Raw genomic sequence first — 72,089 nt, forward strand, 5'->3', positions numbered from 1 at the left:
TTGAACACATATTTGACAAATACACCAAAATAAATAATAATCCTGGTCTTTATTTGTGGTTTCTCTAGCTTAAACAACATGTTGTTTTGTTGGATTGTTTTAGTTGTAAAGATATTGAAATGTGATGTGTTGTAAAGATATTGATATGTGAACAGAGACAGACGCTGATCAATCCTAGATTTGTGATTGTAGATCTGTGGTGATGGTCTAAGAGAGATGCAAAATATTCAGTTCTCTAATAAATGAAGATGGTACTGTAAATAAGATGATTTTAGTGACTTGTTACTGGAAAGCTGTGTTTATGGCACGAAAGATTGTAAAGATTATGTCAAAGATTGTATTTGCCTTTTAAGTCATAAGCTTCTATTGTACTCAATGTTTGATTCATTCAGAAACATTAAAAATATATATCCTGGTCCTATTATTACAGTGCATTCTCTTTATTCAGATTTGAGCATTATAATTATATTATTACAATGTATTGTAAAACGGATTCCTAATCAATTACTGTCACAGAAAAACTACATACTGTATGTCCTCTAGATTTGTATGATGATTTTATGATGATTATGTGTGATATGTTTATGTGTGCAGATTCTACATGGTCTTTAAATTGGAGTCAAATTCAAACAGCATTTTTGGTCTTTCTTTTTCATTGCTGCTGGTTTTGAAGGAGTATACATGTAGTGACTCCTACTGGTTACAAAATAAACTATTATTTTATTGTCAGAAAATGCAGGCCTATAATATTTACACCATCCAACCTCTGGATGGCACACTCAGCACACACCCACCTTGGGATGCAAAGGAAAGAAGAAGAAGTAGCAACCTGAATCAAAGAGCATGGAAGGAAAGAGACGAAACTCCGGCCATTTTTGGAAACAGAATGCGCCTCGCAGTGGTCAGCTGCGGTAGCGCGGGCCCCTATAATCAGCCTCTCTAAACAGTAACTCAACGGGAGAACACTCTAAATTTCGTGGATTCACATCTTTTCTGGGCGTACTGTAAATCTTGATTGAAGTGGTGTAGTGCAGGGATGTAAAACAACAACCATATTGTGGAAACTAAGCAAAATTTTTCGTTTTTTTCTTTTAGTTTTTTCAAGATAAATAGTAAATGCAAAGGACCCGAGGTTAAAACCACGGCAACACACTTCTGACGGAGTGGACGACAGCCGCATTAGCTATTTATCTTGAAAAAACTAAACAAAGAAAACGAAACATTTTGCTTAGTTTCCACAATATGGTTGTTGTTTTACATCCCTGCACTACACCACTTCAGTCAAGATTTGCAGTACGCCCAGAAAAGATGTGAATCCACGAAATTTAGAGTGTTCTCCCGTTGAGTTACTGTTTAGAGAGGCTGATTATAGGGGCCCGCGCTACCGCAGCTGACCACTGCGAGCCTGTGCGAGGTTCTTTTGGCGCTGTCACGCTTCCAAAAATAAAAAATGGCGGAGGCTGCTGGGCGCTGATGTTGCAATGGGGCAATATGGAGCTTTCAGTTCTTTCCATAAAAGTTCTTTGCCTGAATGATGTGAAGTGTGGTGCAAACCAGCATGAGAAGCTGCATAATGAAGGTGTGCAATGAGATCAGAGTGAGAAGAACACCTTCAATGATCTGCCAAAGGGCATCTGGGTACTTTAGAGGTCAAAGCATTCGCCTACCACAGCGGGGGGAGACCCGGGTTCGATTCCTGGCAGTGGTACTTCCGGCTTGGTCAGACCAGGCCCGGTTTTACAGGGGTGCAAAAGCACGCATTGCACCCTTGTCTGCATGCTCAGTTGAAAAGTAAAAAAAAATAAAAATAAAAATATATATATATATATATATATATATATATATATATATATATATATAATAAATGCTGCAGCTGCACACTTACTGTTTAAACTTGAATTATAATTGTTGTTTTTCTTTGTTCTTTGATGTGAATTTATGGCTTTTTGGCAGCTATATGTAACCTTTTAAGGTTGAGATAATTGTATTATCATTATATGGTCCAAATATTTCAGTAAAGCACTTGAAACACTTGAAATATTCTTGCTTTCTACCTGAAATGATGGTCAAATGCATTATTTTTAGTAAAATAACATGTCAAAATCTTTCGGGCGGCCGGCCGGCCACCCGGGTCGGCCCGTGCATGTGCACCCCTTCCTATCTAGGATGCATCCCTAGTCATCTTGTTCTGGAACCGGCCCTGGGTCAGACGTTCCTACGGACACATTAATCGTGTCTGAGGGTGGGGAAGCCCAGTTATGAGCCTGGTCCTGGTCGCTGCACTATAGTGCCTCCTCTGGTTGGTCGGGGGCGCCTGTTCGCAGGGGGAGGGGAGGGAGGGATGGAGCGAGATCAGCACTGTGATACTGTGATAGAACTGTAACTGTTTTATGCTTCAGCCAAACCCGGCAGCTGTACATCGTTCACACAGCTAACAAGCGAGGCAATCCATCTCACAATCCACCCGGTCACTCAGCTGTGCCGGTGCCTCCAGCCTGGCCGGGTTAAGGAGGTGGGTGGTGGTGATGGTGGTGGTGGTGGTGGTGTGGTGTGTTGTGTTGTGTTGGCAGTGAGCCAGCCAGCAGCAGCATAGCACAACCCAGGGCGAGCGTCCAAAACACTGTGACTGACCTTTCTCTCCACAGCTGAGTCACAGGCTCAGTGCACTATTAATGCAGGCACGTGTCTGTGGTCTGTGACCATGCTCTGAGCACAGCGCAGCAACACACACACACGCACACACACACACACACACACACACACACACACACACATACGCATACGCATACGCATACGCATACACATACACACACACACACACACACACACACACAGACACACACACACACACACACACACACACACACACACACACACACACACAGACACACACGCACCCACCCCCCCCACCCCACCCCACACACACACACTCTCTCTCTCTCTCTCTCTCCCTGTCTCTGAATGCGATGTGTGGGATGAAAATACCTGGAACAGAGCCATCTAAAGCAGGGGATAAGTACTCACATACAGCAATACTGATTCAACATATTACACCGTGACGGGCTTAGGCTACATCTCTAGGCTATTTTCATCTCGTCAGTTAAGGTCTATGCACACACAGTGCGTTTTTTTTCTTATGCATTTTTTAATCTGTCGTCCACACAGACAGGTCAAACAGGTCAATCAGTCAAAAGGTAATACTGACTGATGCGAAAAACGCAAAAAATCAAACCTGTTCTGAACACGTTAATGACAGACGAAGGTTTCCGAGTCAGTGTGTCAACATGAGTGACACTGACACAACATGAGGTCGTATTTTATTTTATAACGTGCAACAATTTCGGGCGAAAAATACGGACTTGATGTGCAAATGGCCTCAGTAAAACACAACCAAATGAATTTGTGGGGGTCCAAATTTGTTATGCAAAACAATAGACACTTACAGCCAAGTTATATTTATCCCAGGACAATTCCCAGCTACATGTACTAAGTACTAACATACTTATTACTAGCAGAATACCCGTGCATCTGATCAGTCCCGGCTCCAGACCCAAATTACAGAGGGGGCCTGCCCCTAGCTTGGGGGGGCCAAGCTACCCAAGGGGGGTCCGGGGGGATTCTGCCCCGGAAGAAGATTTTGTACATTTTAAAGTAAAATTCGTCAACCCGGTGCATTTGAGAGCAAAATGAAGAGGCTAAATCTATGAAGAACTACACACATCTCTAATGTGTTGTGACTTTACAAATAATTAGGCCTAAACAATTCATATTAAATGTATTTACACATTGTGCACAAATTGCATTCATTGTGACGAATTTACAATAGTTAATATCCAGCCAGAATCATTGCAAATGGATGTTCAAAGTAACAGTTAGCAATAGCATTCAGTTAATCAATGCCTAAAGACAGCCAGATTCCGTTTTAAACTTTAAAACAGAAAAACGGAAAAACGTTTTTAGCAAAAAAAGAAAAAAAAAAATGAATCGGGGGGGCAGTTTGGGGAATGGGGGGGCCCGGCCCGGTCAGGCCCCCCACCAACGCCGGGCCTGCATCTGATTCTGATACCCGCTAGAGGAGCACACAATCACTGGCCATTTTAGGCAGGCCTTGCTCACAGAGTTGGCATGCAGCCTCTCCTCTCTCTGCCCAGAGGGGTTTTCATAGTCCACCTCCATGGCTGATTCCAACTCTGCTCAGCTGTGCTCCTCCACTCATGTGAGCTCCACCAGTTAGTAGCTATGAATTGAGCTCTCCGTGGTGCTGAACCTGTGTTGACTGACCCTATAATTACCTAATTCAAAAATCCAACTCTGTTAGGTTACCCACATGGGCGCTCTTTACAATTCCTGAAAGATTCGGTGCGATTGCACATAAACTGGCACGGCTGTGGCCGAACACAATTTGCTCGCTCACTCACTCACTCACTCACTCACTCACTCACTCACTCACTCACTCACTCACTCACTCACTCACTCACTCACTCACTCACTCACACACACAGGCATTTCACATCCTATGGGAGATAGGATGTGTGAAAGGGGCGAACGTCAGCCAGCCAGCCGCATGGCTACTGAGCCACCATGCCCTTAGTGTGGGCTGGCCTTGTTATTAGAGGCAAAAGGATTCCAGTCCAAGCTTAACTTTCAACACAAGAGCCAAGCTGTACTGTCACATGACCAAAACAATACACATTCCCTGATTCTCTCGCTGTCTCTGAATGTGATGTGTGGGATGAAAATACTGGGAACAGATTAGGGATTTTGAGGCAAAAGCAGGAGATAGTCTAAATATATATATATATATATATATATATATATATATATATATATATATATATATATATATATATATTCACTGCTTTTTCACCCATGGCTCTATCTGTCTGAAATCAGGTTACAGGGGGGGGGGGGAGTGGCGCGGCTTCAGGATCTGCTCTACTTACAACCAATGATGTCACTCACTGGTTCTAGGAAGTAAGTAGAGAAAATCTTGAAGCTGTGCCCGGCTCGCATGGCTGTTAAAGTTATAGTCTCAAAGATTGTCATGTAAATAAATATCTGTTAAGTCTACAATCTATCTGATAGTGACTTAATACAATGATGATTGAGCCTATATGGCTCATTGATAGAAGCCTTTGCATTTTCAGTATTGTAGCATTTATGAACTTGGTGTCTGTGGTGACAGGGGGGCCGGAGCCACACTGATGAAGGCCGGATGGCTGAAAACGTTTTGTGCTACAGTATATTGAATAAATCAGTGGATTTGTACATTCTCCCTGCTGTGCGATCCTCTTTCATTCCAAGGGTGGGTCGATCTAACACAATAGACTCACTCTGCAGGTTACTGGTTCCCGGCAACTCTTGTGTGAAGTAGGATAACAAGCTACTTTTTTCCGGTCTTTGCTAGCATTACGGGTGGTAACTATGGCCGAAACAAACTGGGCACATGCAAGTCTGGCTGCAATTACCACTCATCGCCATATGTGTCACCCAAGAGAACAAAACTGAAATCTTATGGATTATAGCTTTAAATACTCAGATAATACTGACTCAATATTTACATTTACAACTGGCTTACATCTAGCCAATGTCCATTTGTTATGGTAAAAAAAAAGAAAAATTGGAATGGAAAATAACAAAAAGTTGAAAAACGACCTACACCAATCTGGCTAACAAATAAACAAACTTACTCTTCAGTTTTCTCGTAAAAATAAATAAATAATAAAATAAATAAATGAATAAATAAATAAAGGAAACTCGGAAATAACATTTTGACAATTGTTGTGAAAAAGTGACAGCAGATATTCGTCACTGCAGTCACAAAATCAGATCATTTGCAAAAATACTTATATTACGTGGCTGTCATTGCAGCAGAGATTGTTTTTTAATCAGAAACCATGAACCAATTGGGTTGGAAAAACATGTCCAAAATAGGACTTTTACGGCTGTACCATGTCTTACACGCAGGGGTATGTCAACTTTCTATAACCTGTAGTTGTGAAGGGGGGGGGAAGGGAGAAACTCCTATAAACAGTACAGTCACTAATAACCTTTCAAATATTTTGTTGCTCATTAACTGCTACACTTAACAACATGAACAGCGCCGTGTCGTACTGTCTTCTTTACAATTGATAGTAGGCAGAGTCAGTGAATCATAACAGAGCTTGTCGGACCCCGGATGGGTGAATAAAGTAGAACAATCCAGCACAGGCAGCGACAGAACAGACCAAACGTGAACAAACCAAACGCACGACTAGCAGCCGAAGAACAACATCCTGCCAGTCATTTAAACTGACAACCACTTTTCAACCGGTAAACAATGTGATCCGAGAGGGGAAGAGCATTTTTGTTGACGACTTGTCAGAAACACGACATGCCATCCAACTTACTGTAGTAGGCTGTGAGAGGCGCACCATGTCATCTCAACCAAGGTAGGCAGACAGCAGCACAGAGAGGCTAGCTGCTAAGCTAGCCTGTCAGCTAACCTTAAGCCTGCTCACTTCACTAGCGGTGCTACTGCTAACGTGCCTATAAAAGTACTGTTTTTGTGCGAAACTCTTTTGCAAGTGTCGGGCGGAAGGCAGTCGGGGATTTGGTAGATTTCTGTAGTTAATGTAAACCTGGATGCCATCATCTTTCCCCTGGTTTTCAGCTTGATAAGCAGTTCGAGGAAAAGGTGGAATCAGCTGGAATGGCTGTCCTGTCGCGGTGGTGAGAGCAGAGCAGGCTGGTGTGATTTACCCCACTGCACAACAGCTGCTGGAGTTAGACATTTGTGTAAATAAATGGGGCTGTCAAGTTTTAAAACCTAGCGTACCCTCTACTAGCATACATACACAAACCCCCCGAACCCCCCAGTTAAGAGTTTGACAAACTATACACAACAAAGTTGAAAAACAGTTTAACATGGGGAAAGCAGTTTTGAGTGTTCAGTAATTGGACTGTGTTCATTTGATTTGAATATCAGTTCCTTCATTTCTGTCCAGTGGAAGGCAGCCCCATGGCGACTGAGGCATTGAATGAGTGTACACGCTCTGCTCTGATTGCCCAGTAACATCATGGTTTTTGAGCTATAATTAACTTAGGCTCTAATAACCTGAGCAGAAGAGTGAAATATAAGACCGCTTTCAATCTATGGGGTCTTAACACAAGAATCCCTTCAAGCACAAGTATGTTCTCACTACTACGCTAATGTCATGTCATATTTTTTTTGCAAATTAGTAATAACTTAAACCCTGGTGGGCAGGGTTTAAAATAACCACATTTGCAGCTGGCTATTGCAGAGCATGCTGCAAAGGGGGAAGGTATATCGTGGATGTCTCGGAACAGGGGAAGGGATGCAGAGTATTGCTTCTAATAGAGGGGGTGACTTGTGGAGTTGCTTTGGGTTGTTGTTTATATACTCTTGTACATTATGGGCAGAGACACAATCTTAACAGTTAAGATCCCCTTGCCTTAAACCAGTCATTCTCAACCTTTTTCATATGAAGGAGCCCTAATATAGTCCACACAGTAGGCCCACCATCTGATGAGATGTTGCCTCTTGTGTTAACTTCTTGTAGATGGTGTGGTGAAGTCTAATAAATTCAATTTGCTGGGGACCACCTGGAAAGCCCTGCATCAAGGAACCCTGGTGGTCCCCGGACCCCATGTTGAGAACCACTGCCTTGAAGTGTCAACACGTGAGCAGTTTGAGCTGTACTCACTGTTGCACAGACAGACAGGCTTATTGATTCTTCATCACAGAAGCATTCATAATATGGAAGGGAGGAGTCACGACAAACAGTTAGATCCATATATATATTAGGGGTGGGGGGGGGATTGATACAACATAGTATCGTAATATTTTGTGTGGCAATATATCGTATCGGACAAATATACAAAGTATCGTGATGTTTTATTCTACAAATTGTCAAGTGCGTGCAACATTTATGACAGGCTTTTATGACAGTGTTGGTCAGTCTGTCTGCTTGACAATCCCATTTTACGGCAATAAAAATGATTGAAGTGAGATAAACAGACTGGAAACTTTATTTAATTAGATAAAACAGATGTTGACCAAGTTTTAGCTTGCCCCATTTCCTTATGTGGAGAGGCAGCCACACCAAACTCTATTCAGAAACCTGGCAACTAAATGTAGCCCTGTCTATCAGAAAATTAAATACCACCAAAACATAATTTACAAAACTTACGAATCGTTAGTATATTTGGTATGCATATGATCTCCCGAGAAGCTCTTTATGAATGTAAAATCTCCTGTTTGGAAGTGGTTCGCTGTGCTGCTAAACTTCCGGCCTCCACTGTGCATTTATTTGACTGTGTGTGAATCACAGGCGAAACATTTCAATATACTTTTGAATGTGTGCTTCTTATTGAGGTATGTGTATGCCAAATTAGAGACAGATTTACAAGTATTCATAAAACATCGATATGTTTCTATAAAAAGTCTCAACTTGTATGTTTAAGCCCGTAAGTTGCCGACTTCAACTGGAGCTCTTTCCGATGAGACTGCAGACAGGCTGACAGCGGGCTCTGTAACGACGTCAAGTCACATGATGAAGTCACATGACTTACAAACGGACCAAATTGCTATTTTCAATGTATCTTGTGCATTCTATGGGCGGCCGAATTGTAATATATTGTCATTTCATGGTGTCTTTGGGTCATTTATATATTATTAAATTAATTCATTTTTCTTTGTATAGATTTTTTGTTGTACCGCTATTTTTACATTGAAGTTAACGGCGAGTGGCTTGTGTTTTTCCCCTAAAAGGGGGCGGGAGCATATTGCCTCGTTGATTGCCTTGATTGGCTGGTTACATTATGAGGCAGGTCCCTAATTGGCCCTTTGGCACTTTGTAATTTCTGAACACACGAAACAATGTGAGTTCACGTCACGTGATCAGAAGGGTTTACCAGGCTAGTTTTTTTTCTGGGGAAGTCATGGTAGCCACCTTACAGTCAATCACTAAGGAACCTAGACTTAGACCTGGACTAAGGAACCTAGACCTAGACCTAGACTATTTCAGGTTGTTTTGAAATCGTGTAGGTTTAATATTGATACTTGTTGCTTTACCATTGCATATTAATATAACGATGCCAGTTTGTGTTGTCCCTGATACTTTGGGCCGTCTCTTTGCTATCTAGACTGTGACTAATGAGTAAATGCTCATCTGTGATACTGTCCCAGATCTTGGCTGCGAGTCGACACGTGTTGCCATGGAAGCCTCCCATCGGGGTTGTGGCCAGATGGATATAATCATCATCGCTGTATTTTGGGAAGAAAACCGATCAAATGACAAAGCGTAGATAAGGCTTAAATTCACTCAGGGTTATTTAGACTATTTGGGCCTAGTCTCACGGGGCATACACAATATCATTCAGCATAATCAACAAGCTTGTACCATATCAGGCATAACATCAGGACTAAATCATCAAAATCAGCCATACGACATCTACGGTGCATGGTAGCATCTTTGGGGACTGGAGAGCACAGATGTGAGCGTTGTGATGGAAACCTCATGGCATTTGTGCTTCTAATTACACTTGTCTGTAGAGGTGATGGGCACATCTGTATTCCCCTCAGACAGGAAGGCATGCTCTGCCCCCTGGGTAGATCATACGTCTGTGGACAAGATGCCGCACATTTTCACCTGTCCATATTAGGGATGCACAATATATATCGAACCGATAAATTATCGGCCCATAATGGGACATTTATCTGTTATTGGCTGTTATCGGTATCGGCCAGAGCCATCTAGATAGAAGAGTCCCGACATCTCCATTCACTCCAATGGACCAGTTTTTTTTCTCTCAAGAGTTCCAGGAAGTAAGGTCCTGGATTAAGCAGCACTGTCGAGTTGCAGCAAAATGGACAGTTTGTGTTGTACTCTGAAAGGGTTTGGATTTTTTTTTCCCCCCTTGAATCAAATTGTACATTATCAGCTTTATTTTAGCATGCAAAAGTAGCGGGAGACCCATTCCTGGCTGTTCATTGGCTAATGAGTCTCGCATTTTGGTCCTCCGCTGACGGAACTCTCTCTCTAGAGGACACTAGTATCGGCTATATATAGCCGATACAATTTATATCAGCTATGATAATATCTATACCAAACGAGTTGTTTACAATGAAAACTCCTTTGGATACCTTTAAGCATGAAATGCCATAGGGGCCAGTCTACTATGCGTCAGCCACGAGAAGCAGGTAATATCGGTTATCGGTATCGGCTGAAAAAATCCATATCGTGCATCCCTAGTCCATATCTCATTTTACCTTAATGATCAATGGCATTCATCAACATGGGGTTTTTAAGTATATCAAATATGGGTGAAAGGGAGATTAATTCTCGATAGAAATGACCAACCGTACATGCAGATTTCAGAGCTTCAAAGTATTTAAAATCTAATAGTCCATAGAATATTTAACCCCCCCACACTGAAAACTCGTTTGTCTTAAGTTTAACCTGCAAATTATGATTCTTATGATTATGATTATGATTATAATTATTATTAATAATAATTATGATCATTAGTTTTCTCCGCAATTGTACTTTGCTAATTCCCCCTGCTGTCCCGTTCGCTCCACCCCCTCTGTTGAACCGGGGAGAGCGTAGACTACCACATGCTTCCTCCGATACATGTGCAGTTGCCAGCCGCTTCTTTTCACCTCACCTGACAGTGAGGAGTTTCACTGGCAGGAGGTAGCGCGTAGGGTAGGGAGGCTCACGCCCAGTTCCCCTCCCCACAAACAAGTGCCCCGACTGACCAGAGGAGGCACTAGTACAGCGATCAGGACACATACCCCTAATCCGGCTTCCTCCCTAACAGGTTTTTTTCCCCTCCCCCCTCCCCTACATCATCATGATAGTTCATTTAAATCTCATGTTTAGATATTACAATTTTATTCAATCCGTTTGAGGGTTGGGAAAAAGGTCTTCATCCTTAATATTTGAGTTGTGGGTCTATCTTTTTCATGTTTGAGGGACGAAAGATTCAGCAGCTCCACCTGGTTCATCTGATTTAGTGTTCTTCTAGTCTTGAAAATGGTGTAAGCAGTGTTCACTTATGTCCGTCTCTCTGTTCTAATGCTCCACAGCCTGTTCGATGAAGAAAGGAACCTTCTTCGCATCCGAGCATGGGAGCAGAGGAACCTGGAGACGAGCCAAGCCAACAATCACAACCCTGAGAATGTGCCACTCTTTGGGGAACCCTACAAGGTGAGGGTCTGTATAGGTAATGGTATAGATCAGAGCTGTGTAAGAAGAGTCACGACATCTCCATTCACTCCAATGGACCAGTTTTTTACTCTCAAGAGTTCCAGGAAGTAAGGTCCTGGATTAAGCAGCGCTGTTGAGTTGCAGCAAAATGGACAGTTTGTATTGTACTTTGAAAGTTTTTTTTTTCTTGAATCAAATTGTACATTATCAGCTTTATTTTAGCATGCAAAAGTAGCGCGAGACCCTTTCCTGGCTGCTCATTGGCTAATGAGTCTCGCATTTTGGTCCTCCGCTGATGCCACTCTCTCTCTAGAGGACACTAGTATAGATGAAAGATCCCCAAAGTGTGGGCCATGAAGGTACTGCAGGTGGGCTGCGAGCATGGCCGTAGCCAGCTATGAAATGACTTCCTCTGGCACAGTGTTTGGCGTTCTCACGTGAGCTCAGTTTTTAATATAGAACGGAGCTTCTGGTATTAGCGGAAACTAGACATCAGATGAATACATAGGTAGGTATCAGCCATGTTATGCTAGTGTTATAGTCAGATTGAATATGTTTACTAATTATTAGGGGTGTCACGATATTTCGTCGCACGATATATCGCGATATCGAAACGTCACGATATGCGTATCGTCAGAAAAAAATGATATTGTAAAAAAAACAAAAAAAATAATATTTTTTATTTTTATTTATTTTTGCTCCTGAATAATAATAGAACAAATTTAGCAGAATCAACACGCATGCGGCATGAGTGAGGGGGTAGACTACTACTGGCATGGCAAAACAGCTCAAGGGGTACATAAGATTACATAAGTTTAGGGACCATTGAGCATGAGTTATTTAAGAAATAGATTGTATACTTTATTTTTCTTTCACCATGCAACAAACATTTAGTTTGTGACAGTGTGACACATTCTATTGCAAGAGAAGCATTATCTTCCATGTTGTTTTATAGTTATTATAATAACAATTTCCAAAAACAGCATTTGTTTTGTATTTTGTGTATTTCAAATGAAAGACTATTTTTCCAGTATTTTCCCAGGGCTCCCTTGAAAAGAGGTTTCGATTTCAATGGGACTCACATGGTTAAATAAATGATAAATAAATACATAAAAATTATTTACTTTTGTTAAAAAGAATATTGTTAAAATATCGTATCGTATCGTTATCGTGAACCCAATATCGTGTATCGTATCGTGAAATTAGTGTATCGTGACACCCCTACTAATTATCATTACGGTAATTTAATTTGGCATCATCATTGTCTAGGCTTTTAACACCAGTGTTGGGTGTAACCCATTACAAAAGTAACATATTCCATGTAATATATTACTTTTAGCAGTAACTCAGTAATATAACTTATTACTTATAGGATTTCAGTAATATTATACCAGTTACTTTGTCAAGTAACTCAAGTTTCAAATTTAAATAAAGATACAATCATTTCCTAATCAAACTGTCTGTTTTTATGCAAATAAGCACTATAGATGACAATAACAAAGGAAAAGAATAACATTTAGAATTGTGGATTGTTTACACTGACCTCAAGACGGTTGAAATTATTTTTCGGGATGGTTCCTGGGCAGCGATGTCATTCTGCTGCTGCTGTTGTTTTGGTGAAAGTAATGCAAAAGTAGTGTAATAAGCAATGAGTTACTCTACACAGACAGTAATATTGTAAAGTAATGTATTACTTTCAAATGAAAGTAACTAGTAATATGTAGTATATTACATTTTGAAAGTAACTTGCCCAACACTGTATTAACACAACACCTTTAACGCCAGCTGTAACCTCATATACATGTGCAGCATCAGTTTGGGACTGTGTGGATAGCATTCAGTGACTGTTGGTAGTGAAGGCTTTTGCGGCCCTAACTGGAACGTGGACTCTGTCCAAAGACCTGGCGCCCGGCCAGCACTCTGACGATAAGCGTCCTCCTTGCCTTGGCCAGCAGGGGGCATCTGTTGTTTCACTATAATCCCAAAGTGAAAAGGGGATTCGCAGATCCAAACAAACAAACACAAATACTCCTGGCTTCCAGAAAAGGGGAGGACAGATCCGTTCTTTGTACTCCCAACTAGGGATGTCACGATACTAGAATTTCTACTTTGATACCGATACCCAGGAAAATATCGATACTCGATACCATTTTCCATACCACGGGAAGGGGGGATGACGACACATCAAGAGGCATAGAAATAAAGTTAGACAGATGGACGGACAGACGCACACTTCTCCATAATCTAGGCCTGATCAAACGTTGAATTTGGACAGCAGATTAGCCCTGCTCTAGCCATCAGTACATGTTTAGCTTGTTGAAGCAACAGATACCCACCAATGATAGGTAGGGGGAAATCAGTGATTTTTCATTAAAACTGTTGCAAATGAGTATTGTATCCATTTAAATTTTTTAGTATTGATACTTTCGATACTATCGATACCTGTTGCAAATGAGTATTGTATCCGATTCAAATTTTCTGTATCGATACTTTCCGATACTATCAATACTTTTGACAACCCTAACTCCAGCAGAGTCCACGTGGAAAATGTTGCTTTCGCCATGGCTGACCCCACGAGTCATCGTCTCGCTCGGTCACGTCCCAAAACACACACTCATCCGGGCTCTTTCAGCCAATCACAGCTAAACACAGCTCCAAAACACACTCTCATCCGGGCTCTTTCAGCCAATCACAGCTAAACACAGCTCCAAAACACACTCTCATCCGGGCTCTTTCAGCCAATCACAGCTAAACACAGCTCCAAAACACACTCTCATCCGACATCCGGGCTCTTTCAGCCAATCACAGCTCAACACTAAAGCATCCCTAGGTGCACCAATCATCACTCTACATGGGAAACATAACTTTGATTGACATCTTACGAGTAGCGTGTGAACTCTTATCCAATCATTCTGAATGGGAGGCGGGACTCAACATGTACATTCAATCAACATTATCTCACTACATCACTCTTATCAGTTGTCATTTAATTATATGTGTTATTGCATTACATTACAGCTGACGTGAGCGATCCAACCATCACACTAGCTAACTGGAAAGCAGGCAGAATCAGTTTCTGGGGGGGGTTGCTGTTCTCTGTGTACAATAAAAAAAAAAAAAAAAGTTTTACAATAAAAAAAGCATTAAGGTGTAGCAATAAGTCAGTTTTTAAATGATGTGTTAAAGTTACTGGGAAGATTTATGGAAAGTCACATTTAGCTGGGAAATTAATAATTAAGTTAAGTTTTCCTGATAATGCCTAAACGTTTGGCTTAGTATCCTAAATGTATTTAGGGACAATTAATGCTCTTGAAATATTTGATCAATTGTCAATTGTTCTCATTAGATATCCCACCTATCATTGTGTTTTCTCATAGCCATTAGCAGTGGTGTAGTAATGAGCTTCTCAGGGACTGCTGACCTCATCTCCTCCTGACCTTTGATGGCATGATGATCACTTGATGCGTCATTTCAGGCCATGTTCCCCTTTTGAAACATTGAGGAAACTAGGGGCGGACAGGATACGCCTGTGCAAGAGTACGTAGTCTTGTGTTGAACATTTTCAGATGAGAGAGAGACCATTGAGAAAAATAAAAAAAATCTTCCTCGAACAAGTGCAGAAAATATAATAATAATATTGAGATGAGTATTGGACTTTTGGATGCACAGTGCAATCATTTGGCTTCAGAACACTTACTGTAGGCCTTGGCCACACTGATCCATCAGAAAATGGACAGAATTATTGAACGGACAGATGTCTGTCCGATGCATGAGAACTGAGTCTACGTCAAACCCCTCGCCCAAAGCGCCGGGGCTGCTCCGCGGCCGGCGAGCCTGCCTGCAGCTCCTTGGAAATGTGACTCGATGCAAATGACATGAACAGTGCGAGTATAATATAATGTAGATCATGTGCAGATAACTGGAGAGAAGTATATGCACTACATTCTCCCCTTGGACTAACTTCTAGTCACTGAAATCCTAGTGAAATCACACAATTTTACTCATTTTGCTGGGGAATCCCTTATAGCCTCGTTCACCGCCTCGGCCATCTTCTTTGAAAAGTTGAAACAAATCTCGGAACGCCTCCTCTCGAGACCTCGACTCTGATTGGCTAAACGGACAGTGACTATCCGACCATCCGATACGTCCGTCCAGAAAAAGTTCATCCCTCTTCAACTTTCTGTCCATCAAAACGTATGCAAATTTTCTGGATACGTACGCTTCTGAGGGCTCCACGGACAGACGGACAGCTGTCATTGAAAATGACACGGATCAGTGTGGCCAAGGCCTTACACTGCAAAACTTTGCAGTGCAAGTGTGGTTGAATTGTCCTTAATTCTTTTTTAAGTGCACACACATCCCAAAATCCTGTGTCTTTTCAGTCTTAACCAGATCTTTGCTCTTTTAGCTTAACTGTTTACCCCCTTTTTCCCCAGACAAACAAAGGGGACGAGCTTTCCAGTCTCATCCAAAAGATGCTGGGCAGTTATGAAGACGTGAATAATCCCTCTCCCAGCTCGGGCTGCCAAGTCAAGGAGCCTTTGTCCATTTCCACTCACGTACCGATGTCACAGTTGGACCAGGGCCAGCCGAACACAGACAAATCAGCCAAGCCTCCATTCCATACCCAGTCCCAGTCCCAACAAGGCCCCTCTAATAGCAGTAGTCACTCCTCTCAGTCCACTGTCCCTGCTCTCCAGGCTGCCCCCGCTCCCCAGGCTGTCCCCGCTCTCCAGGCTGTCCCCGCTCCCCAGGCTGGCCCCACTCTCCAGGCTCCCCAGGCTGTCCCTGCTCTCCAGGCTGTCCCCGCTCTCCATGCTGCCCCCGCTCCCCAGGCTGCCCCTGCTCTCCAGGCTGCCCCTGCTCCCCAGGCTGTCCCCACTCTCCAGGCTGCCCCTGCTCCCCAGGCTGTCCCCACTCTCCAGGCTCCCCAGGCTGTCCCCACTCTCCAGGCTGCCCCTGCTCTCCAGGCTGTCCCTGCTCCCCAGGCTGCCCCCGCTCTCCAGGCTGCCCCCGCTCTCCAGGCTGACCCCGCTCCCCAGGCTTCTCCGAGTCACAGCCAATCAGCCAGTCAGCAGCAGAGGAAGAGCGAAGCCCTCCCGGGTTTGAAGGAGAGCGCCAGCCTTCCCCGGGTACTGTCTCCTGCTCTGTCTCCTGCTCTGTCTCCTGACGCCGGGTCCCTCCCCTCCCTACATTCCAGTCACCATGGTAACTATGAGCCAAAAGACACCGACAATAAGGACACCTGCGAGAGACACCAGCACCTCGGGACTCCAGATCACCGCCTCGAGGCACCCAGCAGCACTATGGATGTTTCCCCCGTGGACCCCCAACAGTCCCCCAAAGATGCATCTCTGCCCCAGGCCACCAAGGGCACCACACTCCCCTCCCAGACCTTCCCTCCACTCCTCCTGGCCTACAAGGCTTCAAACGTGGTGATGGCGCGGAAGCCCACGGCCTACGTGCGCCCCATGGATGGTCAGGACCAGGTGGTCAACGACTCGCCCGAGCTTAAGCCTTCACCAGAGCCATACGTACCTCTTCCAGACTTGATCATCAACAAATCTAACCTGGGCAAACTGAAGATATTACCACCGTTTTTGGAGGTGAGCAAATTAGCCCTAGATCTGAATAACTTGGTTGTGTGGCAGTAGATGCTATAAGCTGGGTTCTAAGATCAGGTGAAACTTTATGATGAAAGTTTCATCGACACACTGGCGTATAACATAGGCCCTTTTCACAGCAACGGGTTTGAGGTGGTAAAGCAGGAAGTAAAGCAGGTGTAACCAATAACATTAACGACGGCACTGGAACACCTTCAATGGAATGGAACCATCATAATGGTTTACACCTTTAGCTTTACTTCCTGCTTCACAACCTGGGTGTCTGTAAGGATTTGATGTTGTCCATTTCAGACACATGTATTTTTCCAATTCAGTGGCGCTTGCCTCTCTTCTTCATAGCACTGTTTGTAATTGCGTGTGAACAGTTGGTTTTCACGAGGCTACAGGAACGCAATGATGGATTTGCGAGTTAGTGATGTTTAGCTGAAAGCTCCAACAAATAGTCGTCCTTTGCAAAATTGCTAACGGTATAAAATACCGTGAAGAGATGATTTGGTGACATCTAGTGGTTTTTATATCCCCTGCCTTACTGCTACCATACATCTCCATCATGTATCGACAAGCCTACCTACGCCATGCAGAATGGTCATCATGTGTTGGTGTCCTCCCTCAGTCAGTACAGTAGTACACAGAGCAGGTCAAACTCTTTCCATCCACGCAAAACACAAACATCCCATAGTGCAGGGGTGGCCAAACTTTTTTGGTTGTGGGCCGCATACAGAAAAATATAAGGAGTCGTGGGCCAAACAATATTAAGCGCGGCAGTTTTCGCGGCAAAAAAAAATGGACCAGAAAACCCTTGTGCCATCAAACATTTAATTTCTACCTAAATAAATATAGGACACATAGTTTATTGATGTGCTCACCTATTACAATGGGTATTTCTGTATGTTTTCACATTTTCTTTTCCTGTGCCAACAGAGATAATTTAACATAACATTAGTATTAAACATTCATCCAGTATTAAAAATGTTTAAAAATAAATAGACCAGCTCAGGGTACTCAAGTGTAACCCATTTTCAATGGTTTTAAATTGAAAAAACAAAATGGTGGGGAATCAATTTTTTTGTTTTTGTTTTTCTGTTTCATAAAAAGAGATATATATATTTTTTTCTAAATTCATGGCGGGCCACTTAAAAACGGGCAGCGGGCCGCAGTTGGCCTGCGGGCCGTAGTTTGGCCACCCCTGCCATAGTGTGTGTGTGTGTGTGTGTGTGTGTGTGTGTGTGTGTGTGTGTGTGTGTGTGTGTGTGTGTGTGTGTGTGTGTGTGTGTGTGTGTGTGTGTGTGTGTGTGTGTGTGTGTGTGTGTGTATACTGTATGTGAGAGAGAGTAACCTCAGCTGCCTCAGAACTTCAGCCCTGGGCCCAGCAGAACAATAAATTAGCTTTGTCACTACTTGCATAACTGCTCTGGGCCTGGGAGGCCCGTTCACTCTGCCCTCGTTTCAAACAACACCAAAAGGAAAAAACAGCTCCCAAACGCAGCCTGCCGTGTGACTGGCACACGTTATGTATCTGATATTGAGTTGGCCTAATATTTAATCTCAGAAGAAGCCATGAAATTGAAGATAAATTTTGATTTGTACAAGAAAAAAGATTCACGTGCACATGCTTTACCAGTAACTGGTATCAAGACAGTTTACAAACTATAGATAACACTTTGCTGGCAAGTCGGTGTGTGGTTGGGACGTGTGTGTGTGGGGGGGGGGGGGGGGGGTTGCGGTATTTCAAGCTATGTCAGGGTTACCGAGTATAGAACTGTTATGTCTGGGTTAAGTCCAAAAGCGCACAGACTAAATATCACTGGCTTCAACTAAAAAAAACACACACACACACACACACACACACACACACACACACACACACACACACACACACACACACACACACACACACACACACACACTAACTCTGGTGTAGGGTTTTCATGCAATATACAGTAGATGACTGTAGGCTAGGGGTGGGCAATTAGGCCTACATTTCACATCACAATATGGATGAGAATGTTTTGCTATCAATTATTTTTTATTAAAATATCAGCATTGTAAAATTGAGGTTATACTGCAGATTGTAACGGTGTTAAACAAAATTATATCGGAAATCAATATAGTTTTGTCATCTGTATATAGGCAGGAGGGTATTAGTCACTATAATACATTTAACAAGATAGCATATTTTGGTGGCCGAGCCATTCTGGTTTACATGTTCAATCAAGTATACTTAAATAAATAATAATACATTCATTCATAAATAATGCATTGCGGCGGGTACGGTGGTGCAGTGGTAAGCACTGTCGCCTCACAGCTCGAAGGTCCCTGGTGGGGTCGTCAAAAGGGCCTTTCTCTGTGGAGTTTGCATGTTCTCCCCGTGCCTCCCGGGGGTTTCCTTCATATAGGAACCCCTTCACCAAAAACATGCAATATCCTGGTCGCTGAAGTGGTGCCTCCTCTGGTCGTTAGGGGCGCCTGTTCAGAGGGAGGGGAACTGGTTGGAATAGCGTGATCCTCCCACGTGCTATGTCCTACCGGTGAAGCTTCCCCTGTCGGGTGAAAAGAAGCGGCTGGCTAACTGCCCATGTCTCGGAGGAAGCATGGAGCCAGTTTTCGGCTCTCCCCAGATCGGCAGAGGGTGGAGCAGCAACCAGGATAAATACATTAAAATTAGCACTAATGGGGGATAAAAAATGGGATAAAAAAATCGGGGGGTATGGATACAATGGAATGTGTAAATATTATTATTAATACTGTGTGATACAATATTTTTCTTGTTTGGAGGTACACTTTTAGGTGATGGCTGGAAATCTTGATTGAGCAGAGGATAATGACTGAAATGACAAATTAGACAAATTATACTAAAATATTAGAAATATTACAGACATAATTAATGTATTTGCCTGGGTCCAGACCTTCAAATCCGTCCACTCCACAGAGTCCATTCATTCCGATATCAGGCTAATACTCTATGTTCTATGAAATATTTATATAATTTAAAGCCTTGGTTATTGTGGCTAGGTTTTATTACCCCAAATTCTACTGATCAGCACTTAATACATTTGATATGTCAGTGCTAACAATTCCAGATGAAATAACTTTTTCCTCATTTGTAGCACTCTCTTCCTCTCCGGCTTAGAGGCATAGAGACATGTCTGGGAACGCCCATACAGGCTCTAGGAACCTCCACAATAGACGCTGGGTTAGCTAGCTCAGCCTTGCTGGGGGCGGGGTCAGGGTGGGGTAAATTCCCCCGTTCTCTCCATTCAGCAAAGTTATAATTTAGCTGATAGCCCAGCCCAGGCAGACACGATCGGGGATTTGACCACCGCAGTAAACGCACATCTGAGCAGACGTCTTGTGTTCTGCTCTAGAACCCCCAAACCTGTAGTTTAGAGCCGCAGCACCGTATTTTGGTGAGTCAGCCCATGAGATATATCGGCGGTTTTACCCCACTCGCGCGCCAGCCGTTTAACATTTTGTGGGCGTTCCCAGACATGTGGACTGTCTCTATACCTCTGTCTGTGTATACTATGTCCTCCATGTTTGGCCTTGTCTGTATCCATTCAAATTGTCACTTCCTCGCTGCACCATCCCACCACCAGAGTGAAGGACAAGCCTCTGCAGGGATCAGTTGGGCGATCATCATCATCACAATAGTGAATATCTTCCATGTTGATATCTCAACATACAGGTTAACTAGGAAACTCTGCATTACACTGTTCTTTTCATTCTCACCAGCGGGTGTTTTTGCTGTGTTTTTAGGCGTATTTTGGAATCGGACAGGAATGATGTGGCCCTCATGGGAGTAATACAGCAATACATATTCTCTATCCTAGACTGAGCAGATGCCCTCCCCTCTCACCACAAGAAGAGGGGCATCTTCTTACCACGGAGTCATTATGCCAAAATTAGTTGCCATGCCGTTTGTGAATAAAGCTTGCTTGTTAAATGTTACACACTGGTCTCTCTTGATTGAAATACATATAGGCTATATAATGTAATGTTGCAACTTGCTCAATTACATTGACCAACATGGTCGTGAAATTCTAATCCCTTCTGAAAAGGGCTTTGTCCATTCCGGATGGGTTAAAATTCACACTTTTAAAGCTTTTAATCTGTTCGTGAAAAATGCCTCTTGTTTGCTGAAAAATGTAACATGTTGCAAAAATCTGTGTGTATTACAATTTATATTGCATGTTGTATGTGGTCTGTTAGATTTCTTTCTTTTCTATTATAAGCATTTAAACAAGAGTCTTGTTATTAGAGGGGATATGCAGTCAATTGCAGGAGAAAAATACTAAAAAGAAATTGTGATGCATTGAGAATAAGGTGTGTAGTACCCTTGACTCTCCCCTTGGGTTTGATAACTTTTTATCTCCAAAGTTTCGTTAAATCTGCATACTTGTGATCTTTCCTTTCTGCAGACAAAGACAAGTGAAGCGCAGTGCGTGGAAGACATTTTGAGGGTAAGTGCCGTTAAAGACACCTCTTACGCCCCGTTTACACCTGGTTTTTAAATGTGAGCTGTATCTGCACAAGTTATCTGGATGTTATCCGGATAAGGAAAAACACATGTTAATGCAAGGCGTAAACGCGTCGTGATCAGATCTGCCTGATCACATCTGTAGGTAGTCTGGCTCACATTTAGCGCTTTCAGACAGACACTGTTCTGGTTCTGGTTCTGGCTCCGTTCTGGAGTCTCAGAACCTTGGTGCTTTCTGGCGAACCAGCCCATGTTCACACCAGTTTAAGCGGAACCAAAGTGGGAGGACATTATTCGGTAGTCCTCCTTCATTTTTTTTTTTTTTTTTTTTTTTTTAAGTTTATTACGGTAATTATTTGGTCTGGCGTTCTAGTGAACCCAGCCTTGGCCATCTATTCTGCAAGTTCGGCATATGACTTGCTCTTTCTTGTACTGCTTTCTAGCTTTTCTTGAGATTCGGTAGATGCCCAAATCGCCACTAAACATTCGGTTTCCTCAGGAGACCACTGCAAATTATTTTTCTCTGTGTTGTCACTGCCTTCCTCTCCTTCCTGCTCGTTTTCACAGCCTAGAATGAGACACGCCCACTGATGATGTCACGGTTCCCAAGGAAAACCAACTATTTTTTGGTTCCGCTGAGAACCAACTTTTCAGGTTTCCGAACCAATTATTTTTTCGGTCTGAACGCGCCGGCCAGTTCAGATTAGGGTTCTGGAACCGGAACCGGCACAGCGGGGTCCATTTCAGAATGAGCATGACCCCCAGATACTTACTTATTTATTTATTTATTTATTTATTTATTTATTTATTTATTTATTTATTTATTCATTCCTAAAGGAAATGACCCACTCTTGGCCCCCTCTACTGACAGCCATCCGCACACCTTGCACAGCCGAGCCCTCCAAGTCCCCTTTCCCTGCCAAGGTAAGGGCTCTAGGCTTGAAAGTACTTTTTTATAAAATCACTCACTCTCATTTGTTATCTGCTCCTTTAATTAATTCCCTATTAGAGTTTATTCTAACTAAGACAATTCTAATAAAGAAATCAATCAATGTTTCAGCAGCACAGTTATGAATGTCAGATCTGTGTTTTTCTTAATGAAGGGTCTGTGTATGCCAGGCATGTCCAAAAATTTGAATATCAGGGAAGTTAGTTTTTTCCCATAATTCCTTTCAAAAAGTGAAACTTTCATAGAATATAGATTCATGACACACAAAGTGAAATATTTCTAGCCTTTATTTGTTTCATTTTTCATAATTTTTGCCTACAGCTCCAGAAAACCCCCCAAAACAGTATTTCAAGAAATGATTATAGTGTGAAGAAAATCAGCAGTTACTTCTCAGATTATGACTGACTCCAGCCTCAGTCCACTCCCTCTGAATCTCTGCCAAATTTTTTAATCATCTTCATTGTATGTGGCCCTCCACACAGTATTGGTTAATCAAGCAAGTTCAATTCACATTTTCCCCATTCACCTAATAATAATGAGCACTATTACACAGTTTGTAGGCAAGCACCAAGTAGGAACAAGACAGGCAGTAATAATATTTTCAGATGGTAAACAACAAAAGCCTTAGAGTACAATTGTATTGTATGTGATTTTTATTTATATTTCTATAACCCATATGATGCGAGAAGCAGCGGCCCCCCGGTAATTTCACATGATCTAATCTGGCCCCCATTCAAAACAGTTTGGACACCCCTGGTGTATGCCAATTATCACTTGAGTGTAAAATATGTTTTGAAAAAGTAAAAATCTGAATCAAGCACAAATAAGACCCTTAAAGGAACACTCCGCCCATTTTCAACCAGCTTTGTATCATTAGAACATCAGTAGTATATCAGAAAACTGTAAACTGTTTTGAAGTCTGTCATTTAAGTTGACAGTTATTGAGTGTTAAAGTGTGGACCAGTGACATCACTGGTCCACACTAACTCAAATTAATAACTCATTAACTCAAATCATTAACTTGATTCAAGCCTGCTGTCTTCTCCGCTTTATCCCCTCACAGGAAGCAGAGCGTGTCTCCTCACCAATTCCAGAACAAAGTAAGTAATGGCGGCATAAGATGTTCAGACTTCACGGATCAGTGGCAGTGTCAATACCATAGATAGTATTAATACCATACAGTTAATGTACACAGACAGTATTTGTCCAGCTTCAAGGACCATAGGCTGCAAACTCCGCACACTGAACTTCAAACATCAAGAAATCAACATCAAGTCACTAGGAGGCAGTATAGAGCACCTTAAGCAGAGCTTCTCGCCCAAAGCTAGTGTCCTCTAGAGAGAGAGTGGCGTCACCGGAGGACCAAAATGCGTGACTCATTAGCCAATGAGCAGCCAGGAATGGGTCTCACGCTACTTTTGAATGCTAAAATAAAGCTGATAATGTACAATTTGATTAAAAAAAAAAAAAACTTTCAAAGTACAACACAAACTGTCCATTTTGCTGCAACTCGACAGTGCTGCTTAATCCAGGACTTTACTTCCTGGAACTCTTGAGAGTAAAAAGGTGGTCCATTGGAGTGAATGGAGATGTCCCGACTCTTCTATATAGACCAAAGCCATACAGTTGATAAATACACAAAAGTGGGTCTAATTGTATTTGGTGGAGTTGTGTACTATGTGTTTGTCTTGTTGCCCTTTAGTCCTTATGGTTGCACCGGTGTTGAATGTGGTGTATTGTTACAGCTATTCCATCTGTACTGTAATTAATTCCACCAGCCGAGCCGTGTAGCCGTGTGGTAATAAAAGAAATGTGAACATAGCAAAACATCGATCAGTAATACCCACTGCTATTAGTCTCTCAGCTGTTGAGGTGTCTGCCAAAACGATGACAAGCAGGATAGGAGTTGCTTTATTGGAGTGGCATAGAGTAACAGTACTGTAAATATACACCGTCAAGCGCGCACTGTGACACTGACACATGTCCAATCACAACGGCATTTAGCATCTCATTTGGGCCAATGACGTTCTATCAAGAATCGTCTTTCTCTTCCGAGTCAAAAAGCCCTTTGGTCCCCTCCTCCCACCCACCCCCACCCCCCACGGCACAGACCCCCCCTTATCCTATTTTTATCCCCCATTAGTGCTAAATTTAATTTATTTATCCTGGTTGCTGCTCCACCCTCTGCTGATCTGGGGAGAGCCGAAACTGGCCCCATGCTTCCTCCGAGACATGGGCAGTAGCCAGCCGCTTCTTTTCACCTGACAGAGGAAGCTTCACCGGTAGGACATAGCACGTGGGAGGTTCACGCTATTCCAACCAGTTCCCCCTCCCTCTGAACAGGCGCCCCGAACAACCAGAGGAGGCACCACTTCAGCAACCAGGATTATTGCATGTTTTGGTGAAGGGGTTCCTATATGAAGGAAACCCCCAGGGGGCACGGGGAGAACATGCAAACTCCACACAGAAAGGCCCTTTTGACGACCCCACCCGGGCGGTGGGCACTCGAGGACATGCGGACGGGCACGCACTCCTTCAGCGTGGTCTTTCTAGTGTTAAACTGGTCCAAATCTGTAAACAATTGCCAGTCGTTTTGTCTGTGTTGTTGGGCTAATGTTTGTTCTCTCTGTTTTTTTCCTCAGAACACAACAGCTGCTCTCCCACAGCTCCATCCAGTGTCGGCCACCAGAGCTCTTCACTGTAAGTGTCACTGTCTTGTCTTCTATCTAGCGGGCAATGTTGCTCCCTAACCTATGTATAGATGCAGTCGGCCTGTGTGGGAACGCCCAATGTTACTATGGCGAGTGGGGTAAAATCCCCCATATATGTCAATGAGCTGACTCACCAAAGGATGTTGCTGCGGCTCTACACTACAGGATTGGGGATTCTAGAGCAGGTACATAGACGTCTGTTCAGATGTGTGTTTACTGCAGGGGGGTTAAATCCCTGATCGTGTCTGCCCGGGCTGGGCTAGCAGCTAAATGCTAACTATGCTGAATGGGGAGAACGGGCGGGCCGGGGGGGGGATTTACCCCGCCCTGACCACGCCCCCAGCGTTTATGACGAGACATCGACTCAACCTATGCTCAGTCCCCAACGGGCATCTAAATATGTGTTTGCTCTTCTGTAGAAGTCATACAAACATCTAAAAACCTGCCTTGACATCTCCCCCATCTGTTGCTTTGTCACAGATAGTGTTTGCCAGTGTTTGCTTTCCTTGCACAATGTTGGAAACCCTGCTAAGTAATATGATTGTGGTGGTGTTTGATTTCTGATCCTGTATGTCTGCACTGGAGTACAGTTGAATCAGGTGTTTGATTTCTGATCCTATAGAGAGGCAAAGTGACCGCCTACTTCCTGCTTCAGCACTGTACCAGAGATTTTCATCCGCCATTTATTTTCCCATACACATTTCGTAAAATGCTTATATAAAAATAGTTTTACTGGTTCAAACCAAGCGGTACAGATATATTTGGAAACAAGAGATCGCATAACATTTCACTGGGACCAAAACATAAAGAAAATGCGGGGTTTAAAGAAAATATTTTTTCCATGTTGTTTTTTTAAGTTTTGGTCCGAGTGAAATGTTCTATGGTCTCTCCCGATTATAGCGTTAGCTGAACCGTTTGGTTCGACGAAGGACAACTATTTTTATAAGCATTTTACGAAACGTCTATGGGAAAATAAATGGCGGATGAAAATCTCTGGTACAGTGCTGCTGAAGCAGGAAGTGACGTTCCACTTTGCCTCTGTATATGTCTGCACTGTAGTGCAGTTGAAGCAGCACATTCCATTGGGGTAGAGTCAGCGGCCTCCAGTGACTCAGACAGCAGCTCAGGATCAGCGTCGGATAGCGAGAGCAGCACTGAGGAGCAGCCTCAACCCACCGGGAGCAGCTCAACTCAGACCAAGGTAATGGAACTCGCTGCATGGAACTGTATATGCATGCACACACACATTGATTCAAACACTCATTCACAAACGCACACACACACATGCACACCTACACACACACACACACACACACACACACACACACACACACACACACACACACACACACACACACACACACACACACACTCTCTCTCATTCTTTCTGATCTTCCTCACTCTTCCTCCTTTTTTATAAACTCATTGTGCTTCTTTCTTGTATAGCCTGATGTTCCTACAGTGACCCATGGTGATTGGCAGTTGGGGAACTGGATCAGGTCCAGCCAACAGAACTCCAGCACCGAAAGTCAAGGAGAGACCCGTGCCTCAGAGAGCCCCGTTCACAAACAGCCATTGGCCACTCAAAGCTCCAAAGCCACCAAGGGGGAGGTGGCCAACCCCACCGGTGGGGAGTTTAAGCCCCGCCTTTCTTCCTCCCAAAACGACTTTTGCGACGACCGCGCGAAACTCCGGCAGCCCAACGAAGGCCCCCCAACCAAATGTCGCCGGCGTAGTGGCCACAAATCCCCCGCCGATTCGAACGCCCAACACACCAATTCCAGGAAGACTTCAGGCAGCAGCAAGCGCTCCTCCAAGCCAGCCAAAGCCACTTGTCCAGAGGACCCCCGAGCAAAGTCTGTGGAGGTTGTGACCACACGTGACAAAGAGCCCTCCTCCACCAGTAGAGCCAAGGTAAAGACGAAAACAGGACATTGCAAGAATAGCAGTGACGGCGCTCGCATTAAAACGGACGGTAAGAAGGCGAAGTGCGCCTTGTTCGACAAGCGGAAGGCCGAATCGGAGCCTGTGCCGAAAGTGACACTGGTGCTGAACGGCGGTTGTCCATCTTGTGGTGTGAGATCTCCCACAAGCCCCTGCTCCTGCCTCCTCACCCCCAGTCCCGCTAAGCCCGACCAGCTATCCCTCACCCCTCCCGTCAAGATCGGCCGCGGCAAAGTCAAGACGGAGACCATCTCGCAGAAGCGGCCCAAGAAGCCTCACAAACGTCTGTGCCCACCAGCCAACCAAAGTTCACCCAAGTCTGGTTTAGCGGCCAAGACTTCCCAGGAGCCCCGTAGACCTCCGCCTCGCAGATCGCTGCTGGTGAAGATCAATCTAAGTCTGCTCTCCAGAGTCCCGCAGGCTTCCGGCGTCCACCAGGAGACCCCCAGCAGTGTGGAGAGCGTACCGCCGGCCACGTGGCCAGATAGAGGGGACATTGATGCTGTTACTACTACACTAGCCAAAACCAGCAAAAAGACTATACTTCCAAATGTGAGATGAGCTTGGTCTACATTATAGGCGATTCTAGTTAGCATAGATGTCAAGTCAAGTTTATTTGTATAGCCCTAATTCACAAGCATGTCTCAAGAGGGCTTCACAGAAAATATGTCTAGCTAATTCTAGCTGACACAACAGTAGCACATTACAGTAGTAATAATAACAACACATTGAACAATCATATGATAGAGAAATATAGAAAATATAGAAATATAGGATAGAATGTAAATTGTAAAAGTCCGTTTTTGATTTGAATATTTGGTTTGTTGTCTTTCAGGCTGAGGTAGATTCTAAAATTCTCCCCAGGAAGAAACAAAGGTTGGAGAAAGAGTCCAAGATAACCCCACTAAGTTACGCGTCCACAAAACCAGAGTGAGTCCACGAATCAAACGCATCCACTTTTGATGTAACATGTGTTGTCAATGGTTAACTCACCTGACCAAAGCTCTTGCTACTGGACTCATAACACGACTAACCTAAGCGATGTATAGAAAAACACACACACACACACACACACACACACACACACACACACACACACAAAAACATTGGTGTTTTTCTAGACAACTGAACAACCCCCACCTGTATTATATGTCTTCTATTGGAATGGAATGTCCTTTTCCTGTGTGCGTTCGTGCGTGCGCGTTAGTTAGCCTGGTAAACCAGCCGGTCGCGTGAACTCACATTTCATTCCGTTCTACCAGACCGTCTGGCCTTAAGCTTTCACAGTGCGGACAAGCATGGAGGCAGCCATTATTGTTTTTTCAAGCGGCGTTCCTGATTGGCCGGTTACGATGTCAACTACGAGGCGGGTCGCTGATTGGCTCGTACACTTTGCAATGAATGCAAAAGCCCCTCCCAGGGTTTGAGACGGTCTGGTAGAATGAAATGAAATGTGAGTTTGCGTGACCGGCTGGTTTGCCAGGCTATGTTTGTGTATGTGTGTGTTAATCAGACAGATCACACATACTACTTTCAGATAGACATGGTTCTGGTTCTGGCTCTGGTTCCGTTCTGGAGTCTCAGAACCTTGGTGCTTTCTGGCGAACCAGGCCCGCGTTCACAACAATTTAAGCGGAACCAAAGTGGGAGGACATTATTCGGTAGTCCTTCAGTTTTTTAAGTTTATTTATTATTTGGTCTGGTGTTCGAGTGAACCCAGCCTTGGCCATCTCTTCCACAAGTTCGGCATACAACGTGTTCTTTCTTCTACTGCTTTCTAGCTTTTCTTGAAATTCGGTAGATGCCCAAATCGCCACTAAACATTTGGTTTCCTCAGGAGACCACTGCAAATAATTTTTCTCCATGTTGTCACTGCCTTCTTCTCCTTCCTGCTCGTTTTCACAGCCTAGAATAAGACACGCCCACTGATGATGTCACGGTTCCCAAGGAAAAACCAAACTATCTTTTGGTTCCGCTGAGAACCAACTTTTCAGGTTTCCGAACCAATAAAAAAAAATTCGGTCTGAACGCGCCGGCCGGTTCAAATTTGGGTTCGGGAACCGGCACGGAGCCCTGCCGGTGTGAACGCCCTAACACACACTCTCTGGTCTGGTCTCCTACAGAGGCTCCGGCAATGTAGCAGAGGACAGGGTGCACAAGAAGGCCAAGAAGGATCCTGTGCCTTTGCAGCAGCAGCAGCCCCCAACACCCAGAGACACTCCTCCTAAGGGTTCCGCGGTGCGCAAACACTGTTCCAGGGAGACCCAGGAATCCGGCGTAGATGCAGTGAAGAGCAGCAGCAGCAGCCCTGCCAAGCGCAAGAAGAGCACTGGGAAACACACAGAGCACTCAAAGGTACGTGTCAGGACAATTAACTGTCACAACTATAGAGAGGCAAAGTGGAACGTCACTTCCTGCTTCAGCACTGTACCAGAGATTTTCATCCGCCATTTATTTTCCCACAGACATTTCGTAAAATGCTTATAAAATAGTTTTACTTTGTCGACCCAAACGGTTCAGCTAACGCTATAATCGGGAGAGACCATAGAACATTTCACTCGGACCAAAACAAAAAAAAACATTGAAATTTATTTTCTTTAAATCAGTTTTTTTTTTTTTACGTTTTGGTCCCAGTGAAATGTTATGCGATCTCTTCTGTTTCTAAATATATCTGTACCGTTTGGTTTGAACCAGTAAAACTATTTTTTTTACACATTTTATGAAATGTGTATGGGAAAATAAATGGCGGATGAAAATCTCTGGTACAGTGCTGAAGCAGGAAGTAGGCGGTCACTTTGCCTCTCTAGTGCCTGGTTTGGCCTATCCGACACAATGGAACCAGGCGACCATTGCCAAATTGTGAGAAATGTGGGTCATTATTTACTCATCCTCAAGCCATTCGCCAGCATGACTTTGTAGCAGCGTTCCCCCTCCCCCCAAAAAGCGGAAGTCTTTGGGGACTGAGTTTTGAAAATGCTGCCTATGCTGCTTTCAATTTGTTCTGTTCTTCTGCATGTGCAAATAGTGTTGATGATTGCTACCTGAGAGTGAACAGAATGCTTATTGAAGTACTTTTTCAGGAAGGCCATGGCGTGAAAATGGAAACTAAACAAATACTAACCAAGTGTCTGCCCTGCAATAGCAGAAGGCCCCAAAGAGCACCTTTACCATCGCACCACCTTCTCCGCCCAGCAGGGAAGCTCTGACCACCAGGCCCTTGCTCAGATCCGAGGACCGGTAAGATTCATTTTCCTTGAGAGCTTAGTTTGACACTATTGGAGGGAGAGATGGAGATCTTTACTTTGATCTAGTCCCACTAAACCCTGACTGGATCTTCACCACATACAATTGGACATTTCCTATTGGCTCTGATTGTACCAATTTCCCCCATGACCAATATCCGTTAAATCCATGATCTGAAATCTAACTAGCAAGTAAATGTAAGCACTGTAGCAAAACCAGTTATGAGAGATAAAGAATGCTTTTAGTTGTGTAGTCCACTGTATTTGCGAGATGAATCATTCTGAAGGGTGTGACCACATCGGATCAGAGTTGTCCATACTTTCTTACTGTCACAAATGACAAATTACACAATAACCGCAATATTGCAATACTGCGCTATAGATAAGCCGAACCACGGTGGATTGCATCGACCGCCACAACTGCGTTGTTCCTTTTCTCCCACGGCACAGCCGAGGGCGTCACATGTCAAATTCAGGTCATGCAGTCAGAGGTGTCGTTTTGGCCTCTAGTTCCCCGGCTGGGTGGTGTTTGTTTTGGACCTTCGAGCCAATCGCGGTGCTTAAACATGGCAAACTTCACTCAACCCGGGATACCGAGTGATTCTAAACAAACGCACATTCATTTACTGAGCCACGGAGCTGACAGTGTTGTGAAAATTTAGATTACCGTACAAAGGTTTTAGCAGTAACTCAGTAATATAACTTATTACTTATAGGATTTCAGTAATATTATACCAAACGGTCTGTTTTATGCAAATAACCACTATAGATGACAATAACAAAGGAAAAGAATAACATTTAGAATTTTGGATTGTTTACACTGACTTCAAGACGGTTGAAATTATTTTTCGGGATGGTTCCGGGGCGGCGATGTCATTCTGCTGCTGCTGTTGTTTTGGTGAAAGTAATGCAAAAGTAGTGTAATAAGTAACACGTTACTCTACACAGACAGTAATATTGTAAAGTAACTTATTACTTTCAAATGAAAGTAATATGTAATATATTACATTATGAAAGTAACTTGCCCAAAACTGGTGTTCATGTGAATTACGCCGGTTTGTTTCTATGAAGAAGCTCCATTATGAGTGAAGCTAGGCCGCTGTACCCCCCACCACCACCACCACCACCACCACCAAAGCTTGAATTTTGTATCAGTAAAGACATCTTTCTATGGTCTTTTGAGATGTTCGTTGTCTGTCACACATCTAACACTGCTTCTCTCCACTTGTAGGAAATATCCGGTGAAGCATTACATGAAGGAGGCAAAAAAACTGAAGCACAAAGCAGATGCGGAGGTACCTTTCCTCTTTTGGTTTCTCCCATCGTTTCCCTCATTTTCAAGGAAATGTCACCTTCAGTCCAATAACTAATACCAAATGAACCAAATCACCTTCAGTCCACTAGGGGTGTCAAACATAATCGATTATAAGATGCATCGCGATACGGACGTGCACGATTCTGCATCGATTCACAAATGTCCAAAATCGATTATAAAAAAAAAAAAAAAAAAATTAAATTAAATAATCGAATAAAATATAATGGAAGTACATGCAGTTGTTTATTTGGATCATAATACAATGCAATTCCAAATGCACTTTTATTTTAAAAGTAGCCACACAGTGAGAAAAAAGAAAGTGAGAAAAAATAAATCATGTATTGGGGAAAAAAAGTGATGGATAGATTGAAGATGCATCGATAATCGGAATCGAATCGAATCGTAGCCCTCTGAATCGTAATCGAATCGTGAGGCCAGTGAAGATTCACAGCCCTACAGTCCACTAGGGCTGTGAATCTTCACTGGCCTCACGATTCGATTCGATTACGATTACGATTCATCTGTCAACGATTCGATTCCACGATGCATCACGATGCATCTCGATACAGCTCAAAGTGTTGCAGCTCCACGTATCACATCCTCAATTTTCTGTATTATTACTGCACATGGCTACTTTTTCATCAATTAATACAAGCAGTCGGATAAATATCAATTCCCTTTTTTACTTAGAAAGTGCTTTAAAATCTGAATGTCAATAGAAATTTAAACATAAACGATTCAACGATTCATCTGTCAACGATTGGATTGGATTGGATTCACACGTCCGCATCGCGATGCATCGATTATACGATTCATTCTGACACCCCTACAGTCCACGCAGTTAACACAAATAACTAATACCAAATTGTATTTGTATATTGCCCTATCTAGGCGGATAAGCTCAGTAAAGCTTTAAACTACCTGGATGCAGCTCTGTACTTTGTGGAGAGTGGCATCGCCATGGAAACGGATCCAAAGACCGCGTTGACTTCCTACACCATGTTCGCAGACACAGTGGAGCTCCTCAAGTAAGCACACGCTGTCTTCATAGCCTGTCTGCACTTTGTTCTTCTTCTTAACTCATTGAGTGCCAGCCACTTTTGGAGAACGGACGCTCCCAGTGCCAGAGTTTCAGAGCGTTTTCAGTGATTTCTCGAGGCCCACAGAATATTGTGTGATATTACTATGTAAACACTGAACACGCACAAAGAACGATGAGACTCTATTCTATCATCTGCAAAAAAAAGTTTATTGATCCCATTTTCCGTTCTTTAGTTATGAGCCGGAGAAGATAGCTTGATTCATCCAAAAATAGCAATTTTTTTCTAGAAGCTGAGATAATTGGCCTTTTGTGAAATTAATCATTTCAAGCACATCACTGACTCTGAAGCTAATCTTTTCTAATGTAGTCACACCTCAAAAATAATTTCCTTCAATAAAACAGTTTAGGCCAGGGAATTTTGTTTGGCAGAATAATATTTTTAGCTACAACCAGCAGCGCTGGCCCCTGCGTGCGCTGCTGGTTGCAGCTTCTTGCTGGTTTTGATTTGCTGCTGGTGGGTATCGGATATTCTGGCTTGCGTTTGTCAATCCTGTCCTGCTGCCTGGGTCTGTCTGGGTGTTGTGTGTGTGCTGCTCTGCGTGCCCCCTCCCCCCCCCCCCCCCGCCCCGCCCCGCCTCGCCTCGCCTCAACTGCACACTCCTCCTCCTGTCTGTGGTGGCTCTCTGCTGAGTTTGCTGTGCGCACAGTGAAGGGTGCGGAACAGCCAGGCTTTTTTACAGCGTTCCGCGTGTGTTTGTCACCGGCAACGATGCTTCCAGTTGAGAATAATAACAACTCCACGGTGTGGATGTGCGGATTTGCTGTCGCAACCGACACGGAGCGGCTCAATTGTGGGAGCAGATTGGCTGCTGCAGGCACAGCTGCAGTAACGTGCTTCAGCATATCGATGCATACGGATGCGATGCGATTTCCGTTTCCATAACGACTTCTTCTTTGTTTTTTCCTTGCCTTTCTGTTATGTGGAGAGCACTGTCGCCACCTAAGGGTTCTGTAAAATAGGTTATAGACCTCCAATAGCTACAATAGTTGTACCAGAGATGTATCAGGGATTGATCCACGTCCCACCGTCAAAAAACGCAATTGACGACAACCGTCGTCATTGGCACTCTACGTCAGTATTTGAATTGACGACAGCTGTCGTCATTGGCATTCAATGAGTTAAGTGTGCAGGTTAGGCCTTTTCACAATCACGTTCAAATGTTTTATATGTATACCTCTACTTGAAATAGGGTTTCTCTCTTTCTTTTTATTGTATTCATGCATTAGCTTCATTGCCACATTCTCCTCTCCCACAGGTTTGTACTGAAACTGAAGAAGTCCGTAGAGCCCCCTGTTACACCTTCAGAGAAGGATGTCTTGGTTTTATGGTAAGCCATGTTTCTCCACACACCACAAAGTCTCTTGAGATGTTATCAATATTTTCGGTTTGGACTTGAGCGCAGTTTTATTTGTTCATTTTCACTCGTTTTTATTTACTTTACTTTTACTTTATTGTCATTTAGCAGACGCTTTTATCCAAAGCGACGTACAACAGATTAAAATACATCACACAATTACTAAACATAGCAGAATAATGGAAATAGATTAAAACAGACAATATGTGATCATGATAAAAAATATGCATAGATAAAAATGATCAAGAGTGCAGATTATTACAGTGTATAAACAGCAGAGGGAGAGATAGGAAAATGGATGGTGAATAGATGAGTTTTTAGTTTTCTTTTAAATATGGGCAAAGATGTGGCCGTTCTAGCTGCAGGGGGGAGCTCATTCCACCATGTCGGGGCGAGAACTGAAAAAAGTCTCGTTCGTGCGCCACCTGTAGGGCCGCGCAGGGAGGGAGGGGCGAGACGTCCTGTAGGGCCGCGCAGGGAGGGAGGGGCGAGACGTCCTGTAGGGCCGCGCAGGGAGGGAGGGGCGAGACGTCCTGCACTAGTGGAGGGGCGGAGGGAGCGGTAGGAGGTTTGGAAACTGACCAGTGGCTGTAAATATGGGGGGGCTGTTTGGTAGACTGCTTTGTAGGCTAAAACCAGGGTCTTGAATTTAATGCGAGCCAGGATGGGAAGCGTTGTGTTGTGTTTTATCTGTAGTAGTTTACTTCCACTGGTCATGGTGCTATCTCTATAGCATTTAGAACATCTTGTGATGAGTGCTTTACTGCTTTAGCTGTTTCCATTGTTCACTCACTTGGCTGTCAGGCCTGTCATATGTCGTGCTGCCGCTTGCATTGTAACTGTATTGGAACGTACGAGAGAAAGATCGTTGTTGTTGACGTGACCGTTGGCTAGCAGCTATTAGCAGAGATCAGTGGCTAGCCAGTAAACCTCCTCGCCTTTGCTGAAAGCATGTCATCTCAGGTAAAAGTCTTTCAGATAATACTTACTACTTGGATATATACACAGCTGTCATCTTGTCTTCCTTGGCTAGGTTTTAACTTGTAGCTAAAGAGGTATGTGTCATTGATATACAGATCCTTTCCAAAAAATTGAATATTATGGAAAAGTTAGTTTTTTTCCGTAATTTCTTTCAAAAAGTGAAACTTTCATAGATTATAGATTCACGACACACAAAGTGAAATATTTCTAGCCTTTATTTGTTTCATTCTTCATAATTTTGGCCTACAGCTCCAGAAAACCCCCAAAACAGTATTTCAAGAAATTAGAATACCTAGTGTGAAGAAAATCAGCAGTTACTTCTCAGTTATGACTGACTCCAGCCTCAGTCCACTGCCTCTGAATCTCTGCCAAATTTTTTGAATCGTCTTTGCTTGACAATCCGCTGAAGCCCACGGTCATCCATGGCATTTCCATGATATTGTAATTTTTTGGAAAGGATATGTAGGAGGTTGTTACACTGTGAACAAATACATCACAGGTGGGGGCGGGGGCATGCTGTTTGGCTGCCATGCACTTCCCTCATCAGACACTAAAATCATAGATAGGCCTAAGCAGGTTGCCTTGAATCCTCTTGATTTCTGCTTAGCCTAGATATCAGGAATTATTGGAAATTGTGAATTTACAATTGAAGTATTTGGGTTGGATACTTTAAGCTCTTTTATTGGTCAGCTTCACAAGATAAAGCGGGCTTGAAACTAGCACTAAGCTTTTATAATAGCGTTAATAGAAAGAAAATAATCTCATGCCTGCATTTTCTCTCTTGATTGATTCAGACAGATGAACAATCTAACATCATATTTGTGTCCCCTATAGTATGAAGTGCCAGGCCCTCCTGCAGATCGCCATGTTTCACTGCAAACAAAAAATGGCAGTGAAGTATTCAAAGACCCTCACTGATCACTTCAATGTAGGTATTATTATTCAACATTGCCAGTTTCTGTTGTTTTGTGAAAATGTAATTAACAGAAAGGAAGGATTTTAAGCACTGATAACCTGTGCATAGTTTAGTTTCACTTAAATGACAGTTTGTTTCATTTCTCAGGGCTCTGCTAAGCCAGCACAGGATCTCTCTCTCTGTGCATCAAAGTAAGTCCTGTCACCTAGCTTGCTCGTTCCAGTCGTTAGCCTTTTACACCAGTGATTCCCAACCAGGGGTACGTGTACCCCTAGGGGTACGTGAGCAGCTTGCAAGGGGGTACATGAACAGATTTGGGATTACAATTTATTTCCAAAATGATGGGGGAAATAATTTCAAAAATAATTTCATAAGCCCATTGTTAAAATGGCACGTGCCCGAAACTAGTTTCCCCGACAGGTGTCAACTGTTACATTACTGATAAATGGCTCAAAAACAACCAGCTGCTGTTGTTCCAGATTCAGGTTTAGGGGAGCCTGGTTACAAAAGGAAAAAGGAGGCCAAGCCCAAACATAAAAAAAAAAAACATACATAAAATTATTTTGAAAACATATTTTGTACGGATTTACTTGTACGTCTGCATATTATACTCAAAGTTATAGAACAAATTTAGGAGCATCGTCAACAGGCATGAGTGAGGGGGTTAGGGTTAGGGTCACTGGAGGTAGTAACACCACTGGAGGTAGTAACGCCACTGGAGGTAGTAACACCACTGGAGGTAGTAACACCACTGGAGGTAGTAACACCACTGGAGGTAGTAACACCACTGGAGGTAGTTACACCACTGGAGGTAGTAACGCCACTGGAGGTAGTAACACCACTGGAGGTAGTAACACCACTGGAGGTAGTAACGATGTTTGTTTAAAGGGGTAAGATGGGAAGCTCAGCTCATTCATTTTTTTAAAATGACAGGAGGACTGAGGGGAAACCAGCTCCAGTTTGAAGTTTTACTATCAGAAATGAGTTAAGCAATGCATATAATATATATTTCAATACAGCAGTGGAATCAAAGGAATGGGGGGTGAATTGATTGCTCGTTGTGCCTTCCCTTATGAAAAACAACTAACGTTATAGTATTCGTGTGCATGTATAGCCTACTAAATAGCCTATATCCCAACAAATCCATAACTCCCTATATGAATATAATAGATTTAACGTTCTCACAACACTTGTCATATAAACGCGAAGCCAAAGGCCAGAACGCAATGACAGTAGGCAATTTCATGCAGAGACTGCTGTCATCTTAACATGACCTAAATACTTGTCTCTCCACGCCTCCCTCTCCTTCAGAAGCACAGACACCCCATCCCCCATGTCCGACATGCCCTCTCCCGCCAGCACAGCCAGCAGCTCGGGTTCTGGAGCCGGAGGGTCGGTCGCGGGCCCCGTCAGCAGCGCTGTGGCAATCCCCCAGGTCATCCAGCAGGTGGCAGTCTCCTATGTCAACATCACTACTTTGTTCCTGAGCGCTCACGACATCTGGGAGCAGGCTGAGGAGCTGGCACACAGAGGCAGTGGTAAGGATGGATGGAAAGGGGGAAGGAGTGTTGTGTCTGTGTGTGGATTGGGCATACACTCTGTCATAATAGAGAGGCAAAGTGACCGCCTACTTCCTGCTTCAGCACTGTACCAGAGATTTTCATCCGCCATTTATTTTCCCATAGACATTTTGTAAAACGCTTATAAAAATAGTTTTACTGGATCAAACCAAACAGTACCGATATATTTAGAAACAGGAGAGATCGCATAACATTTCACTGGGACCAAAACGTTACAAAAATGCGGGTTTAAAGACAATATTTTTTCCATGTTTTTTTTTTTTGTTTTGGTCCAAGTGAAATGTTCTATGGTCTCTCCCGATTATAGCGTTAGCTGAACCGTTTGATTCGACGAAGTACAACTATTTTATAAGCATTTTACGAAATGTCTATGGGAAAATAAATGGCGGATGGAAATCTCTGGTACAGTGCTGAAGCAGGAAGTGACGTTCCACTTTGCCTCTCTATATGACAGTGTATGCTTAATCTATGTGCTTAGAGATGGTGTATTGCAGTTTTAACAAAAACGTACTCTCTTAAACTGAATTTAAGTTTGCAGTAAAAATGTTGTGAATAAAAAAAAAAGACAATATACAGTATGTTCAGAAAGTATTCAACCCCCCTCTATTTATTTATTGTATTTATTTACGTTTTGTGGTGTCACTGCTTGAATTCAAATTTGATTTAGATTTTTTTTTCACGGATCTACAAATACACTGATTTACATTGAACTAACCTCTGTTTGCATTGTCACTCTGATTATTGCTTTATTTGTATACATTCTGCTTGGTGGTTCAGATTGATGCTATGTGGGTTCATGGCAAGAGTGTAAAAATCTTAAACCTTAATACATACTATACAATACATACGTTGATATCAATTGAATTAGAATATTTCTGTGTGCCCTCAGGTGTTCTGTCAGAGCTGGACACAGCTATGGGCCCATTGAGCCTGGCTTCAAGTGTAAGTTCTCTGGTGCGCTACACAAGGCAGGGTGTCCACTGGCTTAGACTGGACAGCAAAAAGGTGAAGTGACCAACCAGCGCCTCCTGCTGGATGCCTGTGTGAACCCTTCTAGCCACTAGCAGAACAGCGCTCCAGTGTGGTCAAAGCGGCCCTGGGAGACGTCTTCAGGATGATTTGGATATATCATCATCTCACCAAAGGAAGAGATGTTCTCTCATACGACTGCCTGTGGAACTGGAATTTCCCCAGCAATTCTTGTATCTCTTCTCCATGTAAAAACATAGGCTTACAACTATATCTGGGCCTAACCCCACACCACCTTTATGTAGTTTTGCAAGGTTTAACATCACTCCCCGTCCCTCTGCCGAGTGTTGTCATGGAATAGTTAGTTAAGTCAGGGCCGTATTCAGGACGACGGACCTCCACTATATTCAGATGGGAACATATGAAATACAAACCAACACAATTTCTGTGTTGGGAAGAAAAGTGCATTGTGTTGATCGTACAGTTGTAGCGGTCCTTACACTCTTCCTTTGTGCTGGTACAAGCAGTGATAACACAAATCTTATTTATTCGCCTTATCATGAATTTTGTTATTATTGTTACAATTTATTCAAATGTTTATTTTAATTAAGCACTAATCATGGGCAGTATTGACTTTAGGGGCTGACCGAAAGCACCTGGAGAACTGGCACCCGCACCATCCCAGAATGCATCTCTGTTCTCCACAAATATTTGAATTCGAGTTAAACGGACGCTTTACCCTGAATTGCAGTGCGTTCTCAGTATTCTCCAGTGCCTTCTCGATGCCCGACAACGGTTTTTGCCAATCGTTTTTTTATTTCCTTATTTCTCTTCAAAAGAGACGAGGAGTTTCCCTGTTTGTCCAGGGCCAGTTGTGTTCATTCAGTCGAGATTGTTTTGATTTGGATTCAGGGTTTCTGTACTCTGTTAGGTTTTTTTTCACACACCAATCATCAATCATGGTGAAGATTTAGCCATGAATATTCAGGTAGGCATGTCACACAGAGCTGAAGTCGTTGTCCATGCCACTTCTGCTCCACGCGTTTGTGTCTGAAACCTTGTTCTTCTTTTGGAGACCCTTCCTGTTATGGCTGACATGGTGTGACTTGACCTAATCTTGACTACATGGTAAGCAGAGCTGAGTCAGATATTGGGAAACCGTAGCTGTTGAAACATTTTGGAAAGTCTATTGCAAAAGGGACAAATACTAATAATTAGGTCTGCGTTCAGCTTTTGAGGCAATTACCTGTAGGCATCATGTGTTTTTAGCGTGCAAATGAGTGCTGTCGGGGTCACAGACAGAGCTGAGGTTAGAAGTTGAGGGGTGACCCTGCTGTCAGGGTCACACAGAGGCCATTTACACCTGGCGTTAACATGTGTTTTCTGTGATCAGATTGCAATCAGATTGTGTTTTATCACTTGAAAGTACAGGTGTAAACACCCCCAAAACGCATTGAAGAAGGATTGCAATCTGATCGGCCAAACCACCTCCGGAGGTGGTCAGGGATGCATTGTGTACACATTGAACACAAGTGTAAATGCAATGTGTCTCAATCGGGATACAGCAACTTTATGCGGATTGAGAGGACAACCATTTCTGCAATCCGATTGCAATCTGATGGCAGAAAACACATGTTAACGCCAGGTGTAAATGGCCTCAGAGCTGAGGTTAGAAGTTGAGGTGTGACCCTGCTGTCAAGGTTACAGAGCTGAGGTTGGACATTGAGGGGTGACCCTGCTGTCAGGGTTACAGAGCTGAGGTTAGACGTTGAGGTATGACCCTGCTGTCAGGGTCACAGAGCTGAGGTTGGACGTTGAGGTATGATCCTGCTGTCAGGGTTACAGAGCTGAGGTTAGACGTTGAGGTGTGACCCTGCTGTCAGGGTTACAGAGCTGAGGTTAGACGTTGAGGTGTGACCCTGCTGTCAGGGTTACAGAGCTGAGGTTAGATGTTGAGGTGTGACCCTGCTGTCAGGGTTACAGAGCTGAGGTTAGACGTTGAGGTGTGACCCTGCTGTCAGGGTTACAGAGCTGAGGTTAGACATTGAGGGGTGACCCTGCTGTCAGGGTTACAGAGCTGAGGTTAGACATTGAGGGGTGACCCTGCTGTCAGGGTTACAGAGCTGAGGTTAGACGTTGAGGTGTGACCCTGTTGAGGTTAGAAGAAGTTGAGGTGTGACCCTGTTGAGGTTAGAAGAAGTTGAGGTGTGACCCTGTTGAGGTTAGAAGAATTTGACTTGTGACCCTGTTGAGGTTAGAAGAAGTTGAGGTGTGACCCTCTTAAGTCACCCTAAGGTTAGAACACTCACTACTTATGCAATAATTGCCTCATTAAGCATAGACAGGAAAAAAAATGTGCCTTATTATAAAAGTGTATGGAGGCTTTGGTTTGTCCCCCCCAGACAATATACATATTGAATGTAGAATCATTTCTAAATTATAAGAGTATATCCCATAGCACCGGTTGAAATTAAGGGTATTTTAAGAGTGAATGTCAGGCTATGGTTATACTTGTTTAAGTGGGAACACAACAGGTCACATTAGCTGGCAGGTCTGGACTATACCAAGTGGTCCATTCTGATTGGAGACATAACCACCTCAGACCATGTATGGATGCTGTGAGAATAGTCTTAAAACATCAAATGTTTATGATTGGATTTTTTTTTTTTTTTTTTTTTACAACGGTGTAAGTAGCCTCTGTGAAATGAGAGTGGATTTCAAAGCATAACCATTTCCTCGAAGTCTTACCTAAACGATCATGTAAAAAAGGTAGTTAATTCCCTGACTGAATCATGGTAGAAAACGTGCAAGTGAACACCGATAGAGAGGTTAGTCGCATCTCTGATGTCCTAGAAAGTCCTAGAGACACTGTTGTTACCATGGCAGGCAGTTGGTAACAGCTACGACCCTGCTGGGTCACGGTAAGTTGATTAACTGCCATCTGGCCTTTGACTGTTGGAACTCCGTACCGGTAATGACAGTGTGTGTGTTGAGAGGTTGTTAGACGACCGTACAATAGTGACTCAATTTCATTATCTTCCTGATATTACAAAGGTTGCACTCGTCCACTCTGCTGTAAAGTCTAATTTATTCGAATTATAATTTATTTCCTATTTGACCACAGACAGGGGAAAACCTCTTAACCTTAGAGATCTTGAGGTGTGTCTTGTCACAATTATATATATTAAAAAAAAATCAGGGATGATTTTGACCCCTGCCTTTCTTTAGGACAACTGCTATTCCCTTTTGGATCCAGTGGTTCATGTCGGCCATAATCAGTTAGTTTGATTTGCCTTCAAGTATGGTGGGATTATCACAATATTCATGCGACAGATAGTGTTCCTTTTATTCATGTTTGCACCAGTAAGATGAGTTGTCTGATTTTTGTCGTTTCTTCCCACTCCTTACTTTCATTACAAAATGTCCCACTAATTTGCTGAGAGCAGGATGAATGGCCAAAGTATAGTATACTAAACTATCATTTGCACTTTGAGTATTTTCAGTTCATTTCAGTGTTCTATTGGACAGATGGAAAACATAAGTTCTCAAGAGGGGCAGCAATGTGCTCATCTTGACTCTTTGTTGTGTTTTTGACGACGAGCAATAAAGCCAGAGCTGTGTGGCTCCAAATCTTGTTTTGTGCAATATTCACATGGAATAAACCGTACACCAACCAAAATAAAAATATTTGGAAGGTCTTAATGCTTCAGAAAATAACTTTTCCCACATTTGATAAAACACAATAAAATGAGTAGCCTAAGAATTAAATGATGTTGATGAAAAACAACCGACTGTTTATACCTTAGTGCACATCTCTTGTAATGAGTGCCATTGGTTATTCATGTTTGCTTATTTTGAATGGAAATGAGGCACTGTGATAAAAGAGCTATTCAAGGAATCACAAAGTGAAGTGTTTATTTTCTCTAATGCACCCTTTAATCACAACTGATCAACACACCAGTTTTTATATATATATTTTTATTTCATTAACAGCATGTGTGTATGGCATATTAATAATCCATCCACATAGAAAAATGTAGGCAAAATACCCAAAAGTCCCGCATTAGAGATGCCGTTTGTCTTGTTTGCTTCCACTCCACATATTCTATCATTCTCGCAATCGCACCCAGGTGCTGCTAATTAATGTGGTAATCCACAACAGCTGCACTGGATCAGGTCATCACAATCTCAACTCAGGAAACCTGAGTTACATCCGTAACCATCTATCTCTATGCAATCTAAAAAAAAAAACTCTCGTAACGGACAAGTCCGTCTTTTATTGTCACACGAACACCACAATACATGCATGCGGCCACAACACACTCATGCTGACGGTGGCTGGTGAAAAGTGTCCTCTGCATTTAACCCATCCAGGCATGTCCTTTCCTCCGAGGGGCAGGCCAGGAGCAGTGGTCGCTTTCTCGTACAGCGCCCGGGGACCAACTTCGGATGTTGTCGTCACTGGTCGGATGACGATGACGATCTGATCTTCTGCATGTTTTTAGTGGGGGGGTTATATACGGAGGAACCCCCTGGGGGAGCACGGGGAGAACATGCAAACTCCACACAGAGAGAAAGGCCCTTACGACGAGATACCCCACCTGGGCAGTAGGCACTGAAGATATGGGGGGGGACACAACCACAGCGCTCACAGTGTCTTAGGCGAGAATCGAACTCAGGACCTTCTAACTGTGAGGCGACAGCGCTACCGACTGCGCCACCGTACCCCCATCGGTCCACAAAAAGTTCACCACTCTTTAGCGGGCAGTTGTCTTCCTTCAATTGTTTGTGCTTCATTAGTGGATTTATCTGGAACAAGGCTGCAGTGCTTGTCCAAATTATGATTTCACACAGGGTAAAATGTGCAGAAAGGTTTTGAGAAAAGTGTTTTTGTTTTGTGAAAATGTGTAAATAATTTGTGCGGCAATGTACAGAGATGAGAATAACACTGTTTCATGTTGCTGTCAACACTAACAATGATTACTCTGAAAAAGACTGAAGAGCAACACAGTAAAAGTAAGGTTTATCTTTTAATACATCTTGCTTTATTATCAGTGTATTACAATATATACAATGCAGAGTTTTTAATCTTAAAAAAAAAAACTTTGAAGATGACATCAAAACCACAGTATCACGATTTCTATAAAACAAATTATCCTATCCTAGAGCAGATTGTTGATATTACTTGTTCAATTTTGTATAAGGTTAAGTTGATATACAAAAGTTGACTGGTGGTTTACGTGTCCGATTCTCCTGCGTCAAAGTTGGGGTTGGTGAAAGCAGGCTGCAACAGAAGAATGCCACATAATAAATCAAACCTAAAAACACAGCTGAACAAAGTATTTTTATACAATCATGTATTTAATGTATAGTACCATAGTCTGATGGATAACTTACCACATCATCTGTTTAATGTATAGTACCATAGTCTGATGTAGGGATGGGACCGATCCGATCCAATATCGGTATCGTCTGCCACTAATTCACGAATCGGATCGGATCGGAATCGGGGGTTTTCTTTTTCTTTTTGGCAATTCCAGCGCTGGCCGTAATTTGCCCATGTATAATAGTATCCTTCTTTGCCTTGTATATTTTCTTAATTTTGTCTGCTTTTTGCAAGGTATATTTAAAAAAAAATCTTTAATTGGCCAAATCTTTGCCTATACTGTATATTCAAAAAAAATATTGGTATCGGCATAATATCGGTATCGGCAGATATCCAAATTCAGGTATCGGAATCGGATCGGAAGTTAAAAAATGTGGATCGGTGCATCCCTAGTCTGATGGATAACTTACCACATCATCTGTTTAATGTATAGTATCATAGTCTGATGGATAACTTACCACAGCATCTATTTAATGTATAGTACTATAGTCTGATGGATAACTTACCACAACATCTATTTAATGTATAGTACCATAGTCTGATGGATAACTTACCACATCATCTATTTAATGTATAGTACCATAGTCTGATGGATAACTTACCACAGCATCTATTTAATGTATAGTATCATAGTCTGATGGATAACTTACCACATCAACTATTTAATGTATAGTATCATAGTCTGATGGATAACTTACCACATCAACTATTTAATGTATAGTATCATAGTCTGATGGATAACTTACCACATCATCTGTTTAATGTATAGTATCATAGTCTGATGGATAACTTACCACAGCATCTATTTAATGTATAGTATCATAGTCTGATGGATAACTTACCACATCATCTGTTTAATGTATAGTATCATAGTCTGATGGATAACTTACCACAGCATCTATTTAATGTATAGTATCATAGTCTGATGGATAACTTACCACATCATCTGTTTAATGTATAGTATCATAGTCTGATGGATAACTTACCACATCATCTGTTTAATGTATAGTATCATAGTCTGATGGATAACTTACCACAGCATCTATTTAATGTATAGTATCATAGTCTGATGGATAACTTACCACATCAACTATTTAATGTATAGTATCATAGTCTGATGGATAACTTACCACAGCATCTATTTAATGTATAGTATCATAGTCTGATGGATAACTTACCACATCAACTATTTAATGTATAGTATCATAGTCTGATGGATAACTTACCACATCAACTATTTAATGTATAGTATCATAGTCTGATGGATAACTTACCACATCATCTATTTAATGTATAGTATCATAGTCTGATGGATAACTTACCACATCATCTGTTTAATGTATAGTATCATAGTCTGATGGATAACTTACCACATCAACTATTTAATGTATAGTATCATAGTCTGATGGATAACTTACCACATCAACTATTTAATGTATAGTATCATAGTCTGATGGATAACTTACCACATCAACTATTTAATGTATAGTATCATAGTCTGATGGATAACTTACCACATCAACTATTTAATGTATAGTATCATAGTCTGATGGATAACTTACCACATCAACTATTTAATGTATAGTATCATAGTCTGATGGATAACTTACCACATCAACTATTTAATGTATAGTATCATAGTCTGATGGATAACTTACCACATCAACTATTTAATGTATAGTATCATAGTCTGATGGATAACTTACCACAGCATCTATTTAATGTATAGTATCATAGTCTGATGGATAACTTACCACATCATCTGTTTAATGTATAGTATCATAGTCTGATGGATAACTTACCGCATCAACCTTACTGGTTGTTCTTGTTGGCAGGCTCAGGCCACTGAGCTTAATTTCTCGGACGCTGAATAGATAGTATAGTAGTCCAAGTATCAGGGTGATAATCACAACGGCTCCGATGACGGCACCAGCTATCAGCCCTCCATCTGGACAAACAGAGCAGCACCAGATATGTCAGGACCGGCATATTCTGAGCCTGTAGAACTGATTTGATTTCCAACCATTTCTATACTATAGCTCATCAAGGGTTCACAAATGTCAGCAGTTGTACAGTCGTTTACAATGGCATTATAGTATGAGTTATTTCAAACTGGAAGTTCAGGCAACAATTAGTCATGAAATACTAAAAAGTAATTAGAGTGTAATGCTAACATGAAGGTTATGCACACAATGTTAGTATATCGTGTCATACTTACTGTTCACTGCTGGGGCGTCAGTGGGGATCACAATACCACCACCTTCATCTGTAGTATAGTCTGAGAAAAGAGGTTCAGAATGGCTGTTAGTCTGCTTATCATTATCTTCTGCAGCAGAGTCTCTCAAACCTGAGGGACTTGGAAAAACAATATGAAAGTAAAAACAGTTTAGTTATAGAGGCTGCAGAATCAGTCCACAATCCCGTATATTTCTGTCAAAAGGAGTCTTAGGCCATGTTCAGACTAGGAGGCCAAATCTGATTTGTGAACTTTAGTGACCTATTAATGACTCTATCCAGATTGGTTTTACGAGTCTGGACGCTCCAAGTCTGATTTGTGTCACTTGTCCCAAACCACATTATATAGGTCTGGACACACAGATCCGACTTGAACACTTGCCCAAATCAGATTTGTGGCAGTGTGGACACACTCCCAAATCAGCTTTGGGAAACCAATCAAGATAGTGATGATTAATGACTTTAGCAGCAAATCAGATTTGCCTGTAATGTGAACATGGCCTTACACTGGCGGTGGCGACATGCAAAGCCTCTCTTCTGCAAGCAGTTGTTGTCGTTCCAGCGTCCGTCATGGTACATCTCCACACAGTTCTCCTCAGAAATCCCCCCGGGGTGGAAGGCTGTGTTGGGCTCACCGGGAGCCCAGTTCACGAAGCCCAGAGACGTCTTGTCTGTCCAGCCCCAGCCATCTGGAAAAAGAAACGTTAGAAACAGACACATTGTGACATTAGTTAGCTACAGTACGTTACAGAATCACAAGAGGTTAGTGTACCTACCAATCCAAGTCTCTTTTTCTTTCTATTCTGATTCCCCCCCCCCATTTCCTCCCCAATTGTACTTGGCCAATTTCCCCCTGCTGCCCCCGGTCGCTGCTCCACCCTCTGCCGATCTGGGGAGAGCCGTAGACTAGCACCATGCTTCCTCCGACACATGCGCAGTTGCCAGCCGCTTCTTTTCACCTGACAGCAGGGAGCTTAACCGGCCGGACGTAGCACGTGGGAGGATCACGCTATCCGGCTTCCCACCCGCAGACACCAGCCAATCGTGCCTGTACGGACGCCCGACCAAGCCGGAGGTAACACGGGGGGGGGGCGCGAACCTGCGACCCTCGTGTTTGGTAGGGCAGGGAGGGAATCTACACGGAAGCCCACTCCAAGCCTCTATTTAATGAATCACACATGGTCCAAGATAACCATAACAAAACACGCCGTCACTGCTCCTCCATCCATTTCTAACACTCACAGTCTCGGTCCCTGGTGAGGCCAAGCCAGACGTGGTGATATTTGGTGTAGTTGAAGTTCCTGAGAAACTCCACCTCAGCTCTGCTGTGGACGGACACCAGGTCTGCCTTGGCCGACTGGCAGTAGAGTTGGGAATCTGGCCAAGAGAAGCCCTTATTTCCGTTGTACACAAAGTAACAATGGCGGCCGTAGGGCACCCACATCGGCAGACATTTCCCGTCACCAGGGGCGGGCGTGGGTGGGAGTGGCTCTGAAAGGTGATAAGAGTATTATGTTAAACAAGCAAACCTAATGATCATTAGGGCTGTGCAATAAAATCGATACGGCAATATATCGCAATACTTTTCTCCGCAATACTGAATCGATATTTCAGAAAAATATCGTGATATATCGCCATGTCGATTTTTTTTTGCACAGCCAAAAAAGCACTGAACCTGGCGTTCAGTGACACAATAAGAATACTTTTTATTCCAGTGCGTTCAGTAACACACTCAACACTCAGTAGTTTTGACTCAATTTGTCCACTAAAGGCGCTGACAAGGTTCTGCGCAGCTTCGACTTGGAGCCTTGCCGCCGCCGAGCGGCGACAGCGAGACTGTGCGTACTCGAACGTAACTCGGCGCGTTGGCTGCGGTACACGTCCAAAACGTTATCGTGTCGTTTACCAAGAACTTGCAATCATGTCGGTGGGGGGACATTTTATTGTCCCTCCATTTCAAAACTCATTCCGGTGAGCCTGCAGAAGGCTTTGCTAGATGAGGGACAAGCACTGTTAAATGAGCAAATGGCATTTCCTCATTCCTCACAACAAGGAGTTGACGCCGCAGAGTCACATTTTCGAGGAGCTGCACGCCCCCTCCGCCGAGCTGCGCCGATAGGACGCCCAGCTGCGGCGACCCCCTCGGCGCAGTCAGCGCCGGCGATTTCGCTCGAGCATAATTTGCGCTTAAGTTATCAATATAAAGTGATGTACATATTATTACACTACCTGGGTGGTACACAGCGTGTTGTATGTAGCATTGTCAGTAAATCATGTACAGTATTGCAATATATCACAATATGTATTGTATCACAATGTATCGAGATACAATCGTATCGTGACCCATGTATCGTGATACGTATCGTATCGTGAGGTCCTTGCCAATACCCAGGCCTAATGATCATGGCTTTGATTTGCCTGGGACCTTCCAGACCTTCAAATGTGCCCACTCCACCGAATTAAGTTTTTGTAACGTGTAAACGAGTTCACAATTCAGTTTGATATCAGGCTTCGATTTTTGGATTGAACAGAATTCAAAAAAAGCAGAGACACATAGATTAAAAGTGTGTCAACTTGATGGATCGATATGGAAAATTCAACTCCATTCAGGAAGGGGGGTGAGTGGGAATAAACAAAATCAGAGTTCAGTGTGTGTTATACCTGAGGAGATCTTGCAGATGTAGGGTTTCGTTTGGTCACATTTAGTGTCGTTCCAGGTTCCATGGAACCTCAGTGAAGCGTGCATGGCCACACAGCCCTCATCTTGGTTGTTGGTGGGCTCCCCTGGACCCCATCTTGTGAAAAACACTGGCCAGCCATCAGTCCATGTGTAGGAACTGCTGTCATCCTGCATCACAAGATCATATTAGCTTGGATTCTAATATATTCCTTCATCAGACATTTTTTCCTGGCGTTCATCATCAGACGACCAGATTGTTAGCCCGTGCAGACTTCAGGACATCATTTTCTCCAACATTCCTCTCAAAACCTGTAGATCCAGGCAGCTATGGCCTTATAATTTCCATCTTATCGCCACAACTGTTGAATCTCATGCCAACATATCGTACAAATTCCATAATCATTTACCTTTGTTTAATCATTTCTCTCTTCGTTTGGGTGGTAGCCCGATCTCTTTCCCCACATGGAAGAATAATGGCATTAATAGTTTCTCTAATATTACATCGGGTAATAGGCTTCGGGCATTTCAGGACCTCCAGTCTCATAATCTTCCTGGTACTTAATTCTAATTTTATTTAATTTTAATTTTATTTATTTATTTTGATTTGCAACTTCATAGTGCTTTGTGTTCATATACGGGGTTCCTTGGGGTGAAGAATTAAAAAGCCATCCCGTACACAATATTTGTACATCCAAGACCACTAAGGGTTTGGTCTCTATAGTGGGGCTCAAAACAGCACCTTTAGGTCGCTTCCGGAAAGAAGCGCCAAAATTGGCACAAATACTCCTTGTGGACTGTTATTTTGATAAAAGTAATTGGCCACGCAGAAATTTTATTTTTTTCCAAGATGGCCGCCATTTCCAGCCTGAAAACACTATTTTGGGGGCAACTTTGGGTAGAATTTTCCAATATGAATGATCTTGTTATCAAACCATACATTTATGACCACAGAGAAGCCAGATTTATTCCATGAAAATTTCAAAATGGCTGCCATTTTAAAGATGGCTGCCATTTCAGCCATTTTTACCATAGGATTTCACTGTCCAGGGCGATTTTGATGATTCTGGTGTCAAATGACAGGTTTTTAACTATGGAAATTTCTAAATTATACATCAGAAATCATTTGTATATCTCCTTTTGCCATTTACTCTGCATATATTTTCAAAGTAATGTGAAAATATGCATAAACAACAGTATTTTAGAGATTTAGTATTTTAGAGTAAATGGTAAAAGGAGATATACAAATGATTTCTGATGTATAATTTTGAAATTTCCATAGTTAAAAACCTGTCATTTGACACCAGAATCATCAAAATCGCCCTGGACAGTGAAATCCTATGGTAAAAATAGCAGAAATGGCAGCCATCTTTAAAATGGCAGCCATTTTGAAATTTTCATGGAATAAATCTGGCTTCTCTGTGGTCATAAATGTATGGTTTGATAACAAGATCATTCATATTGGACAATTCTACCCAAAGTTCCCCCCAAAATAGTGTTTTCAGGCTGGAAATGGCGGCCATCTTGGAAAGATCAAGATTTTTGCGTGGCCAATTACTTTTATCAAAATAACAATCCACAAGGAGTATTTGTGCAAATTTTGGCGCTTCTTTCCGGAAGCGACCAATTTTACATTGAAAGTGCATTTTTTGAGCCCCACTACTAGTCTTTATACTTTCATCACCAAGGCCGCAGAAAAACCATTGCAAGCCAATGTTGGGATCTTTCCATTTCATCTAATATAATAATTTGGGATATGGTTTGGATTAAATCATTTGATCGTCCAGGAACCACCAATCACCAATCACCAATTAATTCATTATAACTACGTCCATAGGTTATTACTGTTCCCTTCGCAAATTATTTCAGATGAAACCATCTCAAAGCCCTAACGGTACATTATGCTCCCTGGCAAGTGGCAACGCCCACTACCTTTGTACATAATGGTCTGGGAATGCTCGTCTGTTTCTGTATTTTGGAGAGAAGTTGTCAGGAAGATGTCCGTAGAGTCACTGTCCCTTGTTCTCCTGTCGCTATGTTGTTGAATGATTACACTGGGTTGAATCGATCCTTGGGGCAGCAGAGGCGTTGGCTGTTGTTGGGCCTTACTGCCGCAAAAACAAAAAGCTAGCTCAGAGATGGAGACCTCCTCATACTCTGCCTTTTGAACAATGAGCATCTTCAGCTGTGGACCTGGTTGTCATGGAGATGTCGGTGGCCCCGTATGCATGGCGCCAAAGTAGAAAACATTACGGCGTGGTATCATGCATTTGTTGAAGCCGTGCATGGGGGCCTTGGGCGTCGCCATGATAGCTAGGTTGTGACAGTCTTTTGTTTTTCTTCTTCTTCTCTTTTTGCTGAAGGGCGTAATGTAGTACCAAAGAGCGTGGAAGGAAAGAGACGACACTCCGGCCATTTTTGGAAACAGGATGCGCCTCGCAGTGGTCAGCTGCGGTAGCGCTGGCCCCTATAATCAGCCTCTCTAAACAGTAACTCAACGGGAGTTGAACCTCGGGTCCTTTTCATCAGGTATTTATCTTGAAAAAACTAAACAAAGAAAACGAAAATTTTTGCTTAGTTTCCACAATATGGTTGTTGTTTTACATCCCTGCACTACACCACTTCAGTCAAGATTTGCAGTACGCCCGGAAAAGATGTGAATCCCCAAAGTTTAGAGTGTTCTCCCGTTGAGTTACTGTTTAGAGAGGCTGATTATAGGGGCCCGCGCTACCGCAGCTGACCACTGCGAGCCTGTGCGAGGTTCTTTTGGCGCTGTCACGCTTCCAAAAATAAAAAATGGCGGAGGCTGCTGGGCGCTGATGTTGCAATGGGGCAATATGGAGCTGTCAGTTCTTTCCATAAAAGTTCTTTGGTAGTACTGTGAGCTATTTTCTTTGTGGGTTTGTGGGTCAGTGGGTGGGTGGGTCCTGCGGGGAGGGGGATTATGTTCCGAGTGTATCTGCTTGTGTATGTATAGGTATAGATGTTTGTGGTCCCTTATGTTTGTGTCATGTAATTTTGTTTAAAATAATTAATTTAAAGTTAAGTTACAGTATCAATCAGTTTTGCTTCAAGGACAACTGTGCTTTTATGAACTGTAGCTTTCAAGTTAGCGTACGCACCCTGCGCCTGAGGCCGATCCAGGCGTCGGCCTTGCCCTGCAGGACCGCTCCAGCGACGAAGGCCTGCTCGTAGCTCGTGTCAATGCTGGTCAGGTCGGCCCCCTGCTGCTCACAGGCCACCTGAGCCGCCTCCCAGGTCGCCGGATCCTCCACCAGTCTGTAGCAGTTCTTGAACCAGGAAACGTAGCCGTCCCGGCAGGGGCTCTGGGTCGGGGGTGGAGGGGCGATGCTGCTCGCTGATGTGTCACATACAGTACAGTGGGCAGAAGGGGAAATGTCTATGAATAGGGCCTAAACAGGGATTTGCTGCCATATTATGTTACGGTAAATGTAGAAAGACGGTAAATGTATACATTTTCCAGGGGCGGGGGGGAGGAGAAAAAAAAACGTAAATCTGTTCATTCCCAGGAAATCTATACGAAATCTAGATTATTTTCTTTGCCCCGATTAGTGTTCTGCATGTGGACACACCGTGTGAACGATGTGTTCATATTTTTTAACCTAAACCCAAACCATAACTCTAAACAAGCTGTTTTACTCGCCTAACCTTAACGAAGTTGTTTTACTTGCCTAAACAGAACCACAGAACCATAATAACCATCTGAGCCAGTAGCACAGGGCGCATGCGCACGCAGCGACCGGCAGCAAGGAGTAGACGGTCTTTTTGGTAATCCTGTACATATTACAACAAATGCATATGTATTGTATAATATTGAAGTGTGCCTTTATTACTTTTCAAACTAGTAATAATGTTACTAATCCTAATCTTAATCTGAGTGTATTTTTTAAAACCACTACTGCCTGCTGTAAATCAATTTGCCCTCTTGGGACATTAATAAAGAACTTGAACTTGATAATAACAGGATCAGTCAGGATCTAATGCTGAGTCATTAATGTTCCATGTTCTTCTACACAATCAAAAGTTCACACACGAAGCAGCCGTCCTCCCGATAAATCTATTTCAGAAACTCAAGTTGAATTCTGTTTCCCCCTGGAGACTTTCCTCCGTCCTCTCAAGTGACAGTATTTAGTTGTTACTGCTTACGATGTTTGCTGCAATGACGTCACCACATGCACGGATGAAAACTTGACTGACAGCAGCCGGAGGATTGCACGACTCGAGGACGAAGTCAAGGATGCAGTGCTTTCTGACGGACCGCTCTCATCTGACAGAGCGCCCTCTGGTGGCTGTCAGCGTGCTAATTTGCTTTTTTATCCGGTCTGCTGGGAAATGTACAGATTTCCCATTTGCTTGATTTCCCGATTTCTACATTTACCGTAATGCATGGACTAGCCGTTTTAAGAGGGCACTGACATTTCTTCCTATAGCAGACAAAGCTCCTCTTCTGGGTACAGGCGTTGTCATTCCACTTCCCGCTCTCCAGTAAGTTGTGAGTCATCACCACGCAGTCTTCCTGTTGAGGGTGAAAAAAATAGCTTGAAGCTAGCTTGTGATTTTTGTGCGGTCATGTATTCAAATCCTGTTTATGAGCGCAAACCACTGCACCACTTCACATCTGTTTTGCTCCTAATAATATGACCGTAGGATCATCACATTCAATGAGAGTCCGGTATCCTCACCGTTCCACCCGCATTGTTGGGCTCATTGGTGTTCCAGTTGGTGTACAGCACTGGGCTGTAGCCGTCACTCCAGGCGTACTGGTTCTCTATCAAGATGTCTGACAGGCCGATCCACGTGGGGAGCTCCAGGTCCCTCAGGTAACTAGACACAAAGTCTGGAGAGGAGAGAGAGAATAGAGAGAGCTTTTCCCTCTTTAAACTGGATCCACAGAACTCTTTCACAGTTAAGAGATCACCCTCTCCAAGCTTAACCTACCATTCTCGTACTGGCTATCTATAATCGCCAACTCTCCGTCTTGGGATTTGCACCAACTCCGGGCGAAGGACCAGTTGGCTGCGAGGCCATCGTCTTTGTGCCCTTTGAACAGGAAGCACTTATTGCTGAAACGCAGCCAACCTAAAGAAAGAAAGAAAGAAAGAAAGAAAGAAAGAAAGAAAGAAAGAAAGAGTAGATTATGTTTCATGCGTAATTATAGGTAAGATGTATCAATTTTGTTGCAGTTACAGATCGACAGAACAGAGCTCAATAGTCTTCTTCTTCTGTGTTGTTTTATCGGAGTTGACATCGTTTATGTTGCATTAGCGCCTCCTTCTGGATTTATCCATCCACTGTTTCCCTACATTCTGTCCTGTACTCTCCGAGCTCAACAGTCACGTTACACCTCGGTTCCCGGAAGCGTATTTCGGCATTAATATTCTGCAATGTGATTTTGACTATTATTAGTCATAATCGTAACCACCCCAGACTTAAACTTACCACGGGCGAGCTACTTGTGAAACGATGCTATTATGTTCCCGTAGAAGCCAGAAATGTGCATATCATCCTTGTTTTTGTTTATTCTATGTCATGGATAAGTACTACACTACGCACAATTCTAAAGTGTAATATCAACGTCTTTGATTGGTGGAGCTTGCTGTAGGATCGTCTGTGATTGGTGGAGCGCGCTGGGCGAGGTGGCTAACCACTGCACTAGTGAAATATCTCTGGCTAGGCTACTACGAACTTATGCTACAGTTTGCTGCTGCTATAAAAGGCTCAAACCGCCACTAAGTGACTGAAAGTATGCTACATTGACCATTACGAGTAATGCTGCCTTCAACGCCGGGACACGTTTTGAAATCCGTTGCCCGGTTTGTTCACATTAAAGCAATAAAATGCGGATATATACATAACATTAGCCATTGGTCCCGCCCACTGCCACGCAGAGTGCTCTCGCATTGGCTGAAACGCTCTGTCGCTCAATCATCCGCTAATCTGATTGGCCACAATGGGATGAGTAACTCTTAGAATATTATGTACTTGTACCTTTGCCTTTTTCCCGTTTTTCAATGTTTTTTTTATTTATTTATTTGCTCTGAATGAAATGTTTTCTGGTCACGATTCTGTAGCTGGCTGGTTGATTGGTCCCCGACTTAAAACTCTTTCATATCAGATTTTTGTCTGGAGACGTGATGGACGTGATGGAGAAAAGGAATGTGCAAATTACTCTTCCGGTCACGTGACTGTTGAGCTTTATACTACCAAGCTTTACTAATTTTCTTGGTTTATTGTACGTGTGTGTGTGTGTGTGTGTGTGTGTGTGTGTGTGTGTGTGTGTGTGTGTGTGTGTGTGTGTGTGTGTGTGTGCGCGCGTGCGTGCGTGCGTGCCACCTTCCGGGCAGTTGCCCTCCCAGGGCTGGGTGGGCGGAGGAGGGGTGTGGTCTTCTCCGGGGAACTTCTTACACACGTAACCCGCGTCAGTTATACCGCAGTTGGCATCGTTCCAACCACCTTAACAAGCCAAGAGTCTCTTTGTCAGTACTAATTGCCAGAAGGTTCATTCAGTAAATAGACACAGTAATAGTAACATAGTAACACTGTAGGTTGTTATTCACTTCATTTCTATGATGCATAGAATTCCAATACCTTGATGTCTGTTCATCTGTACACACTGTTCCTCCACGTTGGCATTGTTGGGCTCACCTGCCGCCCAGTGTGTGTATGTCACAGGGGAATCATCCACCCATCTGTGTGTGTGTGTGTGTGTGTGTGTGTGTGTGTGTGTGTGTGTGTGTGTGTGTGTGTGTGTGTGTGTGTGTGTGTGTGTGTGTGTGTGTGTGTGTGTGTGTGTGTGTGTGTGTGTGTGTGTGTGTGTGTGTGTGTGTGTGTGTGTGTGTGTGTGTGTGTGTGTGTGTGTGTGAGAGAGAGAGTGAGAGAGAGAGAGAGAGAGAGAGAGAGAAAGAGCATGGCATGGTTCATCTACATGGTCAATACAAGACAGTACAGGCTTAAATTGTATTCCAGCAGATTCAAATCAGTTAGAAATGGACGTACATGTACTCTCCACCTGTCAGACCAGCCAATCGCATGCCGATCCATGCTTTAGCAATCTGGCCTGTCCCCACCTGAAGAAACAACACAGCACCGAGAGGTAATGCAGTTTCCAGTAACATTTGAATCTTGTGTCTCCTATTTTGAAGTATTTCAAGGACAATATGTTTCGAATAAAAAAAAAAAACGATTTTAAATCCCTCGTATGAGGTAAAAGATGTGTGTACCATGGTGTTAATGTATGTCTGTTCCTCTCGGTCTAGGATGGAGACGAGCGTGGCTTTCTCTGCGTAGCACCGATGCCAGGCTGTGTGGAAGTCCACGATGTCAGTGTCATTGTAGTAGTAGCAGATGCCATCGTTTTTCCTCCAGCCTGGGTTAACGCCACAGTCAGGAGCTGAGGTTTGAGAGATAAGAAAAGCCTTGTCAATCATATGATCTCATCACTGTGTATTCTACAGTGATCTCTCATCACTGTGTATTCTACAGTGATCTCTCATCACTGATCTCTCATATATATACAATTTGTATGCACTTGCCACTTGAACCAAATGACTGTGTGGAGCTATATACTGTACCAGTAGTATATACACTGTCTTTTTTAAATTGTTACCTGGGATGGGTGGTGGGGGCACAGGGGGCACAATAGGGACCTTTCCCTTGGCGATCATACATATATAGTCCTGGTGAGCATCACAGTTGAGATCATTCCAATAGGAGATGTTCCCGTGTTCGTTGGTCACCATCTCCACACACTCCTCCCGGCCATCCATGTTGTTGGGCTCCCCGCGGCCCCAGTTGGTGTGGGACACAGGTGTGCCATCGCTCCAAGAATAGCCTGGGGTGGTATGTGATTATTATAAATAATGAAATGCAAGACACACTGAGGAATAACGATGGCGATGGTCATGTATTGAATTTGAATGTTGAATGACTTTTGCTTTCATTGCTGCAGCATTAACACACATAAAGTACACACACTTAGAACACGGCTCTCTCGAATACTCGATTCTGATTGGTCAATCAACAATATTCACCGGTCATTATTTCTCGACAACCGACCGCTGCTCTGCCACACCTGATATTAATCAGTTGATAAGAGCCTTTTGTCAGCAACCACTAGCCTACTAATTAGGCCAACCAGTTGCAGCTGTGGTGTCTTGTGTGCCAATTACGAATGAAACCACTTTGTGTTGAAAACGCTATTAAAAAATCTATTTGAATAATTATTTTTGTCAGATTATTGAATGATTTAGTTGTAGGCCGTGTTCTAAGCGGGATAATGTATACTGAGCCGGTGATTACTGGAAATAATGACCTTCAGGTGAATGATTAAGCCCTCCGCTGCGCGTCGGGCTCAATCTCACCTGTCGGTCATTATTTCCACAGTAATCACCGGCTCAGTATACATTATCCCTTACGTATACACCAGTGTTAGGGGTAACGCATTACAAAAGTAATATATTACAAGTAATATATTACTATATAAAAAATATATAGAATATATAAAAAGTAATATATTACAAGTAATGTATTACTTTTAGCAGTAGTGCAGTAATATAACTTATTACCAATAGGATTTCAGTAATATTATACCAGTTACTATGTCAAGTAACTCAGGTTACAACTTGAAACTAAGCTGCGTTCAACTCCTCATTATTGAATTAAATTCATTATTAAAAAATTGTATTGGGGGAAAGGTCAATTCTAATGTTATCGTGATGTCTTCAAATGTACAATTGTAAAATGTAGCTATTTTTTTGTGAGAAAAATTATATGAGAGGGAATTATGCCCTAACTTCATACTGTAGTTCTTAAGCAGCTCATAATAATTACAACTACTAATGCCAAGATTTTTTTTTCATCAAAGCAAATTATTTAAATAAAGATTATTTTTTTATGCAAAGAACCCCTATAGATGTCAATAACAAAGGAATAGGATAACATAATTTTGGACGGTTTACACTGACTTCAGTAAGGTAAAGGTAAAGTCCCACTGATTGTCACACACAATGTGTGAAATTTGTTCTCCGCATTTGACCCATCCCCTGGGGGGGCGGTGGGGAATCATATGGTGATCTAGGATGGTCTTCAACCATCTTCAGGATGGTTGAAATTCTTTTTCGGGATGGTTTGGGTTTGGTTAGGTGTCATTCTGCGGTGATTTTGGTGCAGTGATACAAAAGTAGTTCGATTTATGACATTAAACCCACCTCCCTCTATGGGGTTGTTTTTTAGGCCGATCCACTTGCTGGTGCGCTTGGTGTAGAGAGAGAGGAAGTTCTCTTCCTCCTCTCCGTGGATGCTGACCAGATCGGCCCCTCTGGAGATGCAGTCTGCCAGAGCCCTTTCCCAGCTCCTCTTCTCTGAGAAGTCCACGTTGTGGAAGAGCTGCGACACACACAGAGATCCACCGGTCAACAAGTCAACAATCCACTTATTCGAATTCTAACTTTAATCTAAAAATTCTGACTTTATTTTCAGAATTCCGCCTTTATTCTCAGAATCCTGATTTAAAGTTATAACCTCAAACATTTTCATTAAAAAAAGTCACTATCTGATAGTGAGCCCATTGACACTGTTTGGATCTCTCTCGCCTGCAATTACCACTCATCGCCTAATCATCTTCGAGAGTTTTAAATTGTGTGTGGTGTAAAAAAAAAAAAAAAAAAAAATCAGGCAACCTTATTAGAATTTCAGGCGATCCCACTTAGGGTCGCGACCCTAAGGTTGGGAACCACTGATCTAATGCTTATGTCACTGTGATGACATGTTTACAAAGATAACCACCCTAATGCATATGTCACTATTTCTGTGCACTGCTGTGATATTACTCAGCAGTTACTCATTGTGCAGGATTCTCACAAAATGACATTAACACGGATGACGGCCTGTCCAGTGGATCACAGAGCTGTTACATTGTCACGCTGCTATAGAAGAATACCCTGTAACAGTTCCTGAAGTGGGGCAGACCGGTCCAACCCTCAGCGCAGCCCTGCACAGGAGGAGGAGTCGGGGGCTTGGTGGGCGGGGTGATATCGGGCCTGGGTTTCTCACACATGAAGGAGAACTGCTCCGAGCATTGCTTGTCATCCCAGAAACCACCGCCGACACCCGATGTCATCGCTACGCAAGTACCCAGCTGATTATCTAGGAATAAAAAAAGGCGATCAGGGTTAGAAACAGCACCTGCATGTAGATTCTGTACTACATCATCATTGTTGGTAGGTGAGGCTGAGGGGTTGTACCTGGCTGGTTTCTGTCCCAGTGAGTGAAGGTGAGAGGTAAGCCGTTGTCCCAGATGTAGTCCACCCCTCCACCCTCGTTTCCCTGTGCGCGCAGGCCAATCCACCACATCCCAGTCTTCTGTGACAGATCCACTGTGAAATGGGACTGTTCATAACTGCAGTGAAACACAGGGAAGAGAGCGTCCTCCTCACGTTTTTGCAGTGAAGTAGACACAGACATCTAATGATGCTTTTATAATCAATCAATCAATCAATCAATCAATCAATCAATCAATCAATCAATCAAACCTTTATTGACAGACAGTCCATAGACACAATTACAAAGGACACAAAGCACGTAAGAGCACAATAAAAGAACAAAAACATTATAAAAGAGAATCATCATAAAGGAGTTTCCACATTATGTGACTGGTATCTCACAGTGCTTAGCCCAGGATCAGTGAGCAACTTAATAATGACATTCTGAGACACGTTCAATCGACAGATTCTCAGTTCTCAGTTTCAGACCGATTTATTCTCTCTCACGTCCATGCTTACACACACAGACACACAGACACAGACGCACACACACACACGCACGCACACACGCACACGCACACACACACACACACAGCTTAAGGGTCTCAGTTTCGGCCTGAACCCGACGGAACCCGACCCAGCCCGACGGGCTGGTGCCGGGTTCGGGCTAACAATTTATGCTAATTAGCCGGGTCGGGATCAAGCTTCAACTTACTGGGGTTGTGTCGGGTTCAGGTTTTGAATTTTGTGATCCATTGAGAACTGTAGATGCTTTATCACTGTTCGCTCAGTGAATCCAAACTGCTTCCATACCAGACTCATAATAATGGAATCAGTACAATACTAGAAGTAGAAGTGTCACCAATATTAATTCAGCGTGTCTCTGTCTCCACACGTTTAGCTAATGCTATGTAGATATACTTAAGGATAATGTACACCGCCTCCGGAAGAGATGCGGTACGGCTGCGAACAGACCCACACTCATGTCAATCTGTCAGACGGATGCGGGATCCGACAAAAATAGAACAGGTGCGTAATTCTTCCGTACCGCACGTATCGCCCATTTATTAACGTGGGCGAGAGTCGATCCGCCAGTTTTACCGGATCCGCAACGCAACCGTAACACATCTGGTGTACATCGCCTATTACAGTGGCAGCAATCTTCAGTTGGTGCGCTCACCCAAAGGCATTTTGGCAGCCAGCTGGGGCTGCACCCTGACGAAGGCACTTTTGCCGAAGCATGTTGGTGTAAACACAGCAGAGGAGACTTTGAGTGTGCGACTTCTTTTCTTTATGTTACTTTGAATTTTCGTTAGTCTGCAACTCTTCAAACTTTTTGGGTGTGCTCCACTCTATATACTTTGGGCTGCCAGCTGACTGCCATAACAAATAACTAAACCTTGTTACACCATGAGGGACATTGCTTTAGAGAAACAAATTATATCTATACTGTTTATTAAGAGGTTGAATTGGTTTAAGTTATGTTATTTAAGTTAGGTTTCTGTTTTATCTTTGTTTATTCTGCCGAGGACCTTGGCTGGCAGCCAAGTGGCCCAGACACTAACTGAAGATTGCTGCATCTGAACAACAATGAGTGCAACGGTAGAGGAGGTTATAGCATCGATGTCCTGGGAGATTGAAGATAAAGCTAGCTGTAGAATAGCGGGTGAGATGTGGTAGGTGAAATGTCAGGAGGGACGTGCAGCAGTCCAGCAGACCCTATTATGAGGTGCGTTAGTTGAATAACTCTGTTCTTATCAAACTCACATGTCTCCAACGTGCACCAGGAAGCCTTCCAGCTGCTCACAGAAGCCCTTAGCTTCAGCCCAGGTCCTGGGTGTCTCCTCTGTCCAGTAGCACGAGTAGGCATACGCATCCCAGCCCTGACACACATCACAGAGGTGGGTCTATTTCAGTGCACCGTCCAATAACAGAGGTATACACACCATGGCTCTCTCGTTAACAGTGTTGGGAGTAACTAGTTACTGTAACTTAACGAATTTTTGCAGTAACTAGTAATGTAACTAATTACTTTTAAAATGTAGTAACTCAGTTACAGTTACTACAATAGTAACTGGGCTAGTTACTAGTTACTTTAGGACATGAAAATAACGGACAACTTCAGAGGATTATCCGGTTTCTGATCCTCAGACCTAGTCCGGGGAGAGAGCTGCAGCTGCAGCCAGAGCCCCAGAGGCTAATGACCTTGATAGGCTATAAGCCTCCCCAATAAGTGGATGTTCAATGCCACACTGTGGCACAGCAACACTGACATAATGTGTGCATTAATAAAAATCAAATTAATTTTAAAAGTCACGCAAAAGTTACTTTCCCTAGTAAGTAATTACTTTGAAGTAACTAGTAACTTTAAGGTAATTAAATTACTTTTTGAGAGAAGTAACTAGTAACTAATTACCAATTTTCAGTAACTTGCCCAACACTGCTCGTTAAGCATCATAACTCTCATGAGTCTATATACAGCAAAACAAGAGTGCATAATCCAAGAAGGCATTTTGAAAAAGTCTTTGTAAATCAGCAGATTGTCGTACCTGAGGGCATCCGTACACAGTGGGCTTTACAGAGGGGAGTGGATAATGAGCTTTGGGCGTTTTGCATATGTAGGTATTTAGTTCTGTACAGGAAATATCATTCCACCTGCCAGACTGGAACAGAGAAGAAAGCACCTGTAATATCATCCATTGAAAATCCACTATGGACACCTATGAATTGAGCTATTAACTGCCCCATGTCTCTGCAGTGTAAAACACAAAGTGTCTTCTGTGTGTCTTTACCTGATAAAAGATCTCAACACAGTCCTCACTGAAGCCCAGGTGGTTGTTGGGCTCACCTGGTGCCCAGTAGGTGAAGGTCACCATGTGCTCATCAGACCAGGTGTACATACCAGGCACCACCAGGTCATTCATACCAGTCCACACGTCGTTGGTGGCTGTAGAGGAGAATCCGAAAAGACGTCTACCTTATCATCATTATGCTTGCCATGTTCTTGTGCTTGTCCATTTTAACCAGGTTAATTGCTACTAACTTACTAGCTTCCCCCCAAGGCGTGTTTTCAGTTCAATATGACAAGTGCTATGACATTTTGCTCAATAGATTGACATAGTGTACAGCAGGGATACTCAACTTGCTTTGCCCGGGGGCCACTTTCGTGAAATGATAGGAGGCCAGGGGCCAGTTAATAAACAAACAATATACATTTTTCTGTAGCGGAATGTAGGTTTTTGGGGTGTCAGCCGGAGTTTAGTACATACATAAGTGCCTGGGTAGCGAGCAGACGGCGGTATTTGACAATTTAGCAGCTAAATCATAGATTATTGAAAGATATTCCATATTCAGACTGAAATGCTATAACAGAAGTGGAGTATTGGTCAGAATGACATGAACATTTGGACACTTATTCAGCGGGTATCTTGCATGTTGCGTTCAGGTGCACTGTAAAACCCTTTTTTTTTTTTTTTTTGCAATTCCATCGCGGGCCACACAGTGGGGCGCCTGCGGGCCGCATGTGGCCCGCGGGCCGCAAGTTGAGTATCACCGGTGCACAGTACAAACACTGAGTCACAAATTCTATTTCATGAACACCTAATGAAGACAGGGTCAGGGATAGGAATGAATGCTTGAATGTGTTCCTGTGTGAGTCTGTTAGGGAGTGAGGGTCTAAATCCGTACCCAGGTACAGGTAGCTCTCCAGCCAGCTCTGTTCAGTCATTGACATGATGGACACCAGTTCAGCACCCACACCCCTACAGGTGTCCTGAGCATCATGCCAGGTCTTCTTCTCTCCAAAAGGCTTGTAGCAGAAATCTCCAAACTCATACCAGTCAAGCCCTGAACACCTCAGCTCTGTAGGGGAAAGAGATAAGACAGAGTTTACAATTATTATGTAAATAATGTAACATGCAGAGAAATCTATTTATGTTAATTACACAACAACAAAAGTCATCCCCTTTTAGTTTGATAGGAGAGTTTTGCTTAGAGGAATGAGATCAAGATAGAGCATGTTATCATTAAAATACATCTCAACTCACCTCCGTCTGCAAACGTGTACGATATGGAATAGCTTCCATCAAACCTGTGGAAATGATCCTCGTTATTGAATCAGCCTCTCACTGCATCTTCTGCATTCAAACTGTTCATGAAGTTGACACGTATGATTCAACGCTTCCATACAATAGTGCAGGACTCATATAGCCACATACTGTCTCGAGGTGATGCCATTCCTCTCTGAGCCTGGATAGAAGTCCTGTCCTGCTGTCTTCAGCAGAGTACAGTCTCCTCCACGCTCGTTGGAGACCACACCTGCATGGAGAGCTGCTGCACAGATGTTGGAGTCCTGTTAGAGGAGAGGAGAGATGAACGCAAAAACAAAAGTAGTGAAAAGAATAGAGAGAGAGAGAGACAGAGAGAGAGAGAGAGAGGCAGAGAGAGAAAGAGACATATACAGTACATATATACACCATATATTTTCTTGCACATTGTATGGGAGCTGTGACCAGTGTTGGGCAGGTTACTTTCAAAGTGTAATATACTACATATTACTAGTTACTTTCATTTGAAAGTAATAAGTTACTTTACAATATTACTGTCTGTGTAGAGTAACGTGTTACTTATTACACTACTTTTGCATTACTTTCACCAAAATAACTGCAGTAGCAGAATGACATCGCCGTCCCGGAACCATCCCGAAAAATAATTTCAACCGCCTTGAAGTCAGTGTAAACAATCCAAAATTCTAAATGTTATTATTTTCCTTTGTTATTGTCATCTATAGTGGTTATTTGCATAAAAACACAGTTTGATTAGGAAATTATTTAAATATGTGCTTTGATAAAAAAAAAAAAAAAAAAAAAAAATTGTAACTTGAGTAACTTGACAAAGTAACTGGTATAATATTACTGAAATCCTATAAGTTATATTACTGAGTTACTGCTAAAAGTAATACATTACATGTAATATGTTACTTTTGTAATGAGTTACCCCCAACACTGGTTGTGACACAGATTAGGTGATATATAGTCACATACCCCACGATACACTAGGGTGCCAAACACCGTGTAACTTTCCCTGGCACAGCCTGCCGGACAATGGACACTGAAAGACACGTTAGCAATAGCATCAGACTGTATGATGAATATATGATAATATATTATATTATTATTAATTAATTATTAATATGATCACAGAATATAATATATTATGGGATGCATTACATGTGCAGGAATGAAAGTCTGACTCACGTCATACGATCAATGGCATGGTTGAAGCTGGGCGTGTTAGCGCATGTGATTGCATCTGTTGAAGCAAAGTTTATCAATATTTTATCTTTTGATGATATGTGACCGCGCAGCATATCATGACAACATAATTTAACAAGTAAGAATATAATATGATTTCATAAATAGATAATGGAAATATTGTTTGCTCACAGTCCGGTGTGCACCCCAAGATGTCGAAGCGAAGGCCTGCCTGATTGAAGTACTCCACGGGAAGGATCCGGACGAACTTAGCTGACACTGGTGTACCCAGGAGCTGAGTCTCTGGAGTGCCCCTGTCTGTCGAGCCTGGAAAAAACTAGGAAAACCAAGGAGATTGAGCAACAGCGCATTTCAACGTGGTGCTTTTTCCTTCATAATGTCACCTGTCCTCTCCTTTTGCAACACGGACTTGAACCAGTGAGGACTTGCTGTCTAGGTAAGAGTAGTCTCGCTGGCCAGCCTCCCCTCCCTACCGTGAGAGGAGTCTGGCGCCGCAGGTCTCCATAGTGGGATTGCGATGGGCGGCGCTTAGCGGCAGTGCCCATGGAAAAATAGTTTCAAACAATCCAACTTGCCGTTTTCAGCGTGTAGCAACGAGCTAGCGTGTAGGTTTCTGGCGGTAGCTTGCTAGCTGGTTAGCGTTGTTGCTTTCACTGCGGCGGCAGGGCACTATTTACAGCGACACACAGGGAGGAGGGAGCGGAAGCCGCTCTGATTGACATGGTCGGAGCCAATGAGAGAGCTTGTAATAAGCCGGGAGCGGACATCCGGCAGTGACTTTAACAGTCGCTCCAATGGGAGAGCAGCTGTAGAGCAGGGGAGGGTTTATCCCAGTTATGGAGACCTGCGGCGCCAGACTCCTCGGACGGAAGGGAGAGGAGGCTGGCCAGTGAGACTAAGGTAAGAGTGGCTGCAACCTGAACAGTTTGTAGTCTCTCTGTTGACTCACCGCCCCATCTGCAGTGTAGTCAGTCCAGGCTGATCCGTCCATGCTGTGCTGGAGCTTAAACGTGGTGACCCAGTTGTCATTCTGAGGACAACCCTGGATCACTACGCCGGTCACCTTCCTGGTCTCCCCCAGGCTCACCTGGATCCAGCTTGAGCTCGCTGGAGGAGGTGATAGTGGATTGAGATAAAGATAGGATACGAAACATTCACAGCAGTCATCACAAATTAGCTTGAACAGATTAATTAAAACTCTCACCAGATAGCAATGTACTTATTTTATTTTCACCAGAAATCTAAACTCTTTCTTTCTCAGTCTCCACGGTTAAAAGTACTGTAGTATTAGCCTATTTCACATTACGCCCAAAGCAGCCATTTTGTGTCTAAAAGGCAGGTGCAAGTAAGACAGTGAGTAGAGTTCCGGCCCTGGAACACCTAAACACCGGGGGCAAATGTGAAAGCCAACTTGCTCTTTAATCTGTGTGGGTAGGCTTTCCTGCCTTTTTGACACAAAATGGCTGATTTGGGGGAGGGGGGGGGGGGTGAAATAGGCGTATTATATGGCTGCCTGTTTGGTACGTACGGCTGCCGGAGGGCATCCAGCAGGAGTTGCCATTCAAACGGGCTTGGGAAGCCTGGGAGGAGGAAGCGGAGAGCTGGGAGTCTGTGATGTTTCCATCCTCTACACCCAGGCCCTGCAGGCACACTGCAGGAGAAGACACATCACACAGTGTTAAGACTAAACTGGTGATCTGAGAGGTTTAGGAACAGTTCATGTTAGTCTCGGAAAGAGGGGGGTTATTGAAGAACAGACTGTGCGGGGATGGTGAGTATTATGAATGAGCACCACCCACCGTTCTGTTCACAGCTGTAGGTCACCTGCATGTACTTGGCAACAGTGGGACAGGGGTCGTCCTCCATGCCGGCATACAGGAAGCAGAAGGGGCGGTTGTCACATGCCTTTCTAACAACGGGCAGGACACCAGCCACTATGCAGCTTCCTACAGAATAGAGACACTGCATGAAATAGGCCACGCCCATCACGGGGGGGAAAAGCTCCGTTCATTTCCACACACCAGCGTCATTTTCCTTGAATGAAACATAGCTAAAAGCTGTTGTGTGGTGGGGCTGCGCAGACAACAAATGTAAAAAATCGCCAGTCAAAGTTTTTTTGTACTCCAGAGGAAAACAAGGAAGCCATTGAGAATTGGCGAGAAGAAAAATGTGGATGTTGCCGTCAAGGAAGTAAGTTGGAGTGTTCATCTTCCGTATATATGATCTTTTTGTGCAAAACCTGACCATGCACGCGGCATAGGAGAACGCCAGGATTGGACAGGAGTTTGTGTTTCCCCCCGTTTTGGGCGTGGTTTCTGAATACTGACGCGCTCCGCGGTGTCTCTACAGTAATCATGTTTTAAGTACGCAATAATGGCAATCAACAATATTTACTTCATCTTATTTATTTTGATTAAATACTGTATTTTATATCATACTATTTACAGAAGCAGTTGAGTTATCACACTCTATGAAATGCAGTAACTTCTCTACCATAATCCTAGTTTGGCATTTGAGATACAGTATATAGCCATATAGCTGGACCTCCTCTCTCCACCTCCTCTCCTTGGTGTGATTTTAAAGTGAGACTTTTGAGTTGAGTACCTCCTCCTGATCCATCCAGGTTGGGACAGATGTCAGCATCGTTTCTTCCATAGAAAGCAGACTGGATGTTGATGACACTTTCCTCCAGACAATGGAGGACCACGCTGGAATCCTGGCACATCAGCGCCGTCATGAAGCCTGAACAGGAGAAGAGTCATTAGTATGAGTCACATGAATCTAATCCACCATAAAGCCGTGAGTTTCTCATTGCATCGCATATCTATCGCAAATGTAAATGTGTCTTTTTGTGGTTTCGAAAATTGAAAAAAGTGAAAAAGGTGAAGCTTCATACATACCATCGTGAGGCGGAGGGGGGACAGGAGTCCTCCCTGAAAGAGGAAATAGAATTATGGTGTCACCAAACACTATAAATATTGTCTTGTATTTGCAACAGTGACAATCCATCCAGCACAATTGTACCCCTCCGTTCGCAGACGTATCCTCTGTTGTATTCACAGTTGTCATCATTCCAGTAGCCGTTGTTGATAAGGATGGACAGACAGTCTTCACCATAGTAGTCGTCTGGGTTGCCTGTGAAGAAAGAAAACGCAGAGAAACGGGATCCAGTTGTCATGTTTCTCAAGACTCCAAATGCATTTTTTGCAGAAATCATGATGGTGATTTGAAATCAACAAGCTGTACCTGCAGAAATCATGTGGTGATTTGAAATCAACAAGTTGTACCTGCATTCCAGCGGATGTATCTGAAAGGAGAGCCGTCGGTCCACTCCCAGCCCCCCTCAGTGATCGAGTCATGACCCCCCATCCACAGAGAGATCCCTGTAGGGGCCAGCTGGGCAAGGCCTAGTCGAGAGGAAACAACGAAATACAGTTAAGTCAAGTTTAACTATAGAACCCTGTTTAAAAAACAAGAGGCAGTATGGGAGTCCCTGGGTTGTGTCCAGTGCAGACGACAGAAGAAGTTCGTGAAAGACAAGACTGCAGCTGAGCACATATAATACAATCATTGGTATGGCAGATTTAATAATGAAGGGAGAAAAATCTTTTGTTCTTTTTCTTTTCTTTTCTATTCTTACAATCATCCCCCGACCCCCCCAAAATAATCTTGCGGGTCCCGACCCCTAGGTCGAGAACCACTGGTTTATAGGAGCTTCAAACTAAAAAAGTATTTAAAGTGTAGTATTATCTATTGCCAGTACACTCTACATACTGTACTGAGATGATTGGGACAAACACAAAAACCACGAATAAATAATGAATGAATGAAATGATAATCTAAATGTTTCAGAAAAAAGTTAATTAATTAATTGGAAATGGTAGAAATGTAAACTGTGCACCCTGTATGAAGGCCTGTTCAAAGGGATCAGTGATGCTCAGCAGGTCTCCTCCCTGGTTGACACAGTCAGCCCGAGCCTCTGTCCACGTCCTCATGGACAGGTAGTTGAACAGGTAGCAGTAGTCATTGAATGGGTCGGCCGTCCAAGAACCACATTTGTCATTCCAGCCTATAACAAATAACAAGCACATCAATGCACACATGGTAGATACACACACACACACACACACACACACACACACACACACACACACACACACACACACACACACACACACACACACACACACACACAATCTGCTACTACACACAAATAACAAGCACATCAATGCACACATGGGTAGATACACACACAGATAATCTGCTGCAACCCACGTCGGATTAAGTTAATTAAATGCACCTGGTTGAACTCCAAATAATGAAATGCTTTGCAATGGACCAGTAGTAAGATTACCTGGTCCAGAGGTTGGGGGTTGGGGAGGAGGTCCCTGCCCCTTGGCTGTGGAGAGGCAAAAACAAAGGAATATGAAAAAGATAACTTCAAACAATCAGAACTACAAGATCAGCAAAACTTATCAGATTTACATGAGGAAATCAGACCTTTTTTGCAGATAAAGTCCCTTGTGGCGGTGCAGAAGTCATCATTGATCATGCCAGGTCCAGACTGGTGGTTCATCCCTCTGAGATGTACACAGTCCTCGTCACCCTGCCAGTTGTCTGGCTGGTCCGGCGCCCATGGCTGGAAGTCCTGAGACCCAGAGAAAACTGTCAAGAACGTATTTACTGGCAACGTCTGCCCATACTGTGTGCATCATGAAATGTTGAGGAAAGGACACACTTATCTTTACCAAAAGATGTCCTGAGATTTTCAAATATTTGGACATTTCTTATTTGTAAACAAATACAATAGAGACCTTTGCATTGTGCAACACTAGAAACTACGAATCAACATCTTCCTGTCAAACTGTTAACTGTTATTTAACAGTGCGATGATCACATGTTTATAGAATAGTCACTTACAGAAGAAGATCCATCGGTATATACAAACTGGTTTTCCCTGTTGATGTCATTCAAACCCACCCAGCCTTCCACTGGCAAGTGAGCTGCAGGCAAAAGTACAGTGTTATTGTTATGGGGGGGATGGGGGTTAGGGTTAGGCTTAGGCTTAGGCTTGTCTTCTTCAGACAAGAAGGACACAGTTCTGATTTAGCATTCATTACTACCTTCTAGGGGTGTCACGATACACTCAGTTCACGATACGATACGTATCACGATACTGGGTTCACGATAACGATACGATACGATTTTAACAATATTTTTTTAAACTTGAATAATGACAATATATGACTGGAAAAGTAGTATTTTATTTGAAATGCACAAATACAAAACATGCTGTTGTGGGAAATTGTTATTACAATAACAACTAGAAAAAACATGAGATTGGAGATAAGGCTTATCTTGAAATAGAATGAGTTACACCGTCACTTAGATTTACTTTGAACTAAAAGGTTTCTCAGCAGTATAAATTCTCATTATGCATCTTCAGTTTTTCTTCAAACTCAAACAACAATACTTTTCTTAGTCTATTTTTTATGCATCTTCAGTTTTTCCTGTCAAGTAAACAGTTTTGCCAGAAACTCAATTGAATGGTTTCTCTCCTGTATAACTTCTCATGTGTCTCTTCAGAGACTTGTTCAACTGAACTACTTTCCACACATTGAACTTCAACAAACAAAGACGTTTCTTAGTCTATTTTTGAAAAAGAAAAAAAGAAAAAAAGAAAAAAATCGCGATATGAGATTTCATCTCAACGATACATATCGTGACGTTTTACTATCGCGAAATTTCGTGGGACGATATATTGTGACACCCCTACTACCTTCCAGCTCAAACAATAGATTTAAAATCACGTGATCATCCCCACAGAATAATAGATTCTTTCCTACAGGTGAGTTAGAGAATGATCTAGTCACCGGACAGGAAGCTGATGTCCTCCTGAGTTTGGAAGCTGGCCAGGTGACCCTGCTGGCTGACACAGTAGCTCTCAGCATCTTGCCAGTTCATCACGTCCTCAATCTCAAAGTGATAGCAGAAATCTCCGTACAACAAATATCCAGGGTCACAGTGGGAATCTGGAGCAAAGACGTTTAAATCTAGTAAATGAGATCTAGTAATAATTAAGCTAATTAACACAGGTGTAAGTAGACAGTAGGTGAAAGAGTGATCGTTCGTCTCACTGACCAGGAGCGGCAGTAGGTTTCACGTTCTGGCCACCGGTCATCTCACAAATGTAACCCAGGCTCTTGAAGCAGTTGGTTGTTTCCCATTTGCCTTGATAATTTCCTTGAGGAGAAAAAGTGAAGATAATAAAGTTAAATTAAGCTAGTGTCGCAATGGCAACCTCGTTTGAAAGTACGGAACTGTCTTCTCAGGACTATAATGGTAGACATCTATGCTTACCTGTGAAGATCTGCCCACAGTCCCAGGTGTTTGCAGTGTTTTGGGGCCAACCAGAGCCCCAGTTGGTAAAAGTGGGGTCGGACTTGTCCACCCAATCGAAATCATTATCCTGGTCCTTATCTGTTGACGTCACAAACCAGGAAATGCATAGATAGGTCATTTCCACAGCAGGATTACATTTATTATAAAGATGTTTAAAAACGTTTTTTTTATGACAGTAACAATAGTGATTCAACTCAAATGAGTATCCGTTTAATATCGAGCATCAAAATGCACAATAGGCCAGTACCTGATAAACCAATCCAGATGTCAGGAATGTCTACTTGACTGAAGTCTGGAAGCCAGCCGTTGATGTAGTACTGTTCCTCCTCACTGCACACATGGAACAGGACAAATGTGACAGATAATGTGAGATTCTGTCATGAAATACACCCATGAAAGATATAGAGGCCATTTACACCTGGCGTTAACATGTGGTTTCTGCCATCAGATTGCAATCAGATTGTATTTCATCACTTCAGCCTGATTCCATTTACACCTGGCGTTAACATGTGGTTTCTGCCATCAGATTGCAATCAGATTGTATTTTATCACTTCAGCCTGATTCCATTTACACCTGGCGTTAACATGCATTTTCTGCAATCTGATTGCAATCAGATTGCAGAAATGGTTAAGTCCTCTCAATCCGCATGAAGTTGGTGTATCCAGATTGAGAGGACACATTGCATTTACACTTGTGTTCAATGTGTACACAATGCATCCCTGACCACCTCCGGAGGTGGTTTGGCCGATCAGATTGCAATCCTTCGTCAATGCGTTTTGGGGGTGTTTACACCTGTACTTTCAAGTGATAAAACACAATCTGATTGCAATCTGATCACAGAAAACGCATGTTAGCGCCAGGTGTAAATGGCCTCATAATAGTGACGCTTATTATGTCAAATCCCTGTGTGCAAAATGCCTCTGAATGCAAATGCCATTTTGTTCTTCCCTACCTGTTTATAATGACCAAGTTGGCCCCCAAGTCAAAGCAGTTGGTCTGAGCCTGGTACCAGGTAGTGAGCAGATTGATGTTACTGACCGACCAGTAACAGCTCCCACCAAAGCTCGCCCAACCAGCAGGGCAGATGGCTAGAAGGGAAAGAATCCTTATTGTTACTATGAGCGAATTAGAGACGGTCAAGACTGAGGCAAGACATGTTTATATCCAATGGCGATGGAGCTTACTGTTGATTGGTCGTTTACACATGTAGGGTAGCTCATATCGACACACGGCGGACTTCCATTTCCCATAGTCATCTAGTGGCAGCAGTTGTAAGATTATTGCCGAACACATGCCTGACTGTGCATCACTGTTGGAGAAGAATGCATGATATATTTATTACATTATTACTAAAAAATGATTGTTTAAATTTAATTGACACGTATTATACAGTACTCTCTTTCTTACACTGGGCTAGGTTGATCGTCTGCCCATCCGTCAAATGTGCTCGGACC

General features: G+C 43.1%; 1 protein-coding gene across 1 annotated transcript; it reads left to right on the plus strand.

The window, feature by feature from the left end:
- Positions 1–6,414: 6,414 nt before the first annotated feature.
- aff1 (AF4/FMR2 family, member 1) lies at positions 6,415–42,261 on the plus strand (the record flags this gene model as incomplete). The annotated part of the gene is made up of 19 exons (XM_083657373.1): positions 6,415–6,431; positions 11,096–11,216; positions 15,653–16,822; positions 21,259–21,300; positions 22,155–22,241; positions 23,330–23,366; positions 24,909–24,966; positions 26,037–26,178; positions 26,424–27,473; positions 27,757–27,851; positions 29,045–29,276; positions 30,067–30,158; positions 31,395–31,458; positions 32,370–32,506; positions 33,837–33,908; positions 35,751–35,844; positions 35,980–36,023; positions 37,144–37,370; positions 38,302–42,261. The coding sequence occupies 19 exons, from the start codon at positions 6,415–6,417 to the stop codon at positions 38,424–38,426; spliced, it is 3,906 nt and encodes a 1,301-aa protein (XP_083513499.1). The 3' UTR covers positions 38,427–42,261.
- Between the last annotated feature and the right edge of the window lie 29,828 nt (positions 42,262–72,089).

The sequence above is a fragment of the Poromitra crassiceps genome (assembly GCF_964638095.1).
Source record: "Poromitra crassiceps genome assembly, chromosome: 21".
NCBI classification, from domain to species: domain Eukaryota; kingdom Metazoa; phylum Chordata; class Actinopteri; order Beryciformes; family Melamphaidae; genus Poromitra; species Poromitra crassiceps.